This window comes from Eublepharis macularius, chromosome 15 (genome assembly GCF_028583425.1).
Source record: "Eublepharis macularius isolate TG4126 chromosome 15, MPM_Emac_v1.0, whole genome shotgun sequence".
In the NCBI taxonomy this organism is placed as follows: Eukaryota; Metazoa; Chordata; class Lepidosauria; order Squamata; family Eublepharidae; genus Eublepharis; species Eublepharis macularius.
Window position 1 is genome coordinate 47,611,874 of NC_072804.1, and position 72,089 is coordinate 47,683,962.

At 41.7% G+C, this 72,089-nt stretch overlaps 1 protein-coding gene and 2 long non-coding RNA genes across 3 annotated transcripts; all 3 read right to left on the reverse strand.

Moving 5' to 3' along the window:
• Nucleotides 1-3,011: 3,011 nt before the first annotated feature.
• LOC129342885 (probable DNA double-strand break repair Rad50 ATPase) lies at nucleotides 3,012-50,067 on the reverse strand. The gene is made up of 26 exons (XM_054998837.1): nucleotides 49,930-50,067; nucleotides 48,394-48,414; nucleotides 41,961-41,981; nucleotides 40,289-40,309; nucleotides 39,316-39,336; nucleotides 38,000-38,014; nucleotides 35,169-35,189; nucleotides 32,123-32,143; nucleotides 30,503-30,535; nucleotides 28,639-28,659; nucleotides 27,605-27,625; nucleotides 25,384-25,401; nucleotides 22,550-22,576; nucleotides 20,860-20,880; nucleotides 19,131-19,154; nucleotides 17,830-17,850; nucleotides 16,736-16,756; nucleotides 15,372-15,392; nucleotides 12,592-12,624; nucleotides 11,398-11,418; nucleotides 8,666-8,686; nucleotides 8,243-8,260; nucleotides 7,030-7,056; nucleotides 5,652-5,672; nucleotides 5,048-5,071; nucleotides 3,012-3,270 (listed from the first exon to the last, which is right to left on the reverse strand). Exons 1-26 carry the CDS (start codon nucleotides 49,999-50,001, stop codon nucleotides 3,262-3,264), a joined length of 615 nt encoding a protein of 204 aa, XP_054854812.1. The 5' UTR covers nucleotides 50,002-50,067; the 3' UTR covers nucleotides 3,012-3,261.
• An 8,801-nt stretch (nucleotides 50,068-58,868) lies between these two features.
• On the reverse strand, nucleotides 58,869-62,736 carry LOC129343610 (uncharacterized). The gene is made up of 4 exons (XR_008598307.1): nucleotides 62,539-62,736; nucleotides 60,905-60,928; nucleotides 60,590-60,610; nucleotides 58,869-59,065 (listed from the first exon to the last, which is right to left on the reverse strand). It is a non-coding gene; the product is annotated as an uncharacterized LOC129343610 (long non-coding RNA).
• Nucleotides 62,737-65,545: 2,809 nt separating this feature from the next.
• Nucleotides 65,546-69,775, reverse strand: LOC129343611 (uncharacterized). The gene is made up of 4 exons (XR_008598308.1): nucleotides 69,755-69,775; nucleotides 68,598-68,618; nucleotides 67,022-67,054; nucleotides 65,546-65,567 (listed from the first exon to the last, which is right to left on the reverse strand). It is a non-coding gene; the product is annotated as an uncharacterized LOC129343611 (long non-coding RNA).
• Nucleotides 69,776-72,089: the final 2,314 nt, after the last annotated feature.

The window sequence follows — 72,089 nt, forward strand, 5'->3', positions numbered from 1 at the left end:
TTTTCCCTTTTCATTCAGGATGCTTTCATGTAGGCATTTCACCATCAGATGAGTCATTTGGGCCAGGTTCTGTCAGGATGTATCCATTTCCCCAAGAAAAGGGTGCATGAGCATATATGAGAGCAAGAAACGTTCAGCTTCCGCTCCCCCCTCTTCCCTTTCTCTGTGCAGGAGCTGTCCATTTCACCTTGCTCTATGCTGGAGCTGTCCACTTCAGCACCAATTCCAAGATAAATGGGTGCCTGACCCAGCCAAGGTTTGCTACTGGGCTCTTGCCAAACATCTCCATTGTCCAAACCCAGAGAGCAAGGTTTTAACTACACAAATTTTCTAGAAATCACAGATATCTGGAAACAATCTACAAGCAGGTACAAGTAAAGCAGAACACTAGGGCAAGAACAGAGTAGATAGTTTCTGGCTAATCTTACATAAATGTTTTAAAAAATCCCTCTTCCCTTAGGGATGAGTTTGATCAACTTAGAACATTTTCAGAGTGTAAGCTCTTGAGAGTCAGAGCTCCCTTCCTCAAACATGTACAAGTTTCTCTGGGAGACTGATAGATTTGCATTCCTTCAGAGTTTGATTAGTTGAGTTTCTGGCAACTGGATTCCTGACACAGAGCTACACACCAAATGGCCCAATTTATTAATTAATTTGTTTATTCATTCATTCGCATATTCATCCATTCATTCACTCACATAATTTATAATCTACCTTTCTCACTGAGACTCAAGGTGGAATTTCCCTCTAATTTGGGAGTTTCCTTCCTGAGCCAATTTTGCCTTAATTACAACTGCCTGTGTAGTTTTTGCCCAGAATCTGTCATCAGGCTGTCCCTAAAAAGAAGGAAAGTTTTTAAAAAAGTGAGTGTTATATAAACTAGAGAAGTCAAAAGCTGTAGATCACTTGGAATGTTTATTGAAATTCCGTGATTTACCATCCAACACGATTCAAAGTACTGGTGTGTGATATATGTGTGTATATGTAGATAATATCTTTCTAATGAAAGAAAAAGAAAAACAGAAGTAGCTATCACCAAGCCAAGTCAGCTTAAGGATTTATTTATGTAAAACATTTTGCTGACGTCTCACTACTAAATATGCTCTGGGAAATTCATAATGTAAATTAAAACACTAAAATGTAGAACAAAGGATAGCCTCTTTCTGACTGTACTTTCAAAGAAAATTGCAACAAAGGAACGGTGGTTCCAGAAGTGGGAATTGTTTTACAGTTCCTTCTCTTATATCTTTCCTCATCCTCCCCCCATTGTTTGTCTTTGCTTCTTTTCTTACTTACTTGAAATACTTTCCCACATAAAATTTTAGGAAATTCCCCCCCCCCCACGCACACACACTTTTGTTTGTTATATTATTCTGGTCTCAGGGTCTGAGTAAGCCTATGGTTTTGACTCACTAGAACACCAGGCTGCCAACCCCCACGAACCTCCAATTTGTTTAAAAATTCAAGGGATGATAAAACCTGCTTAAGTTCTAATTCAGAAAAAGGGAGGGGTGGCAAGTTCTAATTCAAGCTATTGAAAGGCTAGCAAGCCCACCACATTTTGTTCACTTGGAAGAACGGCCATGTTTTCTGATTTCAGAAAATGGTCTCATATTTTTGTAAGTTCCTAAAACTTTGTCACCAAATCTGTTGTATTGTCTCACCTCTGGAGACAGCCAGGTGTGTTTTGGTGCAGAAGATGCCATCTTACCCCAGGGTACATTCCACAGTATAATTGGGCTACCCTCTGCCATAATTCCGTGTGTGTGCTCTGGATCCACCCATGCAACCTCAGACTGCACATCTGAGCCTCCTTCTTCAAGCTGCTCTTCTCTATGGACGTCCTCTTCTTCTAGACTGGTAAACCCTGAATCTCTGTCCTTCTTCCTCATTTATTTCTAGTTATCGCTATGTGTATGTAGTGTGTTCTTTCCCATATGGTTGCTTTTGCTACTCCTTTAATAAAAAACCATTTTTGTTGAACACCCGCTTGTTTTTATTAAGAATTCTCTACAGGAATGATCCCTATATACATTGGTGGAGATCCCCATTAAGCCCTCTCACTGCCTCTCCTTGCATGCTAAGTCTCCCAACTCGCAAGGAGACTCTCCCCATTTAGGGTAACAAATGAGGAGCATGGTAAATGCCTTAACAGGACTTCTGCACAAGGGTGTCTCCGTGTTATCATTTTCTCTTTCTGCATACTTCAATTCTAACAAACAGATCAAGGTTGGGTGTTGTGTTTCTCACTCTCTCCCACAATCACTGAAAGGCAGCCTAAAATTATCCTTCATGGCTTAAATTACTGAGAATAGCCTGAGCATGTCAGAGCTCAGAAGCTAAGCAGACTTGGCTACAGTCCGTACTCAGATAGGAGAATACCCAGGAAGATTGGGGTTACAGAAGCAGGCAATGGCAAACCACCTCTTCGCCTCTCTTCTCTTGAAAACCCCATTAGCTGGAAACTTATAAGCCTGTTGCAATTTGACAGCTCTTTGTTATTTCTTTTCATAACTCAAAACATAATTTCTCTCGTCTTTATAATCAGTGGAGCACAAATCCACTGTGCAAGTAGGCCAATATATAGATCAACTGGGCTGGGCCTTACATGCTATCTATCATTCAATCCAGCATAGAAATTTTCTCACAGTGTTTTGAACCCATTGCCCACTGTTGTCCACCCTGAAAAGGCATCCTCATGCAGACACAAAACCTCGAGCCGTAGCATTCACTAGGCAGATTGTCTGAATCAGCCTTCAGTTTAATACATATGAGAAGGCATCCTCATGCAGACACAAAACCTCGAGCCGTAGCATTCGCTAGGCAGATTGTCTGAATCAGCCTTCAGTTTAATACATATGCTGTGTAATACCAACTACCACCATGGAATTGCCACCCTGTAGTCCCTAAAACCACGAATCTGAAAATCAGAAAGACAGGAATGTACCAGCAGTGAGGAAAATGAAATTTCTTACTCAGACCATGAATAAAAATCAAACGAACCATTTCAGTGCAGTTGCAATTTTCTTTATTTTTTGCAAAGCTTTGGCCATCCTCCCGGGCAGTAATGGGGCAGTTCTTATTGCCCTCAGCCCTGTGTTACAAAGGCAACGGAATCAATCACTGGTTTTCTATACGTTTGACTACTGTGATTTGTGTTATATTTCTTTTCACTTTATTGCCTCGAGGTGGCAGCGCAGAAAGCATATGAGCAGGAAGTCATCGACAACGGAGTCCATCATCTTCCGTAAGTCTTCTCACTTACTGGCTCTAGATAGCAAATGATAGCTATTAGCACAAACATCTCCAAAGAACTGTGGCTGAAAACATAATCACTCAAAGGGTATTTAAATCTGTTCACAACAGATCATGGGTGGGTTCGGGTTCCAGTAAAAACTAAGCATTTTTAGTTCCCATTACATGCACAGCACATTCTTTTCTCTTCCACTGAAATAAATAATTTGGAAATGAATAACTTTTACCAAATCCTTATTTTCAACAACGTATTACTTCTACCACAACTATTGTTATATTGGGAGCCATGTAGAAACAAAACCGGAAGTGACTCTTCTTGCAGTTTTACGGTGTAATAAACACAATATACCTATGATCTGAGATTGGTTGCTTGGGTCCTGATGCCTGTGTTCATGTTTACAGAGGGTTCCTATTAACTTGGTAACTTTCACATTATAGCAACCATTTTGATTAAAAACATTCCTTGAAGATTCCCCAAGAAGACCCATTCTACCAACAGCACCACATATCTTAACCCTTCCCCAAAGTGCATCTGTCAAGCAGCATATCTCCCACGGAATAGAGTTGCAAGCTGCAGCTTGGGAAATTCCTGAATATTTGGGATCAGTGCCTGGGGAATGCACAGTTTGATGAGGGGAGGTACCTCAGTGAGAGGCAATGCCATAAGGTCCACCCTCGGAAGCTGCCAGTTCCAGAGGAACTGACCTCTGTGGTCTAGAGATTAGTTGGAATTCCAGGAGATGCTGGCAACTCAGCTTTGGAGGCTTCCATCCTCTCATGCCCTCGACACAATATAGGTTTTCATGTATGAGCTACTTGATTCTACAGGATGACAGCTGAAAAGATCCTGACCGAAGTTCTAATCAATTTTATTCCTTGAATCTAAGGGACTTTGCTCCTGAGACAGCAAGAGACATTCTCATTGATTAATAACTTCTATAAAGGGACCTGGAAAAAACTTTTAGAGTAACTCATGAAAATAGACCAACAACAAACAGTGTTATGCAAAACCACCTCCAAAACAGATGGGAAATAAGTTTTGTTAGGAAATATGGTGACCATATTAGATTCTACTTCTGTGTTGCCACTCCACTGATTAAAGTTTCTAGAGCTGAGATATTGCTTTCCAGCAACGAAACAGCATGGCCAATTACCACTGAGGACCAGTAGGATACAGCAGGTAGGATGCTAGTCTACAATTTGAAGGAGCTGTGTGCAAGTTCCCCACTCTACCTCAAAACTCCCTTGGTGACCTTAAAAATTTTTAAGAGCACACTCCAAAAACAGAATGTTCGAAGGAGTGTTTCCTTTATTCCTCATAATCATTCATATTCCTCCCTTCCTTCAAGGATTGTAAGGTGTTTAAATGGCTCAGGCGCAAATGGACATGGCAACAGCCATATGGGCAAGTCATTCAAGCGGACAAAAAGATAATGGCCTAAGTTAAACCAATGAGCATGTCTGGGTCCAAGCTGTTGTCTGAAACCAGTTCTCCTCATCTCAAATCCAAAATAGTGTATGCCATACCACACTCTCTCTTACCCTTCAACAAACTTAATGTTTAAAAAAAACCCTGGGCACACAGAAATGTTATATAGAATATTTACCCCTTGTAATTTACTGATGGCCTATAACAGAAAAGAAGCCATTCATAGACTTTAACTTTTATTCCATTATTTGGTGGTCGGGGCTGCTCTTGAAAAAGATACTAAAACTTGCAAGTGAAGACCAGGCCCATTGTGAAGGACATTTTGATTGTTCAGCCAACACACAAAGGATAAACAATACTCACGTTTAACAATTTTTCTTGAAGGCCCTGAATGAAAAATAAATAAGTATATGCTTTGTGATTCTCATTGGTATCTCCACCATGATAAGCAGAAATTCTCAACACAGTGGCTCTTACAAAGCATTAAACTACAATCAGAAGTCATGATAGCAAAGCACTCCAGCCATCAAAAGCATAAATACTACTCTCGACACATATATATGGCCATGTGACTGAAACCAGGCAGTGCAGCTACTCAAAGACTGTAAAAAAGGTGGGTTGTACATTTTTTCAGAAGCCAAGCCAAGCCTGTTAACTCTACATAGGGTTGCAGTTTGCCCATTTATATTGGCTGAATCCACATTACCTCGGCGCGTCCCGGTGTTGCACTAAATGTTCACTAAACACCCAGAAGTATAGCGTCTTTCTAGCATGATTCAGAAATCGCGCTTAAAAGACGCTATACTTCTGGGTGTTTAGCGAACATTTAGTGCAACACTGGGATGCGCCGAGGTAATGTGGATTCAGCCATTGTGAACCACCTGAATGGCAGTATTGATATTTTAATAACAGGGGGACAATACAATTGAGACAAGAAGTTTAATGACAAGAAGTTCATAATACTCACCTGTACAACTTCTTTCAGTTTCTAAATTTAAAAGGAAACAGTGATTTCTTCAGTATTTTTGATATCCGTATGCATTATCTACTCAAAAGTCCCGCCCACACGGGTGACATTTTCTTTCCATTAACCATTTACAGCTGCCATTTCCCACACCTCTAAAGATCTTTTTGAGAACATTGCTCACACACCCCCAGAATGAAGATAGCACACACCAAACTGGGTTGATTAACAAACAGCTAATCTGCCTGTACAGAGTGTAGGTTATCCTACTTTAACCCTTTAATCAGCCATCCTTGCATGAAACACCTTATAGTCATTTTCTAGTGCCATGCAAAGAGAATCAAGAAAATGTTTCAAACTAAAAGTCTAGAAGAGCCAGGTCATTCAGTATAAATATAAAACCACAGGATATGCATTCACAGAAGAGGTTCTCAGACTGAGGGCCAAGCTACACATGACGAATGACATTTGAACGGCAAGTGTATTTCTCCCTGTTCACTTGCCCTCCACTCAATCCACTTGCCGTTCAAGTGTCATTCGTCATGTGTAGCTTGGCCCTCAGAATCATGACTCTCTTGATGATGGAGCATTTTGTTTGGCACCCACCCCCCTACTCCTCCAAATAGCTACTAATGGGGTGCACAATGGCCTCCAGAAAGACCTGTGGTCTGCCAATACATTTTATGTAGTCCATGGGCTCCCTCGTAGGGCCTGACACCCCCCCCCACTCTACCTCACACCTATCCAGTGGGCTCCTGTAAGACCTCCAAGCCTGCTTTGGCAATGGCAGCATACTAGCCAGCTGCTGTATTTTCAGAGACTTCATAACCACCATTTTCAGATAGACTCAGGGCTAAACTACTCAAGATGTTTTTTAATAAGTTGGGTCAAGGGAACTGGATCTAACCCGTTTTCCTGTGGCTGCATAGCAGCAGAGGGGAATGTTATTTTTCAAGCCTATAGAGCTTTGAGTTGGCTCAGTGCCTTGCAAGAGGCCTCCAGTGGGGCCATTTTGGCTCAATAGAATGGAGCTGGAGGGAAGCAAGAGTCTCTCCTCACTCTACACCATAATTTCAAGTAAAAATGGGCCCCGGCAGACTTTTAAAATTATGTGGCCAGCTGTGTGGCTCAGGAGAATGGATCAAGCAGTGAAGCAAGAGCGGGCAGCGAGGCATTAGCTCCTCCTCCCCCCACACATAAGGCAGCAGTACCAATATGGCCTGAAGGATGGGGACAACTTCTAAATAACTAGTTCACGTTCCTTGAAGGAACACTTCTAGAAATCAGCAAGTAAAAATGGCAAGAAACAACTAGACACCTGTATGAGGGACTCTAAAGATCATTCAGTCAATACAATACACAGATGTTTCATAATACTCACTTCCAATTCTTTTTTCGCATCTCCCTCCTAAATATAAAAGCAAATTGTTATTGTTTTGTTCTTTTCAATATCTGACTTACAGAAAGTCTTGTGAGGGGAGCATTCACAATGATACATGGGAACGCTTGTCCTCTGTTAATCCAAGGGGCCGTAAACCTGAGTAGGTGGTAAGGGCAGTTTCCTGGAGCCTCAGGATCCAGGAGAACCATATTGCTTTAGAAAATGCTCAAAATGTCAACCCAGAATCTGGAACAGGGGTCATCTGTCTGGCATATCTCTGAAATTTTCCTAATAATATTTAGGTTGCTCCAACCACATGTTTTTATTGGAGAGAAAAAAGTATAATTAATCACAGAGGTGGACACATTTTCAGAAGAGGTTGGGGGGAAGTTAGAAAAATTGATCAAGGGCAGGTCTATAGCCATGAGAACAAAGCGGGACCTTCAAGTTCAGGAAAGAGACGGTGAGGAGGGCTATGGTCTTCATGACCTGCTTGTGCCCTTCTGAGTCACAGATAGGTGGCAACTTTTGCAAACAAAGAGCCTCTGTCTTAGATGTTACCAAATCCTCTAATAACCAATTTGAATCAAATGGAAACTTTTACTGGTGAAGTCAAGGATAGGCATGCTATTTGCCTGCTTTAGGTGGCACAGTCCCTCACCAAAAAGCCCCCTCATTCCCCACTGGTGTTCAAATGAGTGGCAGGTGAAAAAGCTCTTGGGTTTTGCTGATTTTTATGTTTTTTACCATAGAAACCGGCAAAATCCTACAGCACCTGTTGATATCATATCCAGATTTTTAACAGAAGTGATATTAATACATTGAAGATGTCTTTTTTCCCATGACACTTATGTCAAGTCTCCCAGGGATTCAAGGCATGCACCTAGAATCCATAATCTAGGAGCAGGCAATCTCAGCATACTTCATATTGCTAGTGTATCTAAGCCTTTCCAGAATTAAGAGAAGAGAAAAGGTCCATTGCAGCATTTATGAATGACTGAATGCAGTACAACTGGGACTGGCCAAGGCTCTGCTCATGCTATAGCTAAGCCCTGTTAACTTTGGGGCAGAATTGGTCTGTGGATCACAAGGGCTCTTGCAGACATACTGTTCTAAAAACTGAGAGGCAAAACATAATTTTTTAATAAAAGATAATGGGAAAGAAAGCACTGCAGATTATTCAGTTAACCCACAGAGGATTTGAAATACTCACAGCACTCTCAACCAGAGTCTAAAGTTTAAAAAAAGAAGAAGAAGCATTTATTTATTCATTCACTTATTTTTATGCCCATCTTTTCCCCACATCAGTTCAGGCTCTGAGACAGATAACAAGAGTAGAAGGTACAATAAAACTGTATTCAGTCATACAATTAAAGCATTAAATATTAAAACAAAGTTCCATTAAAACCACAAATCCAAAAACAGTTAGGGCACAGCTGGAAAATTATTTCTGTTTGTGCAGAAGCAAGTGTCTTCTCCATAGCCTGAGTTCAGTGCTTTTAGGAAGTGAGGTTTTTTCCTGCTTCCCTTACAATAAATCACAGAAGAATCTCAGAGAGGAAAGAAAGTCTAATAGTCCATTTAGAAAACAATTACACATTAATCAGCCATTGCACAGAGGAGTTGTCATACTCACTTGCAATTTCTCTTTCAATTCCTAAAATAGAAAAAAGACGAAAAATTATTATTTCTTCATGTTTTTTGTAGCTGGTTAAGGATTTCTTTTTCACTTTGGCAATGACTGACAGCAGAACTCACAATTAGAGATGGGCACGAACAGAAAAAAATGAACATAATGTTCATTGTTTGTTGCCATCCACAAACACCGACTTACGAACAACCACGAACATGGCCCTGTTCACGAACATGTACATGGTTGGCTGTTCACGGGGCCAGCAGGCTCTCCTCCAGCTATCATCCAAGTCAAGATCCCTACTGCACTACTCCCAGAAACCTGACCTGAGCAGGCACCAGGAAAGGTACCAATAATAAATAATGGCTTGGCCCAGAGCCTGGCAGCAGCCCTGGAACTTGAAGGGGTAGATCCCTATCCCACCATACACAAAAAAAATTCAAGCTCCAATGCACTCTACCTCTCTCTCAAAATGCCAACAGCAACTGTCTCTCCCTCACTGTCTGCAAAACCAGAGCTAGGAGCCCCCTCCCCCCTGCTCTTTGCTTCCTTGTAACAAATTTGGAGCTCCACACTTGAAAGGAAGACCTGCCTATCAAGCTAAATTAGGCTTTGATTGGGGTTTCCAGGGCAACAGCAGGAGTTCAGACAGAGGTCCAACAATCCCTGCCTAAGTTGCCAAGGGAATTGATTGCAGGTGCCAGACTGTCTGACTTGACGAACAGCAACGAACGAGGCTTGCAACGACCACCTGTTCGTTTAGATTGGGCTGTTTGTGGCTTTTTTAGTTTGTATTGCTGTTCGTGCCCATCTCTACTCACAACTCATTTGCACTAAAGATGTGGCTGCACTATAATGTGTTAGTTCTGCACCAGTTTCATTATCTTCCACTCCCTTTTGACAAGAATTCTGAGTTGAAGGTGCTGAGAATTCTTTGCTAGGGATCTCAACCTCCCCACAGGGAGCTTCACTGGAGTTGTCAAATGTGATTAACTACAGGGGTGGAGTCAGAGCAAGCTAAGGTTAATGTTGCTAGAAATTATCCTTTACTTAATCAATAAATCAATAAAGCAATCATTAATGTGATAACTGAGTAGTTTCCTTTGTCAATCATAACAAAGTTTAACAATAGCTGGCTTCCCCCAGTGTAGAAACAAAGCAAGAGGAAAGTCTTTGCCTGTTTATTTCTCTTTCTCAAGGTGGAGAAACTTGAAGGAAAGGGATTTTTTTCCCCTTTCTGTTTGAGGAACTTCATAAATCTATTAACACTTTAATAATATGGTACTCATCTAATTACAACAGCAAGCTTTAGATCTAAAAACGAAACTCATTAGTTGTCTCAGCTGATAAAAGTGGCAGGTGTTTGAAAGCAAGAAAAGTGTTGCTACTTTCAAATGGCTACTGTTTTTTTTTTCCAGTTGATGGGGGATCCCTCACCCATCAGCAGAAAAGCAGACGGTGTTTGAAGGCAAGAAAAGTGCTGCTTTAAGCTTCACAAACCGAAAAACAAACCGGCCTAAAGTTCATCACGGTTTATCAGAAACGGGCTCTGATGAACCACCAGTTTGCAAACCACGAACTGGCTTGGTTCGTGATGAACTTTGGTTCATATTTCAGTTCATACCCATCTCTAGTCACAACTGGAAACATTCCATGCAACTAAAGTGAGCAATTGCAAGCTTCTTCAAATATTTCCAACTGTCACCTTAGGAGGTGATACCTGGCCATCATCAGATCTTCATAATCAGTTTTCAGGTTCATTTGTCATCTTTAATTTGGTCAAATTCTACACTGATGCTGCTTATGTACCAGGAACTGGTCCACCTTGTCACTCTTTCTGGTATTGCTTTATTCTGTGATCTACCATTTTTTGGCACAACATTTTTCACATTTGTTATTAGCAATTAAACTGGAAGCTAAATTGTCTCCCTCCTTTATCTAACTTAATATCAAAGAGAGACAGTAAAAAATTCCTGATTTTTTTTGCCTAATATCTTAGTAAACAAAGCTAATAATTAAAGACCTATTTCAGAATATGAATATGGAGCAGAACAAAATTTATCATTTTAAAAAATATTAACTTCAGTTAGGAAAACATCATTTCACTATTTCAGGATTTCTGATACAATAGGTAGTGGTCCAAAATATCACCAAGGAGATTTTCCCAATGGTTTCTTTGTCAACTTTCAATGGTTGTTCTCCAAATTTCCTTGTATCCTTTTTCACATTGATGGTCTTCCTGTATTTTCACCATAATTTTTCTGCAGTTTCTCAAAGGCAGTTTGAGAAAGTATGGAAAAATATGAGGAGAACACAGGGAAAACAAGTAGGAAATGTGACAAAAAATATAAACTTCAGTTGGAGAATCTTCATTTCATTATTTCAGAATTTCTGGTACTTTAGGCAATGATGCAAAATATCACCAAAGAGTTGTTTGTTGACCTGCAATCATTTTGCTCCAAGCTTGCTTGTGTCCTTTTTCCCATTGATTGTCTTCCTGTATTTCAGCATCATTTTTCTGAAGTTTCTCAAAGGCAGTTTGGGAAAGCATGAAAAAATGATGAGGAGAACACAGGAAAAACAAGTAGGAAATGTGAGGAAACTTGGAGTAAAACCCCTATAGTTTGGCACACAAATCACAGGAAAATCTCAGAAAGGCGCGAAGGAAGACGAATGCTCCACTTAGAAGACTATTACAGATATCAGCAAGTGCAAACAGGACTTGTTATACTCACGGACAATTTCTCTTTTAATTTCTAAAATAGAAAGACAGAAAATAGTTCTTCATGCTTTTTGAAGTTGGTTAATGACTTTTTTCACTGTTAAGGACTGACAGCCAGATCCACAACGTGTTTTCACTAAAGATGTGGCTACACTACAATTTGTTAGTTCTATACCATTTTCATTCTCCTCTACTCCCATATCACAAGAATTCTGGGATGTAGCTGCTAAGAATTCTCTACTAGGGATCTCAAGGTCCCCAACACAGAGAGCTTCATTTGAGTTGATAAAAGTGATTGACTGCAGGGGTGTGACAAAGCTAAGATGAATATTGATAGAAATACCCCTTAGCTTCATCAATAAATTGATTGTATTCCTGTATTATTAATTAATTAAAGTTTCCAGTCTCATAGTTTAAGTAAAATCTTAATGGAAAAGCAGAGTGTAATGTGAAATTTCTGACTAGCATCCTTTGTCGATCATAATGAAGTTTAACAGAGGCTAGCTTCCCTCAATCTAAAAACAAAATAAGGGGAAAGTCTTTGCCTGCTTATTTGACTTTCTCAGAGTGGAGAAACTTGAAGGAAAGAGATTTCTTTCTCTTTCTGTTTGAGGAACTTCATAGATCTATTAACACTTTAGTAATGTAATCCTAATAATTTAATCATGACTGCAAGCTACAGGCCTTTGGAGCCTGCCATTCAGTCAAAAGAATTAGCAAAGTCACTTGCAATATTTAAAAGCAGTTAACACACATATTGGTAACCCATGACTATGACAGTTGCAAACATGAAAACCAGAAACACAGAAACCAGCAAGTCAAAGCCATGAAATTACTGGAGCTGCTCATATAAGCAGCCAGCTTCAAGAATCTTATTTATTTTCATAAATTAACGGCACATGCGTTTTCATGTGCTGTCAAAAGCACAAGAAAATACATAAGCTAGCTTGCTTTCACAAAAGCGCAAAAGCATGGCTGCATCTCTGTGAACTTCAGGTCTTCTTCTTGTTCAAAGTGGCTGTGAATTGGGAGAAAAGCAGAGCTAGGAGGAGAAGCAGGAACCCAGCAGGTGGGACATTTCTCCATTTTTACTTTTTCAAATTCTTTGGAGGGACCTTTTCAAAATCACAAGTCCAGTTTGGCAGGAGAAGATAGGAAGGACACTCCAGATCAATAAGACAATACACAAAAGATGTGAAACACCCACCTGCAATTCCTCTTCTGTTAAGTTTTCTACATTCTAAATGGAAAAGAAAAGTGGTTATTCATTCATACTTTTTTCACAATGATATGTAGGGGCTGAAAGCTTACATGACGAGCTAAGCAATTTCGAATAAGATTATTTAGTTCATATTAACTCACTCCTGGTAAAAAGATACTTTCCAGAAATTCCCTAAAGCTTTCCTGAGACATTGTTTCAGTTACATATTTATAAATGTCCACTTCCAAAAATCTTTTAGTAAAGTCCCCTCAACAAAGAGTCCGTATTGCTCAATACTTTAAAGAGATTATTTTAGTTATTTCACTTAAAACATTTCTATTCACCCAAATAGGGTACCCAAGGCAATGAACATCAAAAAGTTAAAACATTTCACAAAAGGCAACAATAGAGAGAGACAAATCTGGCTGGGGAGCAAGTTCCAAAGTCTTGTGACAGAAGTGCTGGTATTGACATTTAAAGCTCTATATAATGTGGCCTGGAAGGAAATTCAAAGCCTGTGTAGATGGAACCAGACTGGGGTGATATGTGCCCTACAACTCAGTCCCATCAACATTATTGCTGCAGCATTCTCTACCAACTGTGACTTCTAGACAGATTTCAAGGGCAGCCCCACGTAGAGCTTGTTGCAGTAATCTAGGCCGTTTCCACACACGTTGAATAATGCACTTTCAATGCACTTTAGTTATCCTTTAGAAGTGGATTTTTTGTTCCACACATGGAAAATCAGTTACAAATGTGCACTAAAGCGTATTGAAAGTGAATTATTCAACGTGTGTGGAAACGGCCCTAATCTAAATTGGTACATTGTGTATTTTATGTTGGTAGTTGTAATTTGGTAATTTATGCTGACGGATTGCTTGCTACATCAAATGGTCAGGTGGCAGACCACAAATAATTGAAATTGTGAGACCCAAAGGTGCGAATATTTTTGTGTACTGAAAAATCCTGTCCAATTTGAACTCTTATGAATCCTAGTGGAAAGGAACAAAATGTTTTTGGCACATGAGAAAATGGACCATAGATAGATTTCATTTACGATTCCTGTCATCTGAGGCAGCTTATTAACAATTAAGGCTAGTTTATTATACAATTAATACTATTTTTGTAATGATAATGATAATGATAATGATAATGATAATGATAATGATAATGATAATGATAATGATAATGATAATGATAATGATAATGATAATGATAATAAAAACAACATTCGATTTATATACTGCCCTTCAGCACAACTTAATGCCCACTCAGAGCAGTTCACAAAGTGTGATGTTATTATTTTCACGACAATCATCCTGTAAGGTGGGTGGGGCTAAGAGAGCTCTAGAAGAGCTGTGACTGACCCAAGGTCACTCAGTTGGCTTCAAGTGGAGGAGTGGGGAATCAAACCCAGTTTGATTGTAACAGGCAATGAAGAGAGGGCAGAACTGCTCAATTCCTACTTTTCCACAGTCTTCTCCTGTGAAAGAAATGATCCTCAATATGGCAATAACAGTACATATAAAGGAGGAAGGGAATTACAGCCTAGGATCGGCCTAGGGGTACTACATAAACACCTAGTTTCTTTAAATGAAACCCTCGGGGCTAGATGAATTGCACCCAAGAGTACTAAAAGGACTCCCAGCTGTAATTGCTGAAGCCTCTGTCCTGTTCAAGAACAGGTGAGGTGCCAGAAGATTGGAGTCGGGTAAATGTTGTCCCCATCTCCAAGAAGGGGGAAAAGGAGGATCTGGGTAACTACCGACCCATCAGCTGAACAAATCATGTCAGACTAAACTTATCTCTTTTTTTGAGAAAGTTACTACCTTGCTGGATCAGGGGAATGCTGTAGACATAGTTAATCTTGATTTCAGTAAGGCATTTGATATGGTTCCACATAATATCCTTGTTGGCAAGTTGGTAAAATGCGGTTTGGAGCCTACTACTGTTAGGTGGATCTATAATTGGTTGACAGATCACACCCAAAGAGTGCTTGTTAATGGTTCCTCATCCTCTTGGAGAAGAGTGAGAAGTGGAGTGCCTCAGGGATCGGTCCTGGACCTATTCTGTTCAATATTTTTATGATTTGGATGAAGGAATAGAGGGAATAATTATTACATTTTCAGATGATACTAAAGTGGGAGGGGTAGCAAATATGGTAGAAGACAGAGTCAGGAGGATGCAGGATGATCTTGACAGGCTGGAAAACTGCGCTAAATCAAATAAAATGATTTTCAACAGAGATAAATGCAAACTTCTGCGTTTAGGTAGAAAAAACCAAATGCATAATTATAGGTTGGGGAACACTTGTCTTGGCAGTAGTATGTGCAAAAAGGATCTAGTGGTCTTAATAGATCATACACTGAACATAAGTCAGCAGTATGATGTGGTAGCTAAAAAGGCAAATGCAATTCTGGGCAGTATCAACAGAACCATTGTGTCCAGGTCATATGAAGTGATGGTATCACTCTACTCTGCTCTGGTTAGACCTCACCTAGAGTATTGTGTTCAGTTTTGGGCACCACAATTTAAGAAGGATATAGACAAGCTTGATGCACTTCTTTATTTCATTTTAAGTGGCCTGTGAATCACCTGAATGGAAGTACTGATATTTTAATAAAGGGGGATAATATGGTTGGGACAAGAAGCTCTGTGACTATCTCAAGCTCTTTAGAGGGACGCTTCTATAAATCAGAAAGAATAAGACAGGTGGCTAAGGTTGGATCTAGTCTAAAGGACACGCGGGTTCTTCCGGAAATGCACAAATGATTAATGATACTTACACTTATTTTTTCCTTCAATCCCTAAATTTAAAAGGAAACAGGGATTTCATCAGTATTTTAAATAACTTTATGCATTATCTGCTAAAAGCATGGGTCTCTTCACAGTTACAGTGCAATCCTACGCAGAGTGGGTTTAGCCAGTTGGAATAACTCTGCATAGGATGGCACTATAAAACGATGAAGCGAAGAAGCACATTCCCTGTCTGTACCCACATGGACATTTTGCTCTGCCTTTGGTCCAAATTGGAGCATTTCTGGTTTTTTAAGCATGCACAAAACACCCTTTAATAATCCATTTCCCAGCTGACCCCCTGCTTTCCGCTGACCTTTCCCAAACTTGCACCGGTATTATCTTCATTTGAAAAATTGTGGAGCAGGTGTGTTTGCATTCAGTATGGATGGGAAGCAACTCATTTTGCAAGGTCCTAAACTGGTGGGTGCCATTTTCCTTCCATCAACCCTTCACCATTGCCATTTTCCACACCCACTAAAGGGCTTTTTCTGAGGATTGCTCACACATTAATGAATGCAGAACCACACATCCAAAACGGGATTGAACTGGATTGGTTAACAAATGGCTAATTCCTACACAAATGGCTACACTACATAGAGTGTAGGTTATCCTATCTACTGGGTTTCCATAAAGGCATACCTACTACATGGGCAATCCTCGGGATCCATGCCCAGGTCAGCTTTTACTCTGCATCTCTCTTTTCCTGGCTTACATACCTCAATGAAATGCTAAGAGTTAACCCTCTCCTACCAATATTACCTCCAGCTGGATAACAGTAGAGGATGGGGACCCATTCTCCTCCCTAACCTCCCTGCCTAGGAAGCCATGAAATGTCTAAGGTCGAAAAACTTTTTCAAATGCCCAGCAAAAGACTCCATGGTTGAATCACTGCTGTGAGGTGATTGTAACCAGAACCCTCTTAATTGTACATATTTCTTACATTTCAAGAGACCTCTGAACCACCTGAATGTTACTACTGATAATTTAATAACTGGAGGACAATACAATTAGGACAAGCTCTATGACTATCTCTTCAGAAGGACTCATCTGTCACTCAGAGCCAAGCTACAAGTGACGCCTTACACAGGTTGGACACTTGTCAGCTTCCCTCAAGTTTTGATGGGAAATGTAGGCATCCTGGTCTTGCAGCTGTAACAGAGAGCCAAGCTGTAAAACCAGGATGCCTACATTTCCCATCAAAACTTGAGGGAAGCTGACAAGTGTCCAACCTGTGTAAGGCGTCACTTGTAGCTTGGCTCTCAGAAAGGATACGTTGGGTGACAAAATTTAGTTCTTGTCTAAAGGACATTGCAAGATGTTCAGGCAATGCACAAATGAGTCATATACTTACATTTACTTCTTCTGTCAGTTTCTAAATTTAAAAAGAAACAGGGATTTATTCAGTATTTTTATTATCTTTACGCATCATCTGCTGAAAGCATGGCTTTCTTCACAGTTACACTGCAATCCAATGCAGAGCAGGGGTAGCCAGTTTGAATCTCTACATAGGATGACACTTTAAACTGATGAAGCAATGGAGCGCTTTCCCTGTCTACACCCACATGGACATTTCGCTTGGCGCTCTTCTGTTTTTTAAGCATTCACGAAACATCCTTTAATAATCCACTTCTCAGGCTTCCCCCTGCTTTCCTCTGATCTTTCTTAAACTTGCATGAGTGTCATCTTTATTTGAAAAAATGCAGATTAGTTTTGTTTGCATTCAATCTGGATGGGAAGGGGTGCGTTTTGGAAGAACTTGCGTGGATGGGTTCCATTTTAATTCCATCAACCCTTCACTATTACCATTTTCCACACCACTAAAGGGCTTTTTCTGAGCATGGCTCACACATCAATGAATGCAGATACCACCCACCAAAAACTGAGTTGAACTGGATTGGTTAATGAATAGCTGATCTGCCTGCATAGACTGTAAGTTTTCCTATCTACTGGGGTTCCATAAAGGCATACCTACATCAAGGGCAAACGCTAGGATGCATGCCCAGGTCAGCTTTTACTCACACTTTTCCTGGCCAGCATATCTCAATGATATGATTGGAGTTAGCCCTGCACAAGTAAAAACACCTACCGCTGGACAAAAGAACAGGACAACCTCCATGCCTGATAAGCCATGAAATGTCCAAGGGCTAAAAAAAATTTAAATGCTCAGCAAAAACTGGCATGGTTGAATCTCCACTGTGAGATCATTGTAACCACAATCCTCTTAATTGCACATCTTTCTTTCATTTCAAGTGGCCTGAGACTCACCTGAATTGCAGTATTGATATTTTAATAACGGGGGGACAATACAACTGGGACAAGAAGCTCTATGACTATCTCAAGCTCTTCAGAGGGACACTTCTATAAATCAGAAGGAATAACTTGGAATCTTGCCTAAAGGACACTACAAGCTGTTCAGGCAATACACAAATGAGATATAATACTCACCTGTAAATCTTCATTCAGTTTCTAAATTTAAAAGGAAACAGTGATTTCTTCAGTATTTTGGTATCTTTCTATCAATCACTCACAGCTGCCATTTTCCACACCTTTAAAGGTCTTTTTGACAGCATTATTCATACATAACACACACCAAAAACTGGGTTGATTAATGAACAGTTGATCTGCCTGTATAGAGTGTAGGTTATCCTATCTACTGAGTTTCCATAAAGGCATACCTAAATCAAATCTATTGTGCTATTATGAAACCTTTCCTATGAGTATATCCAACTCAACTCATTTTAACACTTTAATCAGTCATTCTTGTATGTAATGTAGTATAGCTATTTTCTAGTGCCATGCAAGGAGAATCAAAAAAGATGTCAAACTAAAAGACTAGAAGAGCCAGGTAATTTAGTAAAAAAACACAGGATACGTATTCACAGAAAAGGTTCTCAGACTGGGAATTGTGACTGTCTTGAAGATGGAGCCTATTATTTGGTAACCGCACTCCTACAAAGAGCTCCTAATGGGGTGCACAAATAATGGCCTCCAGGACCTGTGGCCTGGCAATACATTTTATGCAGCCCATGGGCTCCCTTGTAGGGCCCGACACCCCCCAACTCTAGGCCATACTTATCCACTGAGCTCCTGTTAGACCTCCAAGTGTTGGTAATGGAAGCATACCAGTCAGGGGCTGTATTCCCAGAGCCTTCATAACCATGATTTTCTTATAGTCTAAGGGCCCAAATACACAAGGTGTTTTTTAGTGAATTGGGTCAAGGGAACAGGATCGAACCCATTTTCCTGCAGCTGCACACGAACAGAGAAGAATGTTATTTTTAAAGCCTGCATGGGGCCCTATTTGCCTCAGTGCTGCGGAGGGGGCCTCCAGAGGGGCCATTTTGGCTCAGGATAATGGAACAGGCAGGAAGGTAGGACACCCCCCCCCCTCTCCACACCATGATATCAAGTAAAAATGGGCACCAGCAGACATTGAAAATGAGGTGGCATGCTGTGTGCCTGTTGGAAAAGCAAGTCAACTCAAGGATTTTTAAAAAATTAGAGCTACCCAATTCTCATCTGTATTTCCTGATGTTTTAGACTGAAAAGATTTGCAATACCAAAGTGACTCTGGGATGAAAATCAAAGCTTTCCAATGAATTTCAATAGGCAAACTTTTATTCCATTATTTTGTGGTCTGGGGCTAGTTTTGAAAATGAGACTAAAAGTTGCAAGCGAAGACTAGGCCTAATTTTGAAGAACGTTTTGATCAATCAGCCAATACACAAATGATTTACAATACTCACGTTTTGCACTTTCTCTTCAAGGCTCTGAATAAAAAATAAATAAATATATAGTTTGTGATTCCTGTTAGTATCTCCATCGTGATAAGCAGGAATTCTCAACACAGTGGCTTTTACAATGCATTTTAACTACATATTTACATCATCTTTTAAACAGCTAATTTTTAGGGTCCGCAGAAAACATCTGATATTGTGATTTGGGGTGGGGGGTGCTGAAAATTCTCTGACAGAGATCCCTAACATTTTCACAGAAATATAGTTCCATAGCTCCATGGAGAGAGGGAATGACTGCACTGTCGCTGTCAAGGCAATTTAATTGTATTCAGTGCATCAAATATAGTTTATCTCATTTTGATCTGACACAAGCAACAGAGACATTTTTGATCTATGATTAAATTTCATAGGAGCAACTTTGGTTAATTAATCAGTTGACCATTTGCACCTTCTGGTTATGGGAAACTTGCAGAAATGTGTGAAATGCTTCTTGCGGGAAGACAGAGAATGAATTTAGTAAATATCTGCATAGACACAGAGGATTGGTCTCCTGTCACTGCCCATCTTCTTGTGTCTTTAAAAGAAGAGTGCAAAGGGAATTTAGCAGATAGTTGCTTTCAGGGCTTTTTTTCTGGGAAAAGAGGTGGTGGAACTCAGTGGGTTGCCCTTGGCGAAAATGATCACATGGCTGGTGGCCCCGCCCCCTGATCTCCAGACAGAGGGGAGTTTAGATTGCCCTCTGCACCACTCCAGTGGCACGGAGGGCAATCTAAACTCCCCTCTGTCTGGAGATCAGGGGGCGGGGCCACCAGCCATGTGACCATTTTCAGGAGGTTCCGGAACTCCGTTCCACCACATTCCTGCTGAAAAAAAGCTCTGGTTGCTTTCCTTAGCAGGAAAAAACGTTGTAGGAAAGACATTGCCCCCTAACTTTCTCCATCACAAATGGCTGCAAAAATATTTGACTCTCTTCAAATTTATTCTATTGAAATACCATATGATGTATTATGGAAAAAAACACTGCTAAATGTTTTCAGTGCTCCGTATGCTTGGAAAGCTATACTGTTTATTTCTTTAACATATTTATCTTGTTCTGCCAGGGATAGTTTATTAATCTATTGATTCCATTAAACTGAAATACTAACAATAACAAAATCTTGACAACAAGATGTAGGCTTTAAATCAGCATTTTCTAAACCTACAACTGAATTCATTTCTAGCAGCAGAATGGACCACCACTGGATTCCTTTATTTTTATGTAGTAAAATATTTGTACCTCCTGTTCAGTAACATGGACTTTCTAAGTGGCTTAAAATATTAAAAGCAGTTTAAAATACGATCAGAAACCATGATAGCTAAGCACTCCAGCCTTCAAAGGAATAAATACTACTCTCAACACAGATGCATGGCCCAGTGACTGAAACTACCCATTGTAGCTACCCAACGCCTGGGGGGAAAAGTGGGTTGTACATTTTTTCCAGAACTTGAGCCAAGCCTGTTAATTCTATATAGGGTTGTGGTTTGTCCATTTATATTGTAAATCACCTGAATGGTAGTATTGATATTTTAATAACAGGGGAACAATACAACTGGGACAGGAAATTCAGTGACTATCTGACGCTCTTCAGAGGGACGCTTCTATAAATCAGAAGGAATATGCTGGGTGGCAAAGGTTAAGTCTTGTCTAAAGGACACTGCAGGCTGTTCAGGCAATGCACAAATGATTCATAATACTCACCAGCACAATTTCTTTCACTTTCTAAATTTAAAAAGAAACAGTGATTTCTTCAGTATTTTTGGTATCTTTGTGCATTATAGGCTCAAAGTCCTGCCCGCACAGGTGACATTTTCTTTCCATCGACCACTTATAGCCACCATTTTCCACACCACTAAAGGGCTTTTTCATAGCATTGCTCACACATCCCCAGAATGAAAATAACACACACCAAAACAAACAGCTAATCTGCCCGTGTAGAGTGTAAGTTATCTTATCTACTGAGTTTCTGTAAAAGCATACCTATATCAAATCTGTTGTGCTATTGTCAAACTTTTCATCTCAACTAATTTTAACACTTTAATCAGCCATTCTTGCATGTAACACCTTATAGTCACTTTCTAGTGCCATGCAAGGAGAATCAGCCAAAGATTTCCAACTAAAGTCTAGAAGAGCCAGGTAACTCATTAAAAATTTAGAACCACAGGATATACATTCACAGAAGAGGTTCTCAGACTGGGAATCATGACTCTCTTGAAGATGGAGCCCGCTATGTGGCACCCAATCCTTCTAATCTTCCATAGAGCTCTTAATGGGGTGCACAACTCATGCCCTGCAAGGTTACCTATGGCCTGAAAATACATTCTATGCAATCCTTAAGGGCTCCCTCGTAGAGCCTGACCCTAACCCTAAGCTTAACCCTAACCCTAACCCCACACCTATCCATTGGGCTCCTGTAAGACCGCCACGCCTGCCATGGCAATGGCAGCATACCAGCCAGCTGCTATATTCCCAGAGCCTTCATAACCACTATTTTCAGATAGACTCAGGGCCAAACTACACAAGCTGTTTTTTAATGAGTTGGATCAAGGGAACTGGATCTAACTCGTTTTCCTGTGGCTGCACAGCAGCAGAGGGGAAAGTCATTTCTCAATCCTAGAGAGGTTCTAATTGGCTCAATGCCTTGGAGGAGACCTCCAGTGGGGCCATTTTGGTTCAGGATCAGGATAATGGAGCAGCCAGAGAAGCAAGAGACCCTCCTCCCCACACACCATCATTTCAAGTAAAAATGGACCCCAGCAGACTTTTAAAATGATGTCACCAGCTGTGTGGCTCAGGAGAATGGAGTGGGCAGGGAGGCAAGAGACACTTCTTCCCCCACACCAAAATTTCAAGTAATTGGAGCTGGACTGGTAAACCTAATGCAGCAGTTCCAAGATGGCCCAAAGGATGGGGACAACTTCTAAATAATTACTGGTTCAGAGGAGTTAGCCGTGTTAGTTTGTAGTAGCAAAATCAAAAAGAGTCCAGTAGCACCTTTAAGACTAACCAACTTTATTGTAGCATAAGCTTTCAAGAATCACAGTTCTCTTCGTCAGATGCATCTGATGAAGAGAACTGTGATTCTCGAAAGCTTATGCTACAATAAAGTTGGTTAGTCTTAAAGGTGCTACTGAACTCTTTTTGATTTAAATAATTACTAAATTAGTAAAAATTTACTAATCAGTAAATTAGTGGTAATTAGTAAATTAGTAGTAAATTAGTAGTAATTAGTAAAATATTTTTACAGCCTGAACTGAATAATTAGTTCAAGTTCCTTGCAGGAATACTTATAGAAATTAGGAAGTCAAATTGGCAAGAATCAACTAGTCACCTGAATGAGGGACTCTAAAGATCAATCAGTCAATATACACAGACATTTCAAAATACTCACTTCCAAATCTTCTTTTGCCTGTCCCTCCTAAACATAAAAACAAATTATTATTGTTTTATACTTTTCAATATCTGAATTACAGAAAACCTTGTGAGGGGAGCATTCACAATGATACATGGGAACGCTGGTCCTCTGTTAATCCAAGGGGCCGTAAACATGAGTAGGTGGTAAGGGCAGTTTCCTGGAGCCTCAGGAGAACCATATTGCTTTAGAAAATGCTCAAAATGTCAACCCAGTATCTGGAACAGGGGGTATCTGTGTGACAAATCTCTGAAATTTTCCTAATAATATTTAAGTTGCTCCAACCATGTGTTTATACTGCAGAGAAAAAAGGATAATCACAGAGGTGGAAGGATTTTCAGAAGAGATTGGGGAAAGGTTAGAAAAATTTATCAAGGGCATGTCCATCAACAGCTGATAACTATGAGACCTTCAAGTTCAGGGAACAGATGGTGAGAAGGGCTGTGCCTTCATGACCTGCTTGTGCAACTCTGAATTACATCTGCGTGGCAACTTTTGCAAACAAAGAGCCTCTGTCTGATTATTTAAAAAACATTCTTACCGCTTTCTATGGAATCATTAAAACAAATCTGGCATATCAAGTCTCTCTCTATAAAGACACAAAACTTTAAATTGGTAATTCATTGGTTAGAGTTGCTGTCCTTAGGGCTCTGTTGAAATTGTTGATTGGCCATTGAATCCCCAACAGTCCGCTAACCAGATCAGTCAATCTTTCTTCCATCCTCATGAAGAAAGATGAGAAAGTAAAACTGACCCATCACAAACTCTTTCAGATGGAAAGATGTGATGGCTACAAAAGCCCAAATGAATGAGTGGAGTGTCTCTTTTATTCTGCCATTAGTAACAAAGCCCATTGTGGAGAAAAAATACAACAGGCTCAAGAAAGGGCAGGGCAGGCAGGCCAGGCAATGCCGCCTCCCCCACGCCCTGATCTCTTCGATGGAAAGACAGGGTGGCTGGGCCTAACATTATTGCCTCCCCTGTGCCCCAGTTGGAGCAGGGGGGAGGCCAGGGCAACTGGGCCTGGCATTGGCCCTTAGCCAACGCTCTGATCAGGGCAGGGGGAGGGCAGGGTGGCCGGGTCTGGCATTGCCCCCTCCTCAGCACCCAGATCTGGGCCAAAGAAGGGCAGCAGTGCCAGCTGATTGCAGCAAAGAAGGGCTGGAAGGCAGGCCCATTCGTCCTGCTGCCTCTTCCAGCCAAATCAGGTGGCTCTGGAGCCCAGGAACGCTGTTGAGGAAACAGAAAAGGCCCTGAAGCACTCCTGCACTCTGCATCTACTTGATTTGGCTCCCATTCAGGGTGAATATGGTGGCTGCTGAGCCTGGGATGGCAGAAAGCACCCTGCAACTCTCCTGCGCTCTGCACCAGACCAAATCCAGCCCAATTCGGGTGGGTGCGGAGCCCAAGAGCACTGCTGGGGGGGGGAAGGGCCCTGGAGGATTCCTGTGCTCTGCAGTGGGTGGAATTGGGCCCACTTTGGACCAAAATCATCCTATTGTAGCGTGCAGGAGTGCACTGCACCATCAGGGAGGTGCTTTCCCCCGCCTCCCTGCCATCAGCCTCGTCTCTGAGAGGATGGAGGCCAGGTGTACCTGTCCTGCAAGTCTATAGCAGGTAGATCTGGGCTCTGTGGCTCCAGAGGCCAAGTCTATTTATCTTGCAAAGCCCTGGTAAACAAACCTGGCCTCCACAGGTCTGGCGGCCAGGTCTCCCCACCTTGCAAAGCTATGGTGAGTAGATCTGGCCTCTGCAGGTCTACAAGAAAGCCACAACGCCCCCACGTTTCTGGGCCTGGAAGGGGAAGGCTTGGCATGGGGAAAGGGCAGGAAAGCTGTGCTCCATCCCAGGTAGATGGAGGCTTGGGTGGAAGGCTTGGGAGAGGAGCGTAGGCTAGCCAGGCATGCCCCATGCTGGCTGGTCCAATCAGAGCTAAGGAGGGCGTAGCTGACCTGTGGGCCTTCTGAAGGCCCAGAGGCATGCCTGGACTATGCATGCGCCAGTGAGTTGTCAGAAACACGCTTACTGAATTATGTTATAAGAGGATTCCCCTCCTATTCAGACCTCTACAATAGAATGAATCCAGTGGGAGAGGGCATTTTTGGTTAGTAAGGGGGAAAAGCCAGGAGAGGAGGATTCACAGGCATCTGTCGCACAACAAAATCTTGTTGTAGCAGCAGAATGAAGAGAGAAGCTTCTTAGATGCTACCAAATCCTTGAATATCCAATGTGAATCAAATGGAGTCTTTTATTGGTGCTGTCAAGGATAGAGGTACTATTTGCCTGCTTTAGGTGGCAAAGTGCCTCACCAAAAAGCCCCCTCATTCCCCACTGGTGTTCAAATGAGTGGCAGGTGAAAAAGCTCTTGGGTTTTGCTGATTTTTATGCTTTCTACCACAGAGTCCAGCAAAATCCTGTGATATCATGTCCAGATTTTTAACAGCAGTGATATTGATACATTGAAGATGTCTTTTTTCTCATGACACTTCTGCCAAGTCTCCCAGGGGTTCAAGGCATGCTCTCAGAAACCATAATCTAGGAGCAGGCAATCTCAGCATACTCCGTATTGCTAGTTTATCTAAGTCTTTCCAGAATTAAGAGAAAGGTTCCATTGCAGCATTTATGAATCGCTGAATGCATTACAACTGGGACTGGCCAGGGCTCTGCTCATGCTGTATTTAATCCCTGTTAACTTTGGTGCAGATATGCTGTTCTAAAAACTGTTAGGCAAAACTTGATTTGTTATAAAAGATAATGGAAAAGAATGCACTGCAGATTGTTCAGTTAATACACAAAGGATTTTAAATACTTACAGTATTCTCAATCTTGGTCTAAAGTTAAAAAAAAGAAACATTTATTTATTTATTCATTTATTTTTATGCCCATCTTTTTTTCATATCAGCTCAGGATCCAAGACAGATAGGAATAGAAGGTACAATAAATCTGTATGCTGTCATACACTGAAAATCATTAACATTAAGACAAATACAATCACATGAAAATCATCAATCCAGAAATGCCTTGGGCACAACTGGAAAAGTATTTTTATTTGTTCAGACATCTGCCACATGGGCTGTATGCCCCAAGTTCAATGCTTTGGCAAAGTGGGTTTCCCCCCTGCTTCCTCACAACATTATAGTGCATTCATGCACCTCCTGTTTCCCCCAACTTTTCTAAAACCTGCTTTGCTCTGAAGTTTCACGAAAGATCCTTGTAAAGGCACGATGGTGGCTGGGCCGGTGGAAAAAAAAATTTCCACTCACATGAGAGCCATTTTCCCATAGTAATCATTTTGTCCCCCTGCCACCAGAGGGCTTATTGTTTTTTTTAAAAAAGGCACTGGAATACCATTATAACTGCCATGTGGAAGCCCCATTGCTGCTGAGCTTTATTTGCAGCCACATCAGCAATGGGGAAACCACAAAGTCCCGTTTCAGTGTGGAAACTCTTCAGACTGCCCCTAAAGCTCTGTGCAATAATTCTGATTTACACCCTTCCAGGAGTGTAAAAGCCCCACTCATCTCTTCTGAAAGACTCACAAGCAGGGGGCAGACCTTGAAAAAATCCAAACCTGGGCCACTGCAGAATATTCTCAAGCGGGGGTGGGGGGCACAAAAACAGTCTTTGCTGGAAAAGGTTAAGCAGCTGCATGGATACACGAAGCAGTAGTCATTCATGATTTCTGATGATTTCTGAATGTTCACATGATCTGCAGGCTTGTTCTGTGGTTGTGGAGGAGACATGGCTCAGTGGTAAATATTTGCTTGGTATGCAGAAGGTCCCAAATTCAATCCTCAGCATCTCTAGTTCAAATGGGTCAGGGAGCAAGTGATAATAATAATAACATTTGATTTATATACTGCCCTTCAGGATGACTTAACATCCACTCAGAGCAGTTTACAAAGTATGTCAAAGACCAAAGTATTCTCAAAGACCACGGCAATACAGCCCGGAAAATCCACAACAACCATATGTCATTATTATCCCCACAACAAAACACCCTGTGAAGTGGATAGGGCTGAGAGAGCTACAAGCTATGACTGACCCAAGGTCACCCAGCTGGCTTCAAGTGGAGGAGTGGGGAATCAAACCTGGTTCTCCAGATTAGAGTCCTGCACACTTAACCGCTACACCAAACTGGCAGATAAGAAAGACCTCCACCTGAAACCCACAGAGAGCTGCTGCCTGTCGATGTAGACATTACTGACTTCGATTGGTCAACAGTCTGATTAGGTATAAGGCAGCTTCATGTGTGTGTTCATGTGTGTGCAGTTTAATTGACATTCCATAAGTCAATATTTCCTATGTCAATGTCGGGTGGCATCATGATCAAGCGTTGGACACTTCCTATGGGGACCTAAGACTGGAGATACCCACCCCAGATGTTACACAGCACTCATTCCACCCTAGACTGAGCAGTGATACCCTGAAGAATTCTCTAAGCTGGAGGAGAACATCCTTTTAGCTGCTGAATTCTGGTTCAAGAGCGGAGCATTTTCAGAGGGATTCTTGAAATTCTACTACAGCACCCAACAAAACAGCTAAGACCGTTTCTTCCTCTTGCAGTCCTCAGCTGGGAAAGAAACAGTCACAACTGGAAACATTCCATTAAACTAAAGTGTGCAATTGCAAGCTTCTTTAAATATGGAATAGAACAAAAATTATTTTAAAAAATATAAACTTCAGTTTGAAAATCTTCATTTTGCTATTTCAGGATTTCTGCTACTTTAGGCAGCGATGCAAGATATCACCAAGGAGGTTTAGCCAATGTGTGCTTTGTTGACCTGCAATGTTTTTTTTCTCCAAGCTTGTGTGTGTCCTCAAAGGCAGTTTGAGAATGCATGGGAAAATGATGAGGAAAACACAGGAAAAACAAGTAGGAAACATGAGGAAACTTGGAGTAAACCCCCTGTAGTTTGGCACTCAAATCACAGAAAAATCTCAGAAAGAAAACGTGCTAAGAATGACTACAGTCAATTTTAAAAGATAACTAGAGATTAAGCAAACAGCACACAGAGGAGTTGCCATACTCACTTGCACTTCTTTGACTAATGTCTAAAACAGAAAAAAGAGAAGTAGTTATTTCTTCATGCTTTTTGAAGCTGGATAAGAACTTTTTTTCAATGTATTGTCGAAGGCTTTCACGGCCGGAGAACGATGGTTGTTGTGGGTTTTCCGGGCTGTATTGCCGTGGTCTTGGCATTGTAGTTCCTGACGTTTCGCCAGCAGCTGTGGCTGGCATCTTCAGAGGTGTAGCACCAAAAGTCTTTTGGTGCTACACCTCTGAAGATGCCAGCCACAGCTGCTGGCGAAACGTCAGGAACTACAATGCCAAGACCACGGCAATACAGCCCGGAAAACCCACAACAACCAACTTTTTTTCACTTTAGAAAGGACTGACAGCTGGACTTGCAACACATTTGCACTAAACATGTTTCTTTTTTTGTTTCCATCCTTTATCTAGAGTAAAAGCCAAAAGGCACAGGAAATTTTATTTATTTTTATTTTTTTCAAAACCCCTGATTCTAGAGAATCACTCGTTTATTCTGCTCTCCAGAAATTCCTGAAATGTTTTCCCTAATTTAGTAGCAAACGGAACTAAAAATTGAAGATATTTCAGAACAAGAATATCGTGCAGAACAAAATTTATTACTTAAAAAAAATAAGCTTCAGTTGGAAAATCTTCATTTCAGGATTCCAGGATTTCTGGTACTATACGCAATGATACAAAATATCACCAAAGAGGTTTACTCAATGGGTTGTTTGTTGACTGCGATCGTTTTGCTCCAAGCTTGTTTGTGTCCTTTTCCCCATTGATTGTCTTCCTGTATTTCAGCATCATTTTTCTGAAGTTTCTCAAAGGCAGTTTGGGAAAGCATGGGAAAATGATGAGGAAAACACAGGAAAAACAAGTAGGAAATGTGAGGAAACTTGGAGTAAAACCCCTGTAGTTTGGCACTCAAATCACAGAAAAATCTCAGAAAGAAAAGGTGCGAAGGAAGATGAATGCTCCACTTAGAAGACTATTACAGATATCAGCAAGTGCAAACAGGACTTGTTATACTCACGGACAATTTCTCTTTTAATTTCTAAAATAGAAAGAAAGACAGAAAGTAATTACTTCTTCATGCATTTTGAAGCTGGTTAAGGACTTTTCTTCACTTTGTTAAGGACTGACAGCCGGACCCACAACATATTTTCACTAAAGATGCGGCTACTAGAGATGGGCACGAACAGCAATACGAAGCAAAAAAAGCCTTGAACACCCCGATCAGCTGTTCGTGAACAAGCTGTTCATGAAGCCCCATTCTAAATGAACAGGAGGTCGTTGCAAGCCTCATTCGTTGTGTTTGTCCTCCACTCGTCAAGCCAGACAGTCTGGCACCTGCAATCAATTCCCCTGGCAATGAAGGCATGGACTGTCTGAACTCTGTCTGAACTCCTTCTGGCTTTCCTTCTGGCTTGTAAGTTACCCCTCAAAGTAGCTTCCAGGCAGCAGACAGTCCAGTTTTTGCCACTGTAAACAGAAAATGACATGAAAGGGGGAGACCCATGGATCATGCATTTCCTGGGTGCAATCTCTCTGAAACTTGGGGGGGGGGGTTCAGAGGGCGATGAAGGCTATGTCCCCTGCAAATGTGGTGGGTATTGGACATTGGGAAGGTCAGTTGGTAACCCCTCAAACTAGCTGCCAGCAGACACTGCTGTTTTTGCCAAGACTGGGCCCTTTAAACTAACAGCTGTCCCCCCGCCACCCGCCAGCTGATAGTTTAAAGGGATCTTTAAACAGCCAGGTAAGTGGGTTTGAGGGGAGGGGGGCTAAGTGGGGGAGTTAGGGCTGGGGGGTTCAGGCCCCCACGAACAATGAACATGTTCAGGAACAGGTCATGTTCGTCCATGCTCATTGTTCATTGTTCGTGGATAGCAACAAACGACAAACAGCATGTTCGGGGTTTTTTCTGTCCATGCCCATGTCTGGTGGCTACACTATAATTTGTTAGTTCTGTACCAATTTCACTCTCTTCCACTCCCATTCCACAAGAATTCTGGGTTGAAGCTGCTCAAGCTCCCCAACACAGAGAACTTCACTTGAGTTGATAAATGTGATTAACTGCAGGAGTGTGATGAAGTTAAGATGACTATTGATAGAAATACCCTTCGCTTCATCAATAAATTGATTGTATCCCTGTATTATTAATTAATTAAAGTTTCCAGCCTTATAGTTGAAGTAAAATCTTAATGGAAAAGCAGACAATAATGTGATATTTCTGACTAGTATCCTTTGTCGATCATAATGAAGTTTAACAAAGGCTAGCTTCCCACAGTGTGGAAACAAAGTAAGGGGAAAGTCTTTGCTTTCTCTGTTTGAAGAATTTCATAAATCTATTAACACTTTAATAATGTAATCCTAATAATTTAATCATGAATGCAAGCTACAGGCCTTTGGACCCTGCCTTTCAGTCAAAAGAATTAGCAAAGTCACTTGCAATATTTAAAAGCAGTTAACACACACATTGGTAACCCATGACTAACTCAGTCACAAACATGAAAAACAGCAAAACAGAAACCAACAAGTCAAAGCCATGAAATTACTGGAGCTGCTCACATCAGCAATCAGCTTCAAGAGTCTCGTTTATTTTCATAAACTAGTGCTGTCAAAAGCACATGAAAATACATAAGCTAGCTTGCTTTCACAAAAGCATGGCTGCATCTCTGTGAACTTCAGGTCTTCTTGTTTGAAATGGCTGTGAATAGGGAGGAAGGCAGAGCTAGGAGGAGGAGGTAGGAACCCAGAAGGTGGGACATTTCTCCATTTTTACTTTTTCAAATTCTTTGGAGGGACCTTTTCAAAATCACAAGTCCAGTTTGGCAGAAAATAGGAAGGACACTCCAGATCAATAAGACAATACACAAAAGATGTGAAACACCCACCTGCAGTTCCTCATCTGTTAAGTTTTCTACATTCTAAATGGAAAAGAAAAGTGGTTATTCATTCATACTTTTTTCACAATGATATGTAGGGGCTGAAAGCTTACATGATGAGCTAAGTAATTTGATATAAGATCATTTAGTTCATATTAACTCACTCCTGGTAAAAAGATACTTTCCAGAAATTCCTCAAAGCTTTCCTGAGACATTGTTTCAGTTACATATTTATAAATGTCCACTTCCAAAAAGCTTTTAGTAAAGTTCTCTCAACAAAGAGTCCATATCTTCCAATGCTTTAAATAGATTATTTTACTTATTTCATTTAAAACATTTTTATTTACCCAAATAGGGCACCCAAGGCAATGAACAACAAAAGGTTAAAACATTTCATGGAAGACAACAATATCTATAGAGAGACAAATCTGGTTGGAGAGCAAGTTCCAAAGTCTTATAACAGAAGTGCTGGTATTGACATTTAAAGCTCTATATGATTTGGCATGGGAGGAAATTGGGAACCTGTATAGATGGAACCAGGCTGAGGTGATATGTTCCTTTCGACCCACTCCCTGAAATGTTCTGGTCACAACATTCTGTACCAACTGTAGCTTCTAGGCAGGTTTCAAGGGCAGCCCCAAGTAGAGCTTGTTGCAGTAATCTAATCTAAATTTGTACATTGTATATTTTATGATGGTAATTTTAATTTGGCAATTTATGCCCTTACAGATTACTTGCTACATCAAATGTACTGGGGGGGGGGGGGACTTGCCAAAATTGGCTTCTTATGAATCCTGGTGGAAAGTAACAAAATATTTTCTGTACATGAGAAGATGGACAATATATATGTTTTGTTTAAGATTCCTGTCATCCAAGCCAGCTTATTAACTATTAAGGCTACTAATACTATTACTAATACTAAGGCTACTAATACTATTTTTATAATTCTAATAATTTTAATAATTATTATAATGTTAATAACAACAACATTCAATTTATATACCCCTCTTCAGGACAACTTAATGCTCACTCAGAGCAGTTTACAAAGTGTGTTATTATTATCCTCATGACGATCACCCTGTGAGGTGGGTAGGGCTGAGAGAGCTCTAGAAGAGCTGTGGCTGACCCAAGGTCATCCAGATGGCTTCAAGTGGAGGAGTGGGGAATCAAACCCAGTTCTCCAGATTAGAGTCCTGCTGCTCTTAACCACTTCACCAAAACCATGCTATCACAAAACTACATACCTGAGAAGAAGCAAAGGATGAAACTACAACATATTTTTCTATGTACAGCAACCTCAACATCCCATTTCAGCTGCCAAAACCTCAAGGGCTAAAAACCTTCTCAGAAGTCCAGCAAAGAAGGGCCTGGTGGGATCTCCGCTGTGAAGTGATTGAAACTATAACCTTCTTCGATGCACATCTTCATTTCGTTTCATTTTAAGTGGCCTGTGAATCACCTGAATGGCAGTACTGATATTTTAATAAAGGGGGACAAGAGGCTCTGTGACTATCTCAAGGTCTTCAGAGGGATGGCTCTATCAGCCAGTAGGAATAACATGGGTGGCTACAGTTGGATCTAGTCTAAACAGGCTGTTCAAGCAATGCACAAATGATTCAAAATACTTACCTTTACGTCTTCAGACAGTTGCTAAATTTAAAAGAAAACAGTGATTATTCAGTATTTTTAATATCTTTATACATTATCTACTGAAAGCATGGGTCTCTTCACATTTACAGTGCAATCCTATGCAGGCTGTGGTTAGCCAGTTGGAGTAACTCTGCATAGAATGGCACTGAGAATCAATGAAGCGATGGAGCGCTTTCCCTGTCTGCACCCACATGGACATTTTTTTCTGCCTTTGGTCCAAATTGGAGCCTTTCTTTTTTTTTAAAGCATCCACAAAACATCCTTTAATAATCTAAATTGAAAAGAAATGTGGTTATTCCTTCATATTTTTTCATACCTTACCCACTGATTTTTTTCCTCACACATTAAGAATTAAGTACTTTGATATAAGATTATTTAGTTCACATTAACTCACGCCACTTAGAAAGATCGTTATAGAAATTCCCAAAAGCTTTCTTGAGTCATTGTGTCAGTTACATATTTATGAATGTCCGCTTCCAAAAAGCTTTTAGTAAAGTCCCCTCAACAAAGAGTCCATATCTCCCAACACTTTAAAGAGATTGTTTGTTATTTCATTTAAAACATTTCTATTCACCCAAATAGGATACCCAATGCAATGACCATCAAAAGGTTAAAACATTTCACCATATAAAAACATTTAAAATAAAGTATATATACAGTAATTCAATAAAATTATAAATACACATATAACACCAAAACCAGGGAGGAAGGCCAACAACAGTTATTGGGGAAATGCCAAACAAAACACATCACTGTTCACGCACTGGCAGAAGACAACAATAGAGGGAGACAGACAAATCTGTCTGGGTAGGAGGTTCCAAAGTTTTGACACTATGACTAAGAAGGCACTTTCTTCTCCAACCCACCTAGCTTCAGGTGGCAGAGGTATCCAAAGTAGTGCATCTAAGCATGACCAGAGTGGACACATAGGTTCATATGGGAGAAGGGAGTCCATAATTTTTGTTTGTTTGTTTATTTTATTAAGGTATGTGGCCCAAAGCCATAAAGGGCTTTAAAGGTCAATACTGGGATCTTGAATTGGTTCCTGAAACAAATTGGGAGCCAATATAAATGTAAGAAGACTGGACGGATATGGTCTCTAAAATACACTCCCCTCAACATTCACACCACATCATTCTGAACCAACTGTAGTTTCAAGAAACATTTCAAGGGCAGCACCAAGTAGAGCATATTGCTGTAATCTAATTGAGATGTTAGAAAAGAAGAGTGTTGTTTAGATTCAAATGCTTTAAAATAGGGATTTAGTGTGTTCTAATATGCTAATCTTAATTTGGGAATTTATGCTCTAGCAGCTTGCTTCCTACATTGTTTGCCTGCCAGGAATCCAAGGAGATAAACTGAGGTGCAAGACTAGCATCAGTTGATGGCAACCAGTGGCAGGAGCTGGGGCCTGTGGATTCTGGTAGAGCCCACTGATGCTGACTCACTACATCTGCCTCTCTAACCCTAACCTCTAACCCTAAACCCAACCCTAACCCAATCCGTAACCCTGAACCCAACCCTAACCCTTCCCCTACCTGCTTGTGAGAACTGCAGAGGCTCCAGTTCAGGACTATAGGCAAAGGGAAGTGTGGCTGTGCTCCATTTTATTTTCAACATTTTTAACTTTCCAATCATATTTACTTTACTTTATTTCATTTAATTTATTCTATCATCTGTTGTTTTTGTTAGAAGCACATGGAATTCAATGTTTTGTTTTTAGACTAGCAACAAAGCCTGTTGTGGGGGAAGAATACAACTTGCTCTCGAAAGGGGAGCGTGGGCAGGTGCACATTGCCTCCTCCTTTGTGACTGATCCTGGCTGGGTGAAGGGGGGATGGGCATTGCATCAAGCTCTGCTCCTGATCCTGGCCAGTGAAGGGGGGATGGCCATTACCACCTGCTCCCCTCTGGATCCCAGCTGGGTGAAGGCAGGGGTGGGCATTGCCACCTGCTCCCGTCCAAATCCCAGCCTGGGCTTTCTACTGTGGCACGCTCTCTTGAGGGACAGGCTGCCTCGCCTGGGCTTCCCTCCATGGCAGCGCCCTCTGGAGGTGCACCAGGGTAGGAGGTGAGTCATCTGGAACACGCTTACTCTTTTATATAATACAATTTTGGTTTGTTGATTAGCCTGATTAGACATTAGGTGGTTGATAAAGCTATGCTCATTGAATATGAGCTCAGGGTCAGGAAGATGAGATGAGATGGGCACTGTTGTAGAAGGGCTTGCGGGTAGTGCACAAAGCATCATCATTCCTAGTGACTCCTAGCTGCACCCACCACCCAGCACCATGGAGAAAGGGCATGCAGGCAGTGTGGGCAGCTGTGACTGCAGATGGTGGGACAATTTGCAGGTGGACAAAGGAAGGATGCACAGGCACATGGGTGGGAGAACAAGAACCTGATAGTGGGTATAGAAATGCTTCTGAGCCCTCTCTGTCAAGGGTTCTCCAAGACTTGGAACCAGCTTTAGTGGAGTGAAAAAGTTTAAAATAAATAAATAATCACTTCTACATTGGGGCACTATTGATGGTGACCTTGAGTTGGAGAGAGACAAAGACCCTAAAGTGTCATTTCAGATTAAATGTCTGATGAGAGACTCCCTGGAGACCTCTCTGAAGAAGAAGACAAGTAGACTGAGAGCTGGCTTCGAGTGATATGCTGCCCCTTCTTAGGTAAATGAGATAATTTAATTCTTGGGCAGGGCAAAAGAAGCCATATTCTGCAATGACCAAGAGGTTGACATCCAGGGGTGAAACTGCTTGCTGTGGTGCTATTTTTGAGATGAACATCATGAGTTTGCCCAGCATGCAATGGAGAGAATTTGAAAAAGCTTTGTTTAGCTCATGAGCATTTTGCTGTGAAGTTCTCAGCGCTCAGAACATGACCAAAATGGCCTGAGTGTCTCAGCTGTTACTACCAGGGTAAAGCTTCTAGAAACTAAACAGGAAAAGTCTGGCAAGCAATCAACCTTCTGAAAAACATTATAATCTCTCAAGAATATACACAGATTTGTAATACTCACCTTCACTGTAGCTAGCAGTTTCTAAAGTTAAAAAAGACCATTGATTAATCTTTCATGCTTAGGACATTTTGGGGGGGAAACTCCTTGCTTTTACCACAGGGGAAGCAAGCTGATGATAGCTGGACCCGCCCTGCCCCACCCCCCAATGCCTTGTACCAAAGGAGTATCTACTCTACAGAATTAATTGTACACAGACTCTATTGGGTTTAAAGCAACAAAGCTATTATGAATAGGCCCAAAGAATTTGGGAGCTATAGTTCATAGAGCATGCTGAGAATGACACTTTCCGACACTTTCCGAGTCTTTCTTCAGGACAGGAAATTACTTAAACCAATGTATTTCGGTGCTGCAGTTTAGCCCTAATGCAATTTGACCTTTTTAAAACTCGCATCAAAGATAGGCATGCTCTCTCAACCTTGATTTCATTGATATGAATCACCAAGGGCTGCAAAAGCATTGTTCTTTGATTAGGATTGACAGGAGTGGAAAATAATGTTTTGATTAATCAACCTATTGGTTCGTTTTGCAATTGTACCATTTATTCAGTTAAAATGTGCAGTCCTGTATGGAATGTTTCCTAATGGAGAAAAAAACCCAGGCAATTCTTTCCTGGGATCTCCTTGAGCACAGCTAGAATACTTGGTACAATTTTTTGTCCATCGTCCTGTGCCATTAACAGCAGCCTGGGAATAGAAATTTTGCTGGTGCTTCCCCCAAAAGGAAAAGAAAGTGATGGGTACTATTAAATCTACATAAATGTATGTGCATTTACTAACTACATTCAAAAAGGATGCATTGCTGGAAAAAACTGTTTTTGTAAAAGCCCTTGTAGAAATTTAACAGGAAGAAAGATCATGCAGATTTCTTCACCCATACCCACAGGGTTCCAAATATTCACTATGAGAGTTTTTTCAGTTTGCTTTCAAGCTAAATTTAAAAGGAAGGTGCTACTCTTTCATGCATATTTTGCCACATGAAATACTTTGCCACAGGGCTCATTTCGAGGGGGAATGCGCAGGAATGCAGTTCTGGCAGTTCCCCCAAAAGGTCACATGACAGGTGGCCCTGCCCACCTCTCAGCTGTTTTGGGCCCATTTCGGCCCTGAATGGCCAGGATTGGGTCCAAAACAGCCAGGATAGGTGATGTCAGGGGTGTGTGGCGTATGCAAATTAGTTATGCTAATGACACACTTCTGGTGCTGTCAAGGGGTGTGGCATATGCTAATGAGTTATGCTAATGAGTTCCTCCAGCTCTTTTTCTACGAAATGACCCCTGCTTTGCCATATGAAAATCTTGTTTTAGTTCCCCACAGGGATATTTAAGAACCATCATTCTATAATAAGCCCTTCTACTGTGACAGAGGATTGTTTAGGATGTGAGCCTCTACATACTTATAAGCCTCACCAGATATAGTGTGACTTGCATCTGAGTAGAGATGCCTAGAATTGCCCTGTTTCTCCACGTGAAGACATCACAGATTGAATAGTGTCTCAACTTGAACATAAAAATATGAGACCCATCAAACCCAATAAACATGCAGTAAATGTGGTTGTCTGTGCCATCAGTATTCAAGAGCCACCTGGCTATGCTAGAGACATTGCAAGACTCTCCATCAGATCCAATGAGGTTGTTCTTAATTCTTTATCCCATACTACAGAAGCATTAGAAAATATCTGATATTTGAATCTAAATGCTTGCCACAGAATCAATAGTCTGGTATTCCCTGCCCACCACTCATTGGTGTTTCAAGAAGGGGGACAGATGAGGACATGAAATACTTCCTGCTGTTGATTTCACAGATGAACACTAGAATGTAGGAGAAACATAGCAGTTCAAAGACCGTATTAAAGGTATCTTCCACATGGGGACAGGCTTGCATGATGATTGCCCCATGACTATGGCAACTCCCAACAGAGCAGTGCAGCAACTGGGCTTCCACATGGCAGGATTCCCTGTCCTTGTCTCCCATGGCTGCTATTTGCTTCCCTGCTTCTGGGCAAGGGTGGGGGGCAGGGAGAGAAGGACCTGTGCATATCAGGTTCTCAGAATTTCCAGCTTCCAATAACAGGAGATGGGAGCCTAGAGATTTATGGTTTGTTTTTTTAAAAAATGAATGCTGAGAATACAGAAAAGTTGATAGACTCATTGTTCTTATAACATTGTAATGATATTCTGTTTTCTGATTTTCTTTTTTATAAGGCATTCCATGGCAAAGGGGAATGGTTGCCTTTGAGTCTGGGACTGGGCAAATGGCATTGACCTGGCTGGTATCAGGAAGATCGGAAGTTTCCTGTTCATATGAATGCCAGACTGGCCATGCCGTGTTCTTTCTCAAAACATCACTACAAAGCTGGTTTGGAAAAGATGTCTGGAAAAGTGGGGAAATCTGGGAGGAGCATGAGGCTATGGGGAATCAGAGAGGAGAGAATGCTTCCAGATAGCATCCAAGCCAGGCTGGGCAACTAATGTTTAAGTGACCAAAGTCAAACTTTTATAGCCATTAAATGAGCATACTTTGACTGGGCAAGCTTTCATTGAATTCTTTGAGGGACTCCCTCACCCATTTTTGGAATTGACATCAGACTATCTGGCAATCAATGTGAATCCAATGGAATACCCAATTGATACGTTCAAATAGAACAGGAGATGAGAAGTTATGACTTACGGCTACTCTGCAAAATAGGCAAGAAAGAAAAACCAATTCCAGAATAGCTAGATACGTGACAGACTTTTGTATGAACCAAAAATTAAAATCTGGTAATGAAAGACTAGGCCCCAATTAAAAGGACATTACTAATTATTCAGAACAAAGGGAGTTTGTAATACTCACGTCATCAACAAGACCCTGAATATAAATGAAAACAAGAAGTTATTCTTCACGTTTGATATCTCCTCAGAAGATTTTTTATTTCACAATGTATCTGTATCTTCTTGTCTATCAGAGTTCACCCCCAGTGCTTTAGATTTAAACCTGTAATTTTGTATTAAATATGTCTATAAACGTTGCCAGCCTTGCCGGGGGGGGGGCGGCGGCTGGCAATCTCTCAGAATTACAAATGATTTCCAGACAACACAGATCAGTCCCTCTGGAGAAAATGGCTGCTGGGACAATGACTCTATGGCAGTATACCTTGTTGAGCTCCCTTCCCTCCCCAAGCCCCGCCCTCCCCAGGCTACACCCCCTAATCACCAGGTATTTCCCAGACTGAATTTGGCAAACCTAATTTTTTTAGAAAAATTATTGTCTGGAGGACCCTCGGACACTCCTGATAGTGCTCTTAAGTGGGAGAGCCCCCAAAACTATGAAATCCCATAACAGAATGATTCTTGGATGAAGGACCCCCTGAAGATCACTCTGAGGAGAAGCTCATCTCTTTGGTGCCCTACTGCATTCTTGTAACTGTTCCCCATGAGGTACACTTTCTTCATCTTATTCCTGCCACTCTGACCCAACATTCAGAATCCTGCAATCTACCTTTAGGCTCCTAGGTTGGATGCTAAATGAAAGAAAGTTCCCTGATCTAGATAACAGATAAGGGACTGGCAGCCATTTTGATCTGTGATGTAAAATGGTGGGCCAATTAAATCTGTTTCCAAAGTCTCCATTGCCTGATCACACCAGAGTTTTCACTTAGATTGCATCTACATTGTAAGACCAGTAAAACTATTATAGGTATGAACAGCATGTGTGTGTTGTGGAGATCTAACACACCCTCCAACTATAGTGACAATGTGGTATTTTGGGTAGAGTGTCAGATAAAGATTTGGGAGTCCCAGGTTCAAATCTCCACTCTGCCACCTAAGTTTTCTGAGTGACTTTGGGCCAGTCACACAATCTCAACCTCACCTATCTCACAGGGATGTTATGAGGATTAAATGCAGATCAATGTATGCTGCTTCGGGTCTCCATTGGGGGGAAAGGCAGAGTATAAATGAAGTATAAATGAAGTGCGCTGTATTTCCCACATAAGTGTGAATAGTGAGAATTCCCTTTTACAGGTGAAATGTAAGAATATCCTTGAAGTATACAATCAGCTTTCTGTCTGACTCAGCAAGGAATATTTATTTATTGCGGCCTTCACCCAGGGAAAATCTGGTGGGAAGGATAGGGTACATTACTCATCAGAGAATATTTGAATTACTCACCTCCAGTTTCTTTAACTCTCCCTCAATTTTAAAAAGAAAGAAGAAAGAAAGAAGGTTAATCTTGCATGCTCCTTAGTACTTGAAAATGTATTATATGACTGCGACAAGCAGAGACTTGTTTTGAAATAGTATCTATAACTGAGACTTTTGGGGGTTTATACCGGTTTAATTGTCATGGCTTTCTACAAAGAACTATGGGAAATGTAGTTCATGAAGGGTGCTAAGAATTCTCACCTAAAAAAAGTTTTCCTCTTTTCACAGAACCACGGGGCTTTCTGGGCAGGGAAAATTACTATTAAACTAGTTTGTTCTCTGATGTTGCCATGTCTATTTGTTTTTCTCATTTTTACATAGAAGATGGGTCATCTTGATTTGAAAAAGTGATTGTCTCAGGGCAATCTGTGGTTGATTCTTTTTTAACATGGGCAAGGGTGGGAAATGATAATGCTTTGACTAGTTAACCAATTGATCAGTATTGGTCAGTTAAGACAATCCAATTCAATCTTGTAGCCATATATGAATATAGCCATATGTTTTATCTTTCTATCTAAAATTCTTTCATGAGATTTTCTCAAGTACAGCATTGAACAACTTTACCTGCCCTGTACTAAAAATAGGCAGATGCTATCAAGAAACTACATGTCTAACAGGAAGCCTACAGGCTAAAAACTTTTTCAGAAGCTCAGCCAAAGAGGCCATGGTTGAATCTCCGCTGTAAGGTGATTGGACCCATAGCCTTCTTAACTGCACATCTTTATTTCATTTTAAGTGGCCTGTGAATCACCTGAATGGCTATATTATTTTAATAAAGGGAGATGACAGGGTTTGGACAAGAAGCTCTAGGATTATCTCAAGCCCTTCAGAGGGACGCTTCTATAAATCAATAGTAATAAGTTGGGTGGCAAAGGTTAGATCTAGTCTAAAGGACATTGCAGGCTGTTCAGGCAATGCCCAAATGATTCATAATACTTACTTCTAGATCTCCAGTCAGTGTCTAAATTTAAAAGGAAAAAAGATTTCTTTAGTATTTTTGATATCTTTATGCATTATCTGCTGAAAGCATGGGTCTCTTCTCAGCTACAGTGCAATTCTATGTAGAGTGGAAAAATCAAAAAGAGTCCAGTAGCACCTTTAAGACTAACCAATTTTATTATAGCATAAGCTTTCGAGAATCAAGTTCTCTTCGTCAGATGCCTGATCAGGCATCTGACTTGATTCTCGAAAGCTTATGCTATAATAAAATTGGTTAGTCTTAAAGGTGCTACTGGACTCTTTTTGATTTTGCTACTACAGACTAACACGGCTAACTCCTCTGGATCTATGTAGAGTGGAGTTAGCAACTCTGGGGCAACTCTGCATAGGATGGCACTGTAAAACAATGAAGGAATGGAACACCTTTCCTGTCTACCTTTAGTCTAAACCTGACCACTTTTCTTCTTTTTATCATCCACAAAACACCCTCTAATAATCCACTTTCCTGCCCCCCTATCTTTCCTTTGAACTTTCCCAAACCTGCTCTTCTTGGGGGGCGGGGGGGGGGGGAGGGAATGCAGATCAGGAGTTCTTGAAGGAAACTCAATAGGATGGTGTGCTTTTTGGAAGATTCTGACAGCATGAGTGTCATTTTCTTTCCATCAACCCCTCAGAGCTGCCATTTTTCACATCACTAAAGGGCTTTTTGAGAGCATTGTTCACATAACCCCAGAGTGAAGAGGCCACAGACCAGAAAGTAGGTTGATTAATGAAAGCTTAGCCTGCCTGCATAGGGTGGAGGTTATCCTATCTATTGGATTTCCATAAAGACCTACCTACATCATGGGGAAAACCAGGGATCTATACCCAGGTCAGCCTTTATTCTGCATCTCACTTTTCCTGGCCTGCATACCTGAATAGTATGCTAAGAATCAACCCTGTCCAACCAATAATACCCACCACTGGACAACAGTAGGATTCAAAATAGAGATGGGCATGAACCAAAATACGAACCAAAATTCATGACGAACCAGGCAGGTTCATGGTTTGTGAACCAGAGGTTCATCAGAGCCCATTTCTGACAAATCGCCATGAACTTTAGGCTGGTTCATTTTGTTCAATTTTCAGTTCATCACTGCAGACAGCCTGGCACCAATCAATCAGTTTCCTAGGCATCAGGGGATGGACTTCCTGCAGACCTTCTGCTGACCCAGAAGTGACCTTCTGCTGACCTGGAAGTAGTGATTTGCTGGCTCGGTTCATGGTTCGTGGTTCATGAAACGTGATGAACCACGAAATGTATGGTTAATTTTTTGTCTGGTTCGTGCCCATCTCTAATTCAAAAGGATAAGGGCCCAGTCTTCTCCCTAACCTCACTGCCTGGTAAGCCATGAAATGTCTAAGGGCTAAAAACTTCCAAATGCCCAGCAAAAAAGGGCATGGTCGAATCTCCACAGTGAGGTGAGTGCAACCAGAACCTTCTTAACTACACACCTTTATTTCATTTTAGGAGGCCTGTGAATCATCTGAATGGCTATACTGATATTTTAATAAAGGAGGATGATAAGGTCACCATAGGTTGGAGGCAAGTGACTTGACGGCACATAACATACACACACACAAAGGACATTACAGGCTGTTCAGGCAACGCACAAATGATTCATAATACTTACATTTACTTCTTCCTTCAGTTTCTAAATTTAAAAGGAAAAAATATTTCTTTAGTATTTTTGATACCTTTATGCATTATCTTCACAGTTTCTTCACAATTACAGTGCAGTCCTATGCAGAGCAGGGTTAGCCAAATTGGAGGAACTCTGCCGAGGATGGCACTGTAAAATGATGAAGGGATGGAGACCTGTCTTCCTTTAGTCCAAACTTGACCACTTTTCTTCTTTTTAGCATTGACAAAACACCCTCTAATCATCCACTTTCCTGTTCTCATCCCCCTGCCCCCGCCACTTTCCTCTGAACTTTCCCAAACCTGCTTGCTCTTCTTGAGAAAAAAAATGCAGATCAGGTGTGTTTGCATGCAGTCTCAATGGGAAGGTGTGCATTTTGGAAGGTCCCAGCCTCGTGGGTGCCATTTTCTTTCCATCAACCACTCACAGCTACCATTTTTCACATCAATAATGGGCTTTTTGAGAGCTTTACTCACACATCCCCAGAATGAAGAGGTCACAGACCTGAAAGTGGCTTGATTAAAGAAAGGCTGATCTGCCTGCATAGAGTGGAGGTTATCCTGTCAACTAGGTTTCCATAAAGGCCTACCTACAACATGGGCAAACCCAGCGATCCATACCCAGGTCAGCTTTTATTCTGCACCTCACTTTTCCTGGCCTGTATACCTGAATGGTATGCAAAGAATTAACCCTCCCCAACCAATAACACCCACTGCTGGACAACAGTAGAGTTCAAAAGGATGGGGACCCAGTCTCCTCACTAACCTTTCTGCCTGGTAAACCATGAAATGTCTAAGGGCTAAAAACCTTTCCAAATGCCCAGCAAAAAAGGGCATGGTTGAATCTCCACAGTGAGGTGAGTGCAACCAGAACCTGGGGGATTTTAACAGTGCAATCCTATGCAGAGTTACACCAGTCTAAGCCTATTGAAGTTAATGGCCTTAGACTGGAGTAACTCTCCATAGGATTGCAATGTAAGTTTCTTTCTAAAGGCTTTGCTTGATAAGTGAGGTTATATGTAGGGATGTGCGTTTCGGCATTCAGAATGCCAAAAGAATGCCGAAACAAAAGTGTTTCGGCTTCTTTAGGGGAATGCCGAAACGTTTCGGGGAATGCCGAAACGTTTCGGGTAGCCGAAAGAAAAAAGCCGAAACGTTTCGGGATTCTTTCGGCTTTCTTTCGGCTTTTCAATGGGAAAATGCCTCCGTCTTCCCGGACGTCTGGGGGAGGCATTTTCCCACCGAATAAGCCCAAAATTGGTGGAGAACTTCCACTAACCCTTCTCTAACAACCACCCAAGTTTCAGACAGATTGGACTTTGGGGGGCCATGTTATGGCCCCCCAAAGCAGGTCCCCCCATCCTCCCATAAGAAAGCGAAGGAGCAGCATATTGTTAGCATGCTGCTGCTCATCTTTCTTCATTATTTCCTATGGGGAAAAAATGAAGAGGCAGGCTTCCTTTGCCAGGGGTGGCATTTTGCATGCAAAATGCCCCCTCACCCTCAGGGGCCCTTCTCCCACCCCTCCTCCCACCCCCCACCAAGGCTCAGCCTGATCCCACTTGGGGGGGGGCATTTCATGGCCTCCCCAAGTAGGTGCTCTAATCTCTACCACTGACAGCTGGGGGAGGCTTGTGTTGCCAGGGGTGGCATTTTGCATGCAAAATGCCCCCAAGCCCTCAGGGGCCCTTCTCCCACCCTTCCCCCCACCCCCCACCCAGGCTCAGACTGCTCCCACTTGGGGGGGGCATTTCATGGCCTCCCCAAGTACGTGCTCTTTTCTCTACCACTGACAGCTGGGGAAGGCTTGTCTTGCCAGGGGTGGCATTTTGCATGCAAAATGCCCCCCAGCCCTCTGGGGCCCTTCTCCCACCCTTCCTCCCACCCCCCACCAAGGCTCAGACTGCTCCCACTTAGGGGGGGCATTTCATGGCCTCCCCAAGTAGGTCCTCTCAGCCCCTAAAGTCCACCCCTTACAGCCCCACACAAACCCAATTCCCCCCCAGCTGCCACACACAGACCCAAATCCCCACATTAGCCCCTCACAGACCCAAATCCACCCCCACCTGCCCCACACCCATAACCCCAGGAACAGGCTGGCAAAGGCCAGCCCTCTCCCTTTGTTCCCTATGCTGGGAACTTCTAAACTCTCTTTCCCTGGGCAATTCTGCACAGCCCAGGGGTGCCACAATGGTGGGCACACTTCTGAGTGCCAGCTGGTCCCTGTGAAAGAGCACCTGAACCACAGACACCCTCCCTCAAATTCCCCCACCACCTACAGAGATGGCTGGCCAGCCAGCCCCATTGTTCCCTATGATGGGAACCAACTGCGCAACAAAGAATAAAACAAGAACAACACAAAATAAAGTTTTAAAAAAATCATTTTCTCCCTTCCAAAGTACAAGTAGGCAAAGCATTATGACACATTACACCAGCAGTCCCCCACACAGAAAAATTAAAACAAAACTCACTTAACATCAGAGAATCACAAAGCACGATTCCTGTCAAAAACACTTTATTTCTTGAACAGCTTTAGGTTACACAGCAGGGGGGAACACCAAAGGGCATGGCAGCACTATCTTACACAAAAATAACACAACTCACTTAACATCAGAGAATCACAAAAACACAATTCCTGGCAAAAACACTTTATTTCTTGAACAGCTTTAGGTTACACAGTAGGAGGGCACAACAGGACATGATAGCAATGTACTACAAAAAATAATACAACCCACTTCACCGTTTTTGACAGCAATTGTGTTTGTGTGATTCTCTGATGTGAAGTGAGTTGTGTTATTTTTGTGTAGTACACTGCTTTCCTTCTCTGTGGTGCCTTCCTACTGTGTATCCTAAAGCAGTTACAGAAATAAAGTGCTTTTGACAGCAATTTTTTGGGGTGATTCTTTAATGTGAAGTGAGTTGTGTTATTTTTGTGTAAGATACTGCTTCCATGCCCTTTGGTGTTCCCCCCCTGCTGTGTAGCCTAAAGCTGTTCAAGAAATAAAGTGTTTTTGACAGGAATTGTGCTTTTGTGATTCTCTGATGTTAAGTGAGTTGTGTTATTTTTGTGTAAGATAGTGCTGCCATACCCTTTGGTGTTCCCCCCTGCTGTGTAACCTAAAGCTGTTCAAGAAATAAAGTGTTTTTGACAGGAATCGTGTTTTGTGATTCTCTGATGTTAAGTGAGTTTTGTTTTAATTTTTCTGTGTGGGGGACTGCTGGTGTAATGTGTCATAATGCTTTGCCTACTTGTACTTTGGAAGGGAGAAAATATTTTTTTTAAAACTTTATTTTGTGTTGTTCTTGTTTTATTCTTTGTTGTGCAGTTGGTTCCCATCATAGGGAACAATGGGGCTGGCTGGCCAGCCATCTCTGTAGGTGGTGGGGGAATTTGAGGGAGGGTGTCTGTGGTTCAGGTGCTCTTTCACAGGGACCAGCTGGCACTCAGAAGTGTGCCCACCATTGTGGCACCCCTGGGCTGTGCAGAATTGCCCAGGGAAAGAGAGTTTAGAAGTTCCCAGCATAGGGAACAAAGGGAGAGGGCTGGCCTTTGCCAGCCTGTTCCTGAGGTTATGGGTGTGGGGCAGGTGGGGGTGGATTTGGGTCTGTGAGGGGCTAATGTGGGGATTTGGGTCTGTGTGTGGCAGCTGGGGGGGAATTGGGTTTGTGTGGGGCTGTAAGGGGTGGACTTTAGGGGCTGAGAGGACCTACTTGGGGAGGCCATGAAATGGCCCCCCCAAGTGGGAGCAGTCTGAGCCTTGGTGGGGGGTGGGAGGAAGGGTGGGAGAAGGGCCCCAGAGGGCTGGGGGGCATTTTGCATGCAAAATGCCACCCCTGGCAAGACAAGCCTTCCCCAGCTGTCAGTGGTAGAGATGAGAGCAGAGCACCTACTTGGGGAGGCCATGAAATGCCCCCCCCAAGTGGGAGCAGTCTGAGCCTTGGTGGGGGGTGGGAGGAGGGGTGGGAGAAGGGCCCCAGAGGGTTGGGGGGCATTTTGCATGCAAAATGCCACCCCTGGCAACACAAGCAAGCCCCAGCTGTCAGTGGTAGAGATTAGAGCACCTACTTGGGGAGGCCATGAAATGGCCCCCCCAAGTGGGAGCAGGCTGAGCCTTGGTGGGGGGTGGGAGGAGGGGTGGGAGAAGGGCCCCTGAGGGTGAGGGGGCATTTTGCATGCAAAATGCCACCCCTGGCAAAGGAAGCCTGCCTCTTCATTTTTTCCCCATAGGAAATAATGAAGAAAGATGAGCAGCAGCATGCTAACAATATGCTGCTCCTTCGCTTTCTTATGGGAGGATGGGGGGACCTGCTTTGGGGGGCCATAACATGGCCCCCCAAAGTCCAATCTGTCTGAAACTTGGGTGGTTGTTAGAGAAGGGTTAGAGGAAGGTCCCCACCAATTTTGGGCTTATTCGGTGGGAAAATGCCTCCCCCAGACGTCCGGGAAGACGGAGGCATTTTCCCATAGAAAAAAGCCGAAAGAATGCCGAAATAATGCCGAAAGAATCCCGAAAGTCGAAAGCCGAAAGAGATTCTTGTTTCGGCTTTCGGCTTTAACGATAGAGAATCTTCTTTCGGCTTTCTACTTTCGGCTATAGCCGAAAATTTTTGGCTTGCACACCCCTAGTTATATGCTTTGAAGACCCTATTAAGTATCAAGTATAATTGATAGACTGAGCAGCTGGGCCGCTGGGTAGCTTCCCAGCTCTCAGTCACAGTGTGAGACTGAGAGACAGTGTGACACTGAGAGATCTCTGTCTTTTGGTGCTACACCTCTGAAGATGCCAGCCACAGCTGCTGGCGAAACGTCAGGAACTACAATGCCAAGACCACGGCAATACAGCCCGGAAAACCCACAACAACCATCTTAAGTATGCCTTGGTGAGCCAAGGGAAGTTTATCTTGGTGAATGAATGAACTGAATTGCTACCTAAGAACTTTTATTTAAGCTCAGTTCACGCCTTCGCTCTAAGTATCTTAGTATCTAGAGAAAACAGAACAGAACAAGCAAGTAGCTGTAACAGCTGAACTAATCTAAGAAATAGCCCGTTGTCAATCCTGTGTGGATTTATTCCAACCCCAGAAACGACCTTGAGGAGAATAAGTATAGCAAGAAAGATAAAAGGAAACAGCTATTCCACTGTGTATTAAATCATGAGTTGGTCATTTTAAATGGATATAATAGAGTGGACCTGTAGCTGACTATACATGTCTGACATCTAGAGGCGCTAGTGTGGTTGATTATATGATGGAGAGCATTGACTCTCCCTTATTTATGAATTCAAGTTAGGTGATTACTAGAGGCTGGCACAAACCAAAATACTAACCAAAATTCATCACAAACCAGGCCAGTTTGTGGTTTGCAAACCAGCAGTTCATCAGATCCCATTTCTAATGAATAGCCACGAACTTTAGGCTGGTTCATTTGGTTCGTTTTTCGTTCGTCACCACAGACAGCCTGGCGCTGATCTATCAGCTTCCTAGGCAATAGGGGAGGAGCTTTCTGCAGACCTTCTGCTGCCCCAGAAGTGACGTTTTCATGAACCAAACAAACCACTTTGTGAACCAGGGCCAGTTTGAGAACGTTTGTGGTTCATGAAATGTGACGAATCACAAAGGTCGGTATTTTCTGAGTTTGTGTCAACCTCTAGTGTTTACCATGGAAGTGATCATCTCTCTCTACAGCTTACTATGTAAATTTTTGAAGACTGTTTATTACCACCCAGATCTTCAATTGATTTGATACAGAGAGTTAAAAGTTTAAGACCAATTAGATGGGCACTAGAGTTGATTCCTGCAGCAACAAACATTATGTACTCCAATGGTTGCAATCTTATTCTTGCTAAATTACAGAATCAGAGTGATACTGTGAAAATGATTGAACTCTTCACTAGCATTCTAGATCTTTTTGGGCCAGTTTGTATAAAATTTTCAGTGCCCTCCAAACCTGAAGGGAAAAAAAATACTTGGTTCAATAAGGAATGCAGAGGATACAGTAGAAGAATTAAATCTCAAATCCAATTGTATAAGAGTACTCATTTTTATCGCCATGTATCGAATGTTATGTTACTGAAGAAAATATTTAGGTCCTTGCTAAAACATAAAAAGTGGCTTGTCCTTTGCAAAGGGTGCAAGACATTTATCGTGACCATTAATAATAATGAGTCGCATGTCTTCTGGAATATGGTTAAAGGTTAATGAAGGCCTTGCTATGACCACTAGTATCCTTGCATGTATTGCCCCAGGGTATCTGTGTGGGGGGGGGGTCAGACTCCCACCTTCCCTCCATACTATTTAAGGTGCTTATCCACAATAACAAATAGGCAATTTTCACTTCTGTAGTAGAAAACAAAGTCTGTTCTTAACATTCCAAATCACACTGGGGAATTGAGACACGGGATTTTCATAATATTTGTAATACTTACATCAACAACACTGAGAAGTCCCTAAAATTTGAAAGAAAAAAAAGTAGTTATTTCTTCAATCTTTTGGACACCTTTAAAATCTTGATTTCCCCTCCCCGGCTACACACACATACACAGTGATGTGAGATCTTGCAGACAATTTGTAACTCTCATAACACTTTAAACCCATTTGTTTTCTCTTACCAGAATGATAAAAACTCTCCCTGATCTTCATTCCATAAAAATCCCTCAGTTTTATTATTATTTTTAATCACTAGAGTTTATTTCCCTCTCACAAAGGAAAGAACATTCTTCCAGTTTAGTATGTCTCAGATGAACAGTTACTTCAGTCATACATCTCTGCATAGGATCATCTATTAGGCACTGGTTCATTTAGCTGCTTCTGGCAGAATAATGGAACCCCACCCCAATGTCCAAGGCTGGTGAAGTATTTCTTAGCTGAGGTGTTTATTACCCTGCAGCAAGAAGTAGACTCTTATATTGTGGATAACACACATAATTAGAGGACAATTATTTTCAGCATTTCAGGACACACAACCTACCTTATATGCTTGACCCACCACCCATGCAGGACAATGCTGTATTTTAATATTTTATACCCACCAATTTTAATTGTTTGATATGATGTTTTAATGTTTTTATAATGTTTTTATTGTTTTAAGCTGTTGTTAAACCGCCCTGAGCCCGTCTGACGGGGAGGGCGGTCTAGAAATGTGATTAAATAAATAAATAAACAAACATAGGACATGCTGTTAACTTCCTATCATATTCCTTTCATATTAGCTTTCCCTTTGTTTTCCTCCCTTCACATCTCCCTCTTGCTTTCTCCCTCTCATCATCATACACTTCTGCTTTAAAAATGTGATAGAAAAAAAATGAAAAGGAAGGTGGTGCAAATAGTGGGACTGAACTGTAAGTTGGCTCTTCAGCCAGTTGTACATTACAACAGAGAAGACTCTTAACATTGTAGTGAAAAGGGCAGATTGCATGTTAGAATAGCTGCTGTCTCATGTATCTGGGAGTGAATCACATGCATTACGTGTATCCTGGAGTTAATACCACTAAATTTCGTTGAATGCACTTTCCACTAAACATTCACCGTTTTGGACTGTCATGAGTTTAGCAGCTTCCACCACTTACAGTGCAATCTTAAGCAGAGTTACGCCAGTCTAAGCCCATTGAAATCAATGAGCTTAGACTGGAATAATTCTACTTAATATTGCACTGTTAGACCCCTCTCTGTATTTTGTAATAATGGGCAGAACAAGTAGGAAGCGGAGGACCCTCATTTTTGTCCAAGTGTAAAGCATTGACAATTCAACTTATCCCCCTAATATCTTGATCCTTGATGCCCTGGATAAAAATAATGAAAACAGAAACAAGAGAGTTCTCATATTATTGGGTTCAGTCATGCCTGAAGAAAGATTTTGAGTCCCTAGAAATCTTTCTGTACCACCTTCAAAGTTCACTGAAGATCTTGCTAAACGTTGATGAAACATCATATGGCACTTTTATGAGGAAAAAAAACAGACTTACCCCCAAATCCCCATTGGCATTTGGGCAAAGGAGAAAGACAAGAAGAACGGCAGCAAGAACCTGGAGTTTCATCTTGGCTTCTTGTTGGTGCTTTTCAAGGATGAAATCACCGATGTGAAGACCGAGAATCTTCAGCTTCTGTATTTATACTATGCACCTGTCCATAAATTTCATGCTCAACTGACAGTATGTAATACTTCCGTTGTCAATCACTTTTGCAAATAAGGAAAGGTTAACTTCTCATAACCTTCATCTTGTGTAATGTAATCACCGAGTCCAATGCCTGAGGCCAACTTTTGATAACCATTGTGTTGTGGAATGTAATTGCTGAGGCAAATGCCTTGAGGCCAACTTGAGGCTGAAGAGTAAGCTAAATGAATCTTCCACAAATAGGTATTAAAGTAGATGGCATTGTTCCCAGGTACACTGGTTCCCAGTGCACACTGTGGCATCTTCCACAGGAACAGGTAGGGAAAGCAAACCTTCTTTACAGTAGTGTTGAAGGGTATGGTGCAGAGCTGTAAATGAATTTTTGAGTAGAAAATTCTCAAATGCAAACTCATCGACAGAATCTTACAGCAAATTAAGAAGTTAAATTTTTTTTAAAAAAACATGCATTGTTTGTTCCTATTTCCAAAACAAGAGGAATTCCAAAAATTGATTTCAATTTCTTAAGCATTCTGCATTGTTCCCAACATGCTAATTCAGACATTATGAAGCAGCGAACCTGGGGTAGTTCCTGTCCATTCACCGGACAAGGAGACACAACCAATTGTTGCACTTTGGATGGGTATATGCTTCTATGACTCACGTATTAGCAAGCATATTGTTATGGGGATGGGCATGAACAGAAAAAAATGAACATGATGTTTGTTGTTCGTTGCCATCCACAAACAGGGACTCACGAACAACCACGAACATAGCCCGGTTCACAAACATGTTCATGGTTGGCTGTTCATGGGGACCAGCAGGCTCTCCTTCAGCCATCATCCAAGTCAAGATCCCTACTGCACCGCTCCCAGAAACCTGAACTGAGCAGGCACAAGGAAAGGTACCAATAATAAATAATAGCTTGGCCCCAGAGCCTGGCAGCAGCCCTGGAATTTGAAGGGGTAGATCCCTACCGCACCACTCCCAGAAACCTTACCTGAGCAGGCATCAAGAAAGGTACCAATAATAAATAATAGCTTGGTCCAGATCCTGGCAGCAGCCCTGAAACTTGAAAGGGTAAATATTTATCCCACCACACACAAAGAAAATTCAAGCTCCAATGCACTCTCTTTATCAAAATGCCAACAGCAAGTGTCTCTCCACTGTCTGCAAAGTCAGAGCTGGGAGCCCCCCTCCCTCCCTGGTCTTTGCAGACCTGCCTATCAAGCTAAATTGGGCTTTGATTGGGGTTTCCAGGGCAACAGCAGGAGTTCAGAGGGAGTTCAGACAATCCCTGCCTGAGTTGCCATGGGAATTGATTGCAGGTGCCAGACTGTCTGGCTTCACGAACAGCAACAAAGGACACTTGCAATGGCCACCTGTTCGTTTAGAATGGGGCCTCACAAACAGCTTGTTTGCGAACAGCAGATTGGGCTGTTTGTGGCTTTTTTTGGTTCATATTGCTGTTCGTGCCCATCTCTAGTTATGACCCTTGCTGGGGTAAGGCTCAGAATCTGTGATAGCTCCCACCTTATCGAAAAGCCTGCCTGCAGAGGTCAGGAAAGCCCCTACTGTCCAAGGCTGAATTATGCAGGAGGGCTTTCTACCCAGATTACAGGGCTATGTCATAAGAAATAGTTCAGAGAAATGCCTTGATAGGAACACAGACTATAGAGCATACCGCTGGATAATGTCTGCTGATGTAGATATACCCCTACTGGGGAGTTTCCACATTGCTAAAGATGCCATGCTAACTAGTTAAGATTTGCTTTAGAAAGATTCATCTCTGTCCTCAACTTCATGCTTGTGTCAAGTTTTTCCGCTACCATTCTCTATCATATCTGCTCTCTGAATGTTGTAACTGTGGTTCATGATTGTATTTTGCTCAGTGAATGTCCTAGCTGTTGGTGATACTGAATTTCACTTGCACTAAGTAATCCGCCTTGAGTCTCAGTGAGAAAGGCAAACTATAAATACATCATGATCATCAGTAGAGGAGCCAGAGGAACCAGAAACCTCAGCTGAATAAGAGCAGGGGAGTGAGTGAAATCCCCACACTGTAGTACCCTCCACAGAACATCACCCATCAGTTTCAGGGGCTGATCTTGAGGAGCCTGCTGTTTAGTCTTTACCACCGGAACCTTCTGCTGTCCTCTCAGATGCTGTCGGAGGAGAAACAGAACACAATCCTTCTTACGTTCATTTGTAGGATGAAAGAGACAAACTCTAGATTTCTGAGATGGGCCCTGAGCCTACAGGACTTCTCCTTTGATAGAACACACATCAAGGGGAAGGACAATGTCTTAGCTGATGCCTTGTCAAGATGTTATGAAGAAAATAAGCAGAGCTGTATTGTAATTATACATCTTCATCCTGATCAATCTAGATACTTATCTTCTGCATTCTGTAACCTGTGATTTCTGTTGCATTTTTACTCAGTATTTTTGCTGTTTGATGTTAACAGTGCTACCTCTGTAATTGACACCCAGCACTGTCAGTTGAGTAGAAGATATTATTATTCTGTTTGCTAGTTGATACATGCTCAGATGGTACTTTACCTTAGTTGATTCCTCCACCATGTTCAAGGACCATGTTGGAGGACTGGGAGGGGGGTGTCTAGGCCAGCCACATATTTGAGTGCATTGTTCAGGCCTATTGCTGCTTGGTGCTCTTTAGGGGAAGGGAGTCTTGCCATAGCCTAGCAACAGAGAGAAAGAGGTGGCCATGGACTGGTAGACAGCATGTGGGGAGATTGCCTCCTAACGGCAGTTAGAGGGGATGGGAAGGGGACTCAAGCCAGTTCTGAGGAAAGGCAGTTTAACTTGTTCATAATAATAATAACATTTGATTTATATACCGCCCTTCAGGATGACTTAACACCCACTCAGAGCGGTTTACAAACATATGCTATTATTATCCCCAGGTGAGTGGGGCTGAGAAAGCTAGAAGCTGTGACTGACCCAAGGTCACCCAGTTGACTTCAAGTGGAGGGGTGAGGAATCAAACCCGGTTCTCCAGATTAGAGAACTTAACCACTACACCGAACTGGCTCTCAAAGGTTAGTTAGCTCGTCTGTCAAGTAATATTTAAATGCTTGTTATTTTGTTGCCTATGAGAGTTTCTGTGACTTAGCACAAATTTATCTATGTTAATAAACACCAACAAATATGTAAGCCTGTGCTTTAAGCTTCTGCAAGCTGTGAAAAAATTCACCCAGAGAAGAAAAGAGCCCAGAAATAGGAAGGAATTATACAGACTAGGGGCCAAGCTACAAGTGACAAATGACACTTGAATGGCAAGTGTATTTCTCCCTGTTCGCTTGCCCTCCACTCAATCCTCTTGCTGTTCAAGTGTCATTTGTCACTTGTAGCTTCGCCCTAGGTCTTTTAATCTCCTTAGGGAAAGCTGCTAAGAGTCTGAGAGGCTGTGAGTAGCACTTGGGACAGCAGTCAGGGAACTGAATGCCTAGACAACAGTTACATGACAGCCATGCTAGATCTGATCACAAACCCTCCAGGATTCTCCCCCATTCAGTGGGATCAGCAGAGGCAGCTGGCGTACATACATGCACCAGAGAGAAGATAAGTTGCCAGGTTAGCAGCCTATCCTCCAGCTGGTCATCCACAGTGAAAGCAGTGGTAAACTGAGCATGCTGCAGCTCCAGAAATATTTTCACCCATGAACATATGAGGCTTCCTTAGACTGAATCAGACAAAAAATAGAGGAGTATTGCAGTAATCGACAATACAAAGGGAAGGTAGGTAGGTAAAGGTAGTCCCCTGTGCAAGCACCAAGTCATTTCTGACCCATGGGAGGATGTCACATCACGAGACGTCCTTTTGTCAGACTTTTTACAGGGTGGTTTGCCATTGCCTTCCCCAGTCATCATCTACACCTTACTCCCAGGAACCTGGGTACTCATTTTACCGACCTCGGAAGGATGGAAGGCTGAGTCAACCTTGAGCTAGCTACTTGAACCCAGCTTCCGCCAGGATCAAATTCAGGTCAGCAGAACTTGGTCTGCAATACTGCAGCTTACCACTCTGCGCCATGGGGCTCTTACAAAGGGAAATCCCACCACAATAAGACTGACATCAAATAATAATGCTACATAATTTATAAGTACTTACTGAAAGTGCTAGCTGCAAAATTCACAGTATACTAACGGTAGGAACAGACGTAGGCAATGCTCCCCGTTTAGGCTATTTAAACGATTCATACTACTGCACTGGTACAGAAATGGGAAATTGTGAGTGATTTGTGATTCTTATTTGTGGTGATTATTAATTATTTATTAATAAGAATTTTTACCCATCTTTCTGCCCCAGTTGAAATGGAGATCCTTTTAATAACCTGGCTGTAACCCTAGAGGATATGTGCCATGTTTTCCAGTGACCAAGAATGCCAAGTTCACCAACTTCACAATTGCAAAAATGTGCACAAACTGAGATACAGAAGAAAATGAAATGTATCTATTGAGGCATAACTGAGTCAAGAAGATTCCACCCAATCTCAGCATCCCATAGGCTCACAGGTACCAATCAGAACAGAGCTTCTAGCCCTGCAAAAGGCAAGCAAGGATAGCATCCTGGAAGCTGCTTATTCTTCCTGCTAACTACTGTGATGGAATAATCTTTGCAGGAATTAAGAGCTTAAACAGTTTACCTTCTTCAGCCCTATCCTTCATTCATTCTCCATTTATATAATCTGATAATGGGCTTTTGATCCTACTTTCTAAGGAAAGTTTTTTCTATAAACAAACAAACAAAAATCTCCCAACACATTTGGCAAGGAACGACATGAAAACACAATTTTTTTGTGTCACTATTGGAAGGTAACATGCCATGGACAAACTCTACGTTACATCTTATTTGGCAGTTTATGAACAGGCGTTTCCTGCATGGGAGAACTTCTCTTTTCCTTTATTTAAGTATTTATATCCTGCCCTTCAACCAGAAAAATCATTTCCCAGGGTAAGCTAATGATACTGCAAGACAAACTCTGTAGAAACAACTGTAGTTTAAAATAAAGTATATAAAGAGCGGAGGAAAAAATATAAATTAAACTATACCAAAGCAGCCATTTTTCAAACCAGTAATTGCATGGCCAGTTCTAGGTGCGAGAGGAACAAGCGTAAAACAATAGAAGACATAGGATACCCATTTGGAGTTAAGAGAGCCACAACAGAACCATAACTGCCTGCATCCGTTTGCACCAGAAATCACGTGGAAAAACTGCCAGTGTTCAGTGAGTGGGACGCTATTTTCAAGATGTGGGGAAATGGCCACAGGATAATATTATAATAGTATGAAGGGGGTTCATAATATCATCACCAACTGCCAACTCAGCCACTCTGCCCTGAGGTCTTTTGCATGATGGCTGGAGGAGAGCCTGCTGGACCCCACGAACAGCCAACCACGAACATGTTCGTGAACAGGGCCATGTTCGTGGTTGTTCGTGAGTCCCTGTTCGTGGATGGCAATGAACAACAAACATCATGTCTGTTTGTTTTTCTGTTCATGCCCATCTCTATTCATGAACTGCCTACATCTGTTTTGGAAACAGTAATGTCAGAAATCGCACAGGAAAAGTCACCAGCATTCAGTGAGTGAGGTGCTATTTTTAAGATGTGGGGAAATGGCCACAGTATAGTTTTATGAAGAGGTCTTTAAGATGGAGGCCTTCTAGGGAGTTCTCCTGTGCGGGTAATATCTCATCTGTACATGAATTGCAATTAACATAGGGTATCTTTGGCACATCATCTTTTTTGATACTGACAAATCGGTTGTGTATTTTAGGCAGGCCCTGTCAACATGTCATATTATTCAACAGTGTTATCTGGCTCACAACGGACAGGTGATTTGTTTTCGCTTGCCCATAAGAGATCACAGGTTTCTAAGGAACAGGAAGCGGAACCAAATTCTTATTATTTCAGAATGACAGAACCAAAAAAAAAGCCTCCGGTGAGATTTACAGTGCAATCCTAAAAAGAGTTACTTCAGTCTAAACCCATTAATTTCAATGGGCTTAGACAGGATTACAGTGATAAGCTCCTGGAAGGATTGCTCCATCACAGAGAATAGCAGAGAGTCAGAAATGCTCCAGGAAATTGATAAAAGAGGCAGGTGTGTTTGCCTGCCCTTTTTTTTGAATATTGTTTCCCATGCGGTACACGTGAATAGCTGTCAAAAGACCAGATTGAGGACTTCAAGGAAGTGGTTTTTGGATGGATGTCAAAGAACAAGCAGGTGTTGTTTTGTAAAATCAAGAAGTTGCAACATCTGGCCCTGACTATACCTCTTGAATGTTTCTTCATACAATATATAGTTTATCATGTTCTTCCAAGACGTCGTTGAGCCCCAGGCCATGTGTGCCTTCTTGACACCCTTTGGACGTGACCAGGGTTGGTGTAGGCTCCTGCATGGTGGGAGGAGGTGGTATACATCACCCTTGCACCCTCTCACCCTTTAGTGGGGCTGACCTGGCTGCCTCTTTTGTTCTCTCTCCACTCTTCATTCCACTCCTCTCCCAGTCTCCTCCTGCCTCCTCTCCCTCACTCATTTTCTGCTTCTAAACACTCCACGCCCTCTTCCCCGAGAAGCCCACCTTTATAGGGCTGTCCTAAGGGGTGGTCCTTCCCCTTCTTCAGTCCTTAGCCCTATGAGGGGGCTCCCTTCCATCTCTGGGGTGATTGCCCATGTGGTTGGCCTGTCAGGACAACTCTGAGGCATTCCTCTCCTCTGTCTCCTGCCCAGCCCTCAGAGCAGGGCTGGCTGGGCTGCTCCAGCTATCTCAGCCTGCCCTCTGTTCCCCTGGAGCAGCTGTCCTGGCTTTGTGAAGGTGTGTCACACCTTCGGGGCTCTGGCCTGGAGTGTGCAGCTTATCAGGTGCCTGGGCCATTGTTCCCTGCTTGTCATGGTGGGCAGAAGGAGCCCACCCCTCCCAGAGAGCATCTGGCTGCGTAGAGCAGCACCCTGTGGTCTGGGCTCTGGTGGGCTCCGCAGGGTGCGTTCAGCTCTGGTCCCCGTTGTCCACCACTGAACCCCCTCCCCTGGCTGCCACAGCAGCCCCCATTGGGTCAGCTCCCCTTCTGTGTGGTTACAGTGGCTGTGTGGCCTCCTCTGCTTCCTTCCCAACTCCACCAGGGTCCCTGCCATCATCCCCAGTTGCCTCTCTGGCGGGGCCTCAGCCGGCATCTCTGGGCGCCACCCTCTCCAGCTGTGGCGAGTCTTGGGGCAGCTGTGGCAAGTCTGGGGGAGTGTGTGCAAGTCTGGTGGGGCAGGGTGCCCATCCCCAGACAGTTAATTTAGATGTTTTTAATGTGGAATAGAAGAATTCATGAAACATACACCCAGGAATGGCTATTAGCCATCAGGACTAAATGGAACCTCCATGTTCAAAGGCAGTATACTTCTGAACATCATGTGTTGTGGGTCGATAAGGAGAGACTGTGGTCTCTGGTCTCAGTGGTTGGCCACTATGTAGGGTAATGGACTAGGTGGACTGTTGTCTGGTCCAGCAAGGTTCTTCAGAGAAGGAGATTTTAAAATTTTTGTAGCTCATCTTTAATAGATTCAAAATGGCTGATATTATATATTTTATTTGTTTATTTCCATGTATAGTGTGCCTTTCTCACTGGGACTCAAGGTGGATTACAAGTATGATAGAACTGTTCAGTCCATCAATAAGCCAATTACAAAAGATAACACTTCAATGATAACATTGGAATCTAACAGCAAAGATTTCTAGTAAAACAACATAATGCAGTGGGGGCTGGGAATGAAGAACTGGAAGATAAAACACAGTTCCCCCCGTTGCTGCCTCTCCTTGCATGCTAACTCCCCCAACTTGCAAAAAGTGAGGAGTGTGGACTTTTGCACAAGAGTGTCTCCATTTGATTGTTTTCTCTTCTCTGGGTACTTTGCTTCTAACAAACAGATTGTGGGAGGGTGTTTTGTTTCTCACTTTCTCCCTCAATTATGGAAAGGCAGCCTAAAATTATCCTTCTTTTTTTTGTAGTAGCCTAAATAGAGCATGTCAGACTTGGCCACGGTCACTCAGTACTCGGATGGGAGACTACCCAGGAAGATTGGGGTTACTATGCAGAAGGAGGTACTGGCAAACCACCTCTTCTCCTCTCTTGCCTTGAAAACCCCATTAGCTGGAAATTTATAAGTCTGTTGCGATTTGACTGCATTTAGTTATTATGTTTTTCATGACTCAAACACAATTGCACACTTTGTAAACCTCTTCGAGTGGGCGGTAAGTTGTCCTCAAGGGTGATATATAAATCAAATGTTGTTGTTGTTGCTATTGTTTTTATTATCATCAGAGAAGTCCAAATCCACTGCGCAAGTAGGATAGTATATGGATCAATTGGATTGGGCCGTATACGGTCATCATTCAATCCAGCATAGAAATTTTCCCAGTGTGGTGAACCCATTGCCCACTGTCGTCCACCCTGAGAAGGCATCCTCATGCAGATACAAAACCTCAAGCTGTAGCATTCGCTAGGCAGATTGTCTGAATCAGCCTTCAGTTTGATATATATGCTGTATGACACCAACTACCACCATAGAATTGCCAGCTAAAACCATGGATCTGAAAATCCCTAAAACCATGGATCTGAAAATCAGAAAGACAGGACTGCACTGGCAGTGACAAAAATGAAATTTCTTACTCAGATCATTAATAAAAAACAAATGAATCATTTCAGTATGGTTGCAATTTTTTTTATTTTTTTTGCAAAGCTTTGGACACCTTCCAGGGCAGTAATGGGACAGTTCTTATTGCTCTCAGCCCTTAGTTACAAAGGCAAGGGAATCGATAAGTATCACAGGTTTTCTATACATTTGACTACTATGATTTTTTTTAAAATTTCTCTTTTCATTTTATTGCCTTGAGGTGGCAGCGCAGAAAGCATATGAGCAGGAAGTCATCATCAACAGGGTCCACCATCTTCCGTAAGTCTTCTCACTTAGTGGCTCTAGATAGCAAATGACAGCTATTAGCACAAACATCTCCAAAGAACTACGGCTGAAAACATAATCACTCAACGGGTATTTAGTATTTAAATTTAATATCTGAATAGAATGGCTGAAAGGCAGTTATTTTTGTTTCAAAAACAAAATCCATCGGGAAGCTGCTGTATTGGAATTCATATGTAAATTTGACTCAGTCAGACTTGGATTGAATAGAGACTTTGAATGGTTATCTCATTATCAGAAATAACTGCCTTTCAGACATTTTATTCATATTCACTTATGGAGGGGAGGGGTCACACTCAGCCTGTTTTGCACACTCCACCTCTTTTATGACTTTTGCAACAGATTTGCATCTACTCCCCCCTCCCCTCACCACCTATGGCCAGTTTCTTCATACCCTCCATGCATCTGATGAAGAGAACTGTGGTTCTTGAAAGCTTATGCTACAGTAAAGTTGGTTAGTCTTAAAGGTGTTACTGCGCTCTACTATTTTGCTACTACTGACTAACATGGCTAACACCTCTGGATCTAATCCAATATAGGTTTTAGTATATGAGCTACGTGATTCTACAGAACAACAACCGAAAAAAATGACCGAAGTACTAATCAATTTTATTTCTTGAGCTGAAGGGACTTTGCACCTGAGACAGCAAGAAACATTCTCATTGGTTAATAACGTCTAGAAAGGGGCATGGAAAAAAATTCAGAGCAACTCAGAAAAATAGACAATTATCAGCGTTATGCAACACCATCACCAAAACAGACTGGAAACCAGCTGAGTTAGGAACTATGATGACTGTGTTAGACTCTACCTCTTTGTTGCCACTCAACTGGTTAGAGTTTCTAGAGCTGAGATATTGCTTTCTAGCAACCAATTGGCACGACCAATTAGCACTGAGGATGAGTGTAATAATGATAATGATAATTATAACTGCGCTAATACGCCGCTCTTCTAGATAGATTAGTGCCCTACCCAGAGCGCTGAACAAAGTCAGTGTTACTATTATCCCCATAATACAGCTGGAGAGCTGGGATGAGAGGAGTGGCATACCCAAGGCCACTCGCTGAGCTCATGGCAGTAGTGGGATTCAAACCGGCGGAATGCTGATTCACAGGCAAATGCCAGTCTACAATATGAAAGACTTGTGCGCAAATCCCCACTCCACCTCAAAGCTACCTTAAAAAAATTTGAGAGCACACTCCAAAACCAGAAAGTTCAAAGGAGTGTTTCCTTTATTCCTCGTACTCATTCATATTCCTCCCTTCCTTCAAGGATCGAAAGGTGTGCCAATGGATGAGGCGCAAATGGACATGGCAACAGCTATATGGGCAAGTCATTCAAGCGGACAAAAAGATAATGGCCTAAGTTGAACCAATGAGCATGTCTGGGTCCAAGCTGTTGTCTGAAACCAGTTCTCGTTGTCTCAAATCCAAAATACGATCTGCAACACCTCACTCTCTCTTTCCCTTCAACAAGACTAAAGTTTTAAAAAACTGACCACAGAGATGTTATATAGAATACCTACCCCGTGTAATGTCTTGATGTCCTACAACAGAAAAGAAGAAACTTTTAAAAATAGATTTTAAAAAAAATAGAGCTACACAACTCTCATCTGTGTTTGTTCATCTCAATTAGACTAAAACGATTCTCATTACCACTGTGACTTGGGGATGAAAATCAAAGCCTTCCAATGAATTTCGGTAGGCAAACTTTTATTCCATTATTTTGTGGTTGGGGTTAGTTTTGAAAATAATACTAAAACTTGCAAGCAAAGACTAGGCCCCATTGTGAAGGACATTTTGATCATTCAGCCAATACACAAATGATTTATAATACTTACGTTTTGCACTTCTGCTTGAAGGCCCTGAATAAAAAATAAATATATATTTTGTAATCCCTGTTGGTATCTTCCCCATGATGAATTTCCAACTCAGTGGCTCTTACAATGCATTTAAACTACAAATTTATGTCATCTTTTAACTAACTAATTTTTAGCATCTCCTACAAAGAAGATTAGGCACTGTGGGGTTTTTTTGGAGGGGGGCCTGAAAATTATCTGATACAGGTTTCCTCTCACTGCCGCAGAAATATAGTTCCAAAGCTCCATGGGAAATGACAGTATTGATGCAGTCAAGTCCTGAGTCAATTAAATTCTATTCAATGCATCAAATCCCATTTCAATCTAACACAAGTGACAGAGACAACTTTGATCTATGATTAAAATTCAAAAGAATGACACTTTGATTAATTAACCAGTTGACCAGTTGCACCTGCTAATCACCAAAAACTTGCAGAAATAAGCAAAATGCTTCTTGTGGTAAGAGAGAGAATTAATTTGGTAAATATCTGCATGGACAAAGAGGGTTGCTCTTCAGTCAATGGCCATCTTCTTGTGTCTTTAAAAGAAGAGCGCAATTGGAATTTAGCAAATTTTTCTTTACTAGGGAGGGAAATAAAGTGATAGGAAAGACATCACCACCTTAATTTCTGTATTGCAAATGGCTGTAAAAATATTTGACTCTCTTCCAATTGAATCTATTAAAATACAATATGATGTATTATGGAAAAGCCGCTGCTAAATGTTTTCAAAGCTCGATAAATTTCAAAACCTATCCCATTTGTTTCTTTAACATATCTTCTGCCAGAGATAGTTCATCAATCTGTTCATTCCATTAAAATGGAATAATAACCATAACGGAATCTTGACAAGAAGCTATAGGTTTTAAACCAGCATTTTCTAAACCTAAAACTGAATTAATTTCCAGCGGCGGAATGGACTGCCATTGGATTCCTTTTTTTTTCATGTACTAAAATATATACCTCCTGTTCAGTAAATTTTTAAGGGGCTTACAATAATAAAAACAGATCAAATTAAATCATAAGTCATGATATCAAAGCACTCCAGCCATCAAAGGCATAAATACTACTCTGAGCACAGATATATGGCCCTGTGCCTGAAACTACCCATTGCAACTACCCAAAACTGGGGGGGGGGGAGGTAGGTTCTACACTTTTTCCAGAAGCCAAGCCAAGCATGTTAATTCTACATGGGGTGCAATTTGTCCATATATGGTTGGCACACCCTTCCTGTTGCTCTCCATCTCCCGCTGGTACTCACTGGAGCAGCAGGGGAAACATGGGGAGTAAACAGCATAGCATGCTGCCACAGTCTTAGAAGTCATATTAGTGCAATGCACCATAGAGACCAGGAAGAGTCCTAGAGCATTGCCACAATGTGGCGATGTCACTTCCAGGTTCCTAGCTGGAAATGACATTGTAGCAGTATGCATTGCTGTTTTGAAGTCTCTGCCCCCCTCCAAATGTTCCTGCTGCAACTTCTGAATGACTAGTTCTGATTCCTCATAGGAACGCTTCTAGAAATCAGCAGGTAAAATTGGCAAGAAACAACTAGACACCTGAATGAAGGACTCTAAAGAGCATTCAGTCAATACACAGATATATGAAAATACTCACTTTCAATTCCTCCTGCGTCTTTCCCGTCTAAAGATAAAACAAATTGTTATTCTTTGTTAATCTTTTAGATATCTTACTTGTAGGAAATCATGTGAAGAAAATGTTCACACTGATATGCGGGAACTGCTGTCCTCTCTTAAACCAAGGGACAGTAAACACACGAGTAGGGAAGTTTTCTGGGGGCCTCAGAATCCAGGAGCACCATATTGCTCTAGAAAACCTCAAAATGTGAACCCAGTATCTGGAACAGGGGTATCTGTGTGTCATATCTCAAAATGTTCTTGGTAATATTTAAGTAGTGCCCAACCATGTGTTTATATTGGAAAGAAAAAAAGGGTAGTTAATCACAGAGATACATGAATGTTCAGAAGAGGAAATGTTAGAAAAATTCATCACAGGCAGTTCGATCAACAGCTAATAGCCATGGAAGCAAAGAGACATCCAAGTTAAGAGAGCAGGTGATAGGGAGGGCTACAGCCTTCATGATCTAGTTTAGTACTTCCAATCACATCTAGGTGGCAACTTTTGCAAAAAGTTGGAGAATATGGAAAAGAATGCATTGCAGATTTTTTCAGTTAATACATACAGTAATACTCACAGTATTCTCAATCTGGGCCTAAAGTAAAAAAAAAAGAAGAAGCATTTATTTATTTATTTATTCATTCAATCATTTGTTCATTTATTTTTATGCCCATCTTTTCCCCACATCAACTCAGGATCCGAATCAAGTAACAAGAACAGAAAGTATAATAAAACTGTATGCAGCCATACAATTAAAAACATTAACATTAACAAAGAAAATCACAGTAAAATCACCAATCCAAAAACCCCTTGGGCACTGCTGGAAAATTATGCCCGTTTGTGCAGACACAGGTGTCTTCCATATGGGTTATATGCCCCAAGTTCAATGCTTTTGGGAATTGGGTCTTTTTTCTTGCTTCCCCATAACATTATAGTGCATTCTTGCACTTCTGAGGTGTCCCTGGCTTTTCTAAAACCTGTTTCACTCTGAACTTTCACGAAAGATTATTGTAAAGCCAGGATGGCTGCAATGCAGGTGGGAAAATTTGGCTTTTCCAGCTCACATGGCAGCCATTTTCCTGGAGCCTGTCCCCATAGCAATCATTTCCTCCTCCTGGCACTAGATGGCTCATTGTTTTGTTTTGTTTTTAAACAGCACTGGTATACCACTAACTGCCATGTTGAAGCCCCATTGCTGCTGAGCTTCAGTTAAAGCAACACCAGCAATGGAGAAACCACAAAGTCCCATCCCAGTGTTGAAGGCACTTCAGACCACCCCTAAAGATCTGTGGAATAATTCTGATTTACACCCTTCCAGGAGTGTAAAAGCCCCACTCATCTCTTCTGAAAGACTCACAAGCAGGGGGCAGACCTTGAAAAAATCCAAACCTGGGCCACTGCAGAATATTCTCAAGGGGCAGGGTGGGTGGGGCACAAAAACAGTCTTTGCTGGAAAAAGTAAAGCAGCTGCATGGAAACACGAAGCAGTAGTCATTCACGTAGTTATTCTTTCATGCTTTTTGATGGTTTCTGGATGTTTAAAAGAACCCCAAGCTTGTTCTGTGGTTGAGTTTGGGGAAGAAAAATGACTCAGTGGTAAACATCTGCTTGCCATGCAGGAGGTCCCAGATTCGATCCTCAGCCTCTCCAGTTCAAATGGGTCAGATAACAAGTGATATGGAAGACCTCTGTCTGAAACCCACAGAGAGCTGCTGCAAATCTGAGCAGATATTATTGACCTCAGTGGACCAAGGGTCTGATTGGCCTTAAAATTGAAAAGACACAGCAAAAAGATTTTTCCAAATCCCGGATTCTAGCAAGTCACTGGCTTATTCTGCTCTCAGGAAATTCTTGAAAAGTTTTTGTGTAATTTCTTACAAACAGAACTAAAAATTAAAGACCTATTTGAGACCAAGAATATGGAGCAGAACAAAATTTATGATTTAAAAAAATATAAACTTCAGCTGGAAAATCTTCATTTCTGATCATTTCTGAATCTGATACTTTAGTTAGTGATGCAAAAAATCACCGAGGAGGTCTTCCCAATGGGTTATTTATTGACCTGCAATGGTGTTTCTCCAAGCTTCCTTGTGCCCTTGCCCTATTGATTGTCTACCTGTATTCTCAGTATCATTTTTCCGTAGTTTCTCAAAGGCAGTTTGAGAAAACATGGAAAAATCTGAAGAAAACACAAGAAAAGCAAGTGGGAAACATGAATCTTGGAGTAAAAGTGCTGTAATTTGTTATTCAAATCACAGAAAAATCTCAGAAAGAAAAGGCACAAAGAAAAACTAATGCCATATTTAAAGTACAATTCCACATTAATCAGTCATTGCACAATGGAGTAGCCATACTCACTTGCAATTTAGTGTTTAATTCCTAAATTAGAAAAGAAAGAGGAAAAGCAGTTATTTCTTCATAGTCTTTGAAGCTGGTTTAGGATTTCTTTTTCACTTTGGTAATGACTGACAGCTGAACCCATAACACATATGCACTAAATATGTGGCTACACTATGTTTTGTCAGCTTTTCACCAGTCTCACGATTTTTCACTCCCATTTCACAAGAATTTTGGGTTGAAGATGCTGCTGAGAATTCTGTGCTAGTGATCTCAGGCTCTCTATGCACAACTTTGCTTGAGTTGAGAAATGTCATTAACTACAGGTGGGGTGGGGTCTGACCAATCTATGGGTTGTTTGTTGACCTGCAATTGTTTTTCTCCAAGGTTCCTTGTGTTCTTGCCCCACTGATCATCTACCCATATTTTCAGCATCATTTTTCTGCACTTTTTCAAAGGCAGTTAGAGAAAGCATGGAAAAATGATGAGGAAAACAGGAAAAATAAGTGGGAAAGGTGAAGAAACAGAGCAAAACCACTGTAGTTTGGCACTCAATCTCAGAGAAAAAAGGTGCAAAGAAAGACTAATGCCATATTTAAAGTACTATTACAGGTTAATCAGTCATTGCACAACAGAGAAGCCATACTCACTTCCAATTTCTTGTTTAATTCCTAAATTAGAAAAGAAAGAGGAAAAGTAGTTATTTCTTCATGGGTTTTGAAGCTGGTTAAGGACTTCTTTTTTACTTTGGTAAGGACAGACAGCTGGACCCACAACACATTTGCACTAAATATGAGGCTACATTATATTTTGTCAGTTCTACACCAGTCTCACTATCTTTCACTTCCAGAATTTTGGGTTGAAGATGCTGAGAATTCTCTACTAGGTATCTCAAGCTCCCTAACACAGAGAGCTTCACTTGAATTGACAAATATCATTAACTATACATGGGGTGGGGCCAGACCAAGCTATGATTAATGTTGATAGAAATAATCCTTTCCTTGATCAATAACTCGATTATATTACTGCATTATTAATCAATTAAATTTTCCAGCCTCATAGTTCATGATTTGACTGACTAGCTTTCATTGTCAATCATAACGGAAGTTTAATGATGGCTAGCTTCCCCCCGTGTAGAAACAAAGGAAGGGGAAGACCTTTGCCTGCTTATTTCAGAATGCAGAAACTTGATGGAAAGGGAGTTTTTTCCCTTTCTGTTTGAGGAACTTCATAAATTTATTAACACTTTAATAATGTAATATTAATATTCTAATTATGACAGAAAGCTATAGTTCTAAAAGGAAAAGTGATTAGATGTTTGGACCTTGCCTTTAAGACAAAAGAGCTATCAAAGTCACTTGCAATATTTAAAAGATCTTAACACACTCAGGGCTTTTTTTCTGGGAAAAGAGGTGGTGGAACTCAGTGGGTTGCCTTCTGTGAAAATGGCCACATGGCTGGTGGCCCCGCCCCCTGATCTCCAGACGTAGGGGAGTTTAGATTGCCCTCTGCGCTGCCAGTGGCACAGAGGGCAATCTAACCTCCCCTCTGCCTGGAGATCAGGGGACGGGGCCACCAGCCATGTGGCCATTTTCAAGAGGTTCTGGAACTCCGTTCCCCCGCGTTCCTGCTGAAAAAAATCCCTGAACGCACTCATTGGTAACTGATAACTGTGACAATCATAAATATAAAATCCAGCAAAACAGAAACCAGCAAGTCAAATTACTGGAGCTGCTCACATCAGCAATCAGCTTCAAGAATCTAGTTTATTTTCATAAACTAACTGCGTGTATATTTTCCTGTGCTTTTGAAAGCCCATGTAGTTTCATGGGCTGTCAAAAGCACATGAAAATACATAAGCTAGCTTGATTTCAGAAAAGGAAGGTCATGGTTGCATCTCTGTGAACTTCATGTCTTCTTGTCTAAAGTGGCTGTGAATCAGGAGGAAGGCAGAGCTCGGATGAGAAGGAGGAAGCAGCCCAGCAGGTAGGACAGTTCTCCGCTTTTACTATTTCAAATTCCTTGGAGGAACTTTTTTAAAATTCACAAGTCCAATTTGGAAGGAGAAGATAGGAAGGGCACTCCAGACCAATAAGACAATGCACAGAACATAGGAAATACTCACCTCCAGTCCAGAAGTTGTTAATTGTGCTACATTCTTAATAGAAAAGAAAAGTTGTTATTCCTAAATACATTTTCAAACCTTATTCACTGATTTCCCCCCCACACACAATGATATGGAGTGGCTGGAAACTTACATGACAAACTAAGTACTTTGATAAAAAGCTTTTAGTAAAGTCCCCTCAACAAAGAATTCATATCTCTAAATAGTTTAAAGAGGTTTTTAAAAATTGTATTTAAACATTTCTATTTACACAAATAGGGTCCTCAAGGCAATGAATGGCAAAAAGTTAAAAGGTTCACTATTTAAAAAAAACACTTTAAATAAAGTTGATGTACAGAAATTCAATAAAAATATATAAGTACACGTAACAACAAAACCAGGGAAGAAGGCCAGTAACAGTTCTTGGGGATATGCCAAACAACACAAATCCCCTGGCAGAAGACAACAATAGAGGGAGACAGACAAATCTGCCTAGGGAGGGAGGGAGTTCCAAAGTGTTATGATACTGGTACAGGTATTGACCTTTAAAGCCCTATAAGATTTGGCCTGAGAGCAAATTGGGAGATAACACAGATGAAACCAGACTGGGGAGATACATTCGCTAAGACCCACTCCGGTCAACATTCTGGTCACAGCCTTCTGTCCCAACCAGGGCTTTTTTTCTGGGAACAGAGGTGGTGAATCTCAGTGGGTTGGCCTCAGAGAAAATGGTCACATGGCTGGTGGTCCCGCCCCCTGATCTCCAGACAGAGGGGAGATCAGGGGGCGAGGCCACCAGCCATGTGACCATTTTCAAGAGGTTCTGAACTCCATTCCACTGCGTTCCTGCTGAAAAAAATCCCTGGTCCCAACTGTAGCTTCTAGAGAGTTTTCAAGAGCAGCCCCCTGTAGAGCTTCTTGCAGCAATCTAATCTATAAGCTTTTAAATTGGTACATTGTGTATTTTATGTTGGTAATTTTAATTTGGTAATTCCTGCCCTGAAAAGTTGCTTGCTACATCACATGGTCAAGCTGCAGACCACAATCACCCTGTGAGGTGGGTGGAGCTGAGAGAGCTCTGAGAAGCTGTGGCTGATTCAACGGGGAGCTGGGAATCAAACCCGGTTCTCCAGATTAGAGTCCTGCTGCTCTTAACCATTACACCAACAGATGCTACCATAAAACTACCTGTCTAACAAGAACCCAGGGATAAATCTTCAGCATATTTTTCTATGAACAGCAACCTCAACATCCCCTTTTAGCTGCCAAAACCTCAAGGGCTAAAAACCTTCTCAGAAGTCCAGCAAAGAAGGGCCTGGTTGGATCTCCACTGTGAAGTGATTGAAACCCGAAGCCTCTTCACTGCGGATCTTCTTTATTTCATTTTAAAAGGCCTGTGAATCACCTGAATGGCGGTACTGATGTTTTAATAAAGATGGACAATATGATTGGGACAAGAAGCTCTGAGCCTCTCTCAAGCTCTTCAGAGGGATGCCTCTATCAGTCAGGAGGAATAAGACAAGTGGCAAAGGATGGATCTAGTCTATAGGACACTGCAGGGTGTTCAGGCAATGCACAAAAGATTCATAATACTTACAGTCACTTCTTCCGTCAGTGTCTAAATTTAAAAGGAAACAGGGATTTATTCAGTATTTTTGTTATCTTTACACATCATCTGCTGAAAGCATGGCTTTCTTCACAGTTACACTGCAATCCAATGCAGAGCGGGGGGGGGGGGTAGCCAGTTGGAATAACTCAGCATAGGATGACACTGTAAAGTGATGAAGCGATAGAGCGCTTTCCCTGTCTGCACCCACTTGGACATTTCGCTTGGAGCTCTTCTGTTTCTTTTTTAAAACATCCACAAAACATCCTTTAAAAATCCACTTCCAAGACTTCCCTTGGCTTCCCTCTGAGCATTTCCAAACTTGATTGTGTATCACTTTTATTGAAAAAAAATTGCAGATGAGGTGTGTTTGCACTTTGCACTCAGTCTGGATGGGAAGAGGTGCATTTTGGAAGGTTCCGCCCACATGGGTGCCATTTTAATTCCATCAACACTTCACTATTACCATTTTCCACACCACTAAAGGGATTTTCCTGAGCACTGCTCACACATCAATGAATACAAATTCCACCCAACAAAAACTGGATTGAACTAGATTGGTTAATGAATGGCTGATCTGCCTCCATAGAGTGTAGGTTATCCTATCTCCTGGGTTTCCAGAAAGGCATACCTACAACATGGGCAAACCCAGGGATCCAAACCCAGCTCAGCTTTAACTCTGCATCTCACTTTTCCTGTCCTGCATACCTCAATGATATGCTAAGAGTTAACCCCTCTCCTACCAATAATACCTCCAGCTGGATAACAGTAGGGTTCAAAGGGATGCAGACCCAAGTTCCTCCCATAACCTCCCCGCCTAGTAAGCCATGAAATTTTTAAAGCCTAAAAACTTTTTCAAACACCCAGCAAAAGAGCCCATGGTTGAATTGCCTCCGCGAGGCAATTGTAACCACAATCCTCTTAACTGTACATCTTTCTTACATTTCAAGAGGCCTCTGAACCGCCTGAATGGCAGTACTGATAATATAATTCCAGGGGGACAATACATTTGGGACAAGAAGATCTATAACTATCTCAAGCTCTTCAGAGGGACACGTCTATAAATCAGATGGGTGGGAAAGATTAGGTCTTGTCAAAAGAACATTGTGGGATGTTCAGGCAATACACAAATGATTAATAATACTCACCCCTATAATTCCTTTCATTACCTAAATTTAAAAGGAAACAATGATATCTTCAGTATTTTTGGTATCTGTATGCATTATCTGCTCAAAGTCCCGCCCAGATGGGTGACATATTCTTTCCATCAACCATTCACAGCTGCCATTTTCTAAATTACTAAAGGGCTTTTTGATAGCATGGTTCACACATCCCCAGAATGAAGATAACTTACACCAAAAACTGGGTAAGGCGTGAAATGTCTAAGGGCTAAAATCTTTCAAATGCTCAGCAAATTAAGGCACCCCACTGGGTGGTGACTATAACCAGAACCCTCTTAACTGCACATCTTTCTTTCATTTCAAGTGTGCTGTGAATACCCTAAGCAGCAGTCCTGATATTTTAACAACAGGGAGATAATATGATTGGGACAAGAAGCTCTGTGACTATCTCGAGCTCTTCAGAGGGACACTTCTATAAATCAGAAGGAATAAGATGGGTGGCAAAGGGCAGGTCTAAAGGACACTGCAGGCTGTTCAGGCAACAACAAATGATTCATAATACTCACTTGCATTCTGTGAGTGATGAACTAAATGTAAAAGGAAACAGAGATTACTTCAGAATTCTTGGTATCTGTATGCACTATATGCTGATCAAAATTATTGTGCTATTGTCATATCTTTGCTATGAGTTAATCCGTGTCAAGCGGATTTACATTTTGCCCTTTAACAGTTTAATCAGCCATTCTTCCAATTTACTTATTAAAGTCATTTTCTAGTGCCTTGCAAGGAGAGTCAACAAAAGGTGTCAATCTAAAAGTCTAGAAAATCCAGATAATTCAGTAAAAAATTAAAACAATAGGATATACATTCACAGAAGAGGTTCTCAGATTGGGAATCATAACTTTCTTGAAGATCGAGCCCACTATGTGGCACCCACCCTCCTACTCTTCCAAAGAGCTCCACATGGGATTCAAAACTCATGCCCCCCTGGGGTAACAATGGGCTGCAAATATATTTTATGCATCCCATGGGTTCCCTTTTAGGGCCGAACTCAACCCCACATCTATCCAGTGGGCTCCTGTAAGACCAGCCTGCCTGCCTGCCTTGGGAACGGAGGCATTCCAGGTAGCTGCCATATTCCCTGAGCATTCTATAACACAAAGGACCATGGTGATGAATGCAACACTAACAAAACCTACAACAATGTAATGGAGAAATTTACACACAATACATAGAGTAAGTAGTCACTATGTGAATGTCTGGTGCCAATCCTGTCAGTATCTTATAGAAGCATATATAATCCACAGTTCACACCATCAGTGCAACTGGTCATATATAATTCAAAGTGAATACAATATACTGACATTCACATACTGACATTCACTCTGGGTACTGTGTATAGATTTCTCCATCACTCAATTGTACATTTTGTTAGTGTTGTATTCCCAGAGCTTTCATAACCATTATTTTCAGATAGCTTTGGGGCCAAACTACGTGAGTTATTTTTTAATGAATTAGACCACAGGAACTGGATCTAACTCGTTTTCCTGCAGCTGCACAGAAGCAGAGAGGAATGTCATTTTTAAGGCCTACAAAGGCCCAATTTTCCTGAGTGCTGTAGAGGGGGATTCCAGTAGGGCCATTTTGGCTCAGGAGAATGGAGCTGGCGGAGGGCAAGAGATCCTCCTCCTCTACACCATAATATCAAGTGAAAATGGGCCCCAGTAGGTATTATAAATGATGTCACCCGCTGTGTAGCTGTGGGGAAAGCAAGTCAACTCATTTCAAATTTTTTAGAAAAATAGAGCTACGCAATTTCCATCTGTGTTTCCTCATTTCAATTAGACTGAAAATATTCTCATTATCAATATGACTCTAGGAAGAAAATCAAAGCCTTCCAATGCATTTCAGTAGGCAAACTTTTATTCCATTATTTTGTGGTCACAGCTAGATTTGCAAATTTTACTAAGGCTTGCAAGTGAAGAACAGGCCCCATTGTGAAGGACATTTTTATAATTCAGCCATTACACAAATTATTTACAATACTCACGTGTTCCAGTTTCTCTTGAAGGGCCTAAATGAAAAATAGATAAATACATAGTTTGTGATTCCATTTGGTACCGCCACCATGATAAACAGAAAGTTTTGACACAGTGGTTCTTAAAATGCATTTAAGCTATAAATTTATGTCATTGTTTAACCAGCCAACCGTTAGCATCTTCTACAAAGAATATTTGGCACTGTGAATCTCGGGGGGGGGGGTGGAATTCGCCAATAGAAGTCCCTAATCCTCCCACAGAAATATATTTCCAGAGCTCCAGGGAGACAGGGAATGGCTGCATTGATGTAGTCGTGTATCAAT

What these genes read in the sequence shown, in the direction of transcription:
- LOC129342885 (XM_054998837.1), bottom strand. Translation starts at nt 50,001, where the DNA reads ATGAAACTCCAGGTTCTTGCTGCCGTTCTTCTTGTCTTTCTCCTTTGC. An exon ending in AATTAAAAGAGAAATTGTCC is followed by an intron (nt 27,626 to 28,638) that starts GTGAGTATAACA and finishes TTTCTGTTTTAG; the next exon opens with ACATTAGTCAAAGAAGTGCA. An exon ending in GATTGAAGGAAAAAATAAGT is followed by an intron (nt 12,625 to 15,371) that starts GTAAGTATCATT and finishes TTTTCCATTTAG; the next exon opens with AATGTAGAAAACTTAACAGA.